Source organism: Phyllostomus hastatus, unplaced genomic scaffold, assembly GCF_019186645.2.
Source record: "Phyllostomus hastatus isolate PE091 unplaced genomic scaffold, TTU_PhHast_1.1 phas_scaffold_345, whole genome shotgun sequence".
Lineage (NCBI taxonomy): Eukaryota > Metazoa > Chordata > Mammalia > Chiroptera > Phyllostomidae > Phyllostomus > Phyllostomus hastatus.
The window spans coordinates 11,823,081-11,891,413 of record NW_025334024.1 but is presented as its reverse complement, the minus strand read 5'-3'; the positions used below and the strand labels follow the sequence as shown (position 1 = coordinate 11,891,413).

General features: G+C 58.2%; 3 protein-coding genes across 5 annotated transcripts; 1 reads left to right on the top strand and 2 right to left on the bottom strand.

Moving 5' to 3' along the window:
• Positions 1-3,756: 3,756 nt before the first annotated feature.
• Positions 3,757-8,126, bottom strand: CTRB2 (chymotrypsinogen B2). The gene is made up of 7 exons (XM_045819076.1): positions 8,055-8,126; positions 6,191-6,294; positions 6,010-6,089; positions 5,846-5,924; positions 5,471-5,651; positions 4,430-4,563; positions 3,757-3,977 (listed from the first exon to the last, which is right to left on the bottom strand). Exons 1-7 carry the CDS (start codon positions 8,104-8,106, stop codon positions 3,816-3,818), a joined length of 792 nt encoding a protein of 263 aa, XP_045675032.1. The 5' UTR covers positions 8,107-8,126; the 3' UTR covers positions 3,757-3,815.
• Positions 8,127-13,770: 5,644 nt separating this feature from the next.
• Positions 13,771-16,702, top strand: LOC123806074 (chymotrypsinogen 2). Its single transcript, XM_045819075.1, has 7 exons — positions 13,771-13,919; positions 14,640-14,743; positions 14,845-14,924; positions 15,010-15,088; positions 15,456-15,636; positions 15,724-15,857; positions 16,470-16,702. Exons 1-7 carry the CDS (start codon positions 13,868-13,870, stop codon positions 16,629-16,631), a joined length of 792 nt encoding a protein of 263 aa, XP_045675031.1. The 5' UTR covers positions 13,771-13,867; the 3' UTR covers positions 16,632-16,702.
• Positions 16,703-17,511: 809 nt separating this feature from the next.
• On the bottom strand, positions 17,512-54,916 carry BCAR1 (BCAR1 scaffold protein, Cas family member). Of its 3 annotated transcripts, none has more exons than XM_045818672.1 (7): positions 54,748-54,916; positions 30,157-30,768; positions 24,488-24,649; positions 24,189-24,305; positions 21,970-23,067; positions 21,162-21,269; positions 17,512-18,542 (listed from the first exon to the last, which is right to left on the bottom strand). In XM_045818672.1, exons 1-7 carry the CDS (start codon positions 54,757-54,759, stop codon positions 18,030-18,032), a joined length of 2,622 nt encoding a protein of 873 aa, XP_045674628.1. In that variant the 5' UTR covers positions 54,760-54,916; the 3' UTR covers positions 17,512-18,029. The 3 variants fall into 3 exon arrangements, with proteins under 3 accessions (XP_045674628.1, XP_045674627.1, XP_045674629.1); XM_045818671.1 differs by lacking the exon at positions 54,748-54,916 and adding an exon at positions 42,537-42,704; XM_045818673.1 differs by lacking the exon at positions 54,748-54,916 and adding an exon at positions 42,537-42,703 and having other exon boundaries at positions 21,162-21,251.
• Between the last annotated feature and the right edge of the window lie 13,417 nt (positions 54,917-68,333).

Below are 68,333 nucleotides of genomic sequence, written 5' to 3'. Positions count from 1 at the left end.
GTGCCCAGCACACCGCGTCTCAGCCTTGTAGTGCCTTCAACCTGGAGGGGGGAGCCTCGGGTGGACTTCTTAGCCCTGCGGAGACCCCTCTCACCAGCACTGTCATTCCTGCCTTGACAGATGGGTGTGTCTTCCAGGCCTTCCTGTGGAACAGCCACCCCCTGGCCTTCTGCCTTACCTGGCTCACCTGCCCTCCCGTGCCCACTCCACTGTCCGACACAGTGATTCTGGTATTTCTGCCTAACCTAATGTGGCCCAGAGCTGCTTACACGCTCCTTGGAACCATCCTGACAACATGTGGCCACCACCCCCTGGGGCCTGGCCAGGGCTTTAAAACCCACGTCCTGAGTGAGTGCACCTGAATCAGTAAACTCTCCCTTGTCAGGTTCTGCCGGGCCTTGACTGCGTGCTCTCAGCGTCCAGTCCCCATTGTACTCTCCCGGCCCTAGCTGGCTGCCCAAGCCCTGCAGCTCCCTCAGGGAAGGGCAAAGATTCTCTTCCCTCTAAGCCCAGGCCCCGAGTGCCATCACAGCCGGCTGGGAGCAGAGATGTGGGCCGATGCCAGCGTGCCTGTTGTTCTGCAGGGCCATGACCTTGGCATAGCAGACTGGCTAGGTAGAGGTTCAACCTTTGGAACTTGGCTGACCCGTGACTAGATTCTGGACCCAGTGCTCAGCTTTCTCCTCGGTGTGGGTGAACGCAGGAGGGGACAGCCTGTCTGTGCTCCCGGGGAGGTGCTCTGGCTTTCGCAGCTGCCTTTCAGTTCCCTGTAAACCACCCTCAGCCTTTTTCTTTTCCCAAACATTTCGTGCTTAAAAACAGCCATGCCATTTGGCTGTCCCTGTAGTTTCTCCCTCCATACGTCTCAAACTCCTGATACCTGGAACCCACCCAGAGAATGCCCTTCCACCAGAATACCACCCCAGCTCATCAGTGGTAGAAGTTTTAACGATTTCGTTACCTTGCGCCAACGGGGAAGGGTTCTCGGGGTCAGCCGGCAGCCAGGGCCCCAACTCCAGACTCCCGTCGTAGCACCTGCTTCTGGGCCCCAGGCCAGGGCCCCATCGCCACAGCTCCCAGCTCCCAGGGAGCAGCGTCTAGATGCAGATGAGCACGCAGAAAGTTTACAGAGCACTCCCCGGAATCAACACCTGGGAAGAGATGAAGGGATGTGGGGTCGGGTCGAGGGAGAAGCCGGTTTTCAACACTAGCCCAGGCTTGGGTTAGGGGACTGGTTATTGAAAACCCCCCAACTGCCCAATCAGGGAGGCGGGCTGCCCAGAAAGGAGGCGGGACCCTCGTCAAGGTGATTCCCTTCAGGTGAGGAAGTCTTCGGAGGAGACGGACAGCTGAGGGCTGTCCGCTGTTGCTGGAAGCCCTCATCCCAGCTTGTTGCAGCGCCCCCTAGGCTGTGGGTACAGACGCTGGCTGACGAGTGACGGGAGAACGGTGAGACGTTCTCTGGACGTGAATGGTGAGCGTTTCTCCTAACCAGTTCCGACGTGGTGTGCACTAGGGACAAGTGCACGTGCAGACAGAGAGAAGGTGGGGAGCGTGCGTGGTTCCAACAAGGTCTAGCTCGGAACAAGGAGGGGGTGGCCTGCACAGGCCGGTGACGGGGAGCCTGTGCAAAATTACAAATTACACACTGGGTTTCAAAGACTTAGTGTGAGAAAAAGAATGGAAAATGTACCATTAATAATTTTAAGACAATGATGATGTGTTGAAATAATATGTGGATATATTGAGTTAAATAAAATATATCAATAAGATAAATCACCTTTTTCTTTTGATTTTTTTAAAGCAAGGCTACCAGGTGATTTAAAATTCCTTGTTTGGCTCACATTAACTCCTTTGTGCAGCACGCGGTTAGAAGGAAACGTCAGGCACAGCCACACGGTTGTCACTCTGACCACCAGGGGGCAACCTTATCCCAGGACTGCAGTGTTCAGATACCAGGAGGCCGCCTCCCCAAGATCAATCTTGAAGGAACTTGAGAAACATCAAGATGGGGAGAAAACTGAGAGAAATACCCGGGGGAGGGGAGAATGATCTGAATCTCGGATGGTGCTTGGTCACCACGGTGGGCTGCGCTGTGGGAGGATAAAGTAGGGAAGGAGCTGCCTGCGTCTCCCCCTCGCGGTCACGGTGCCTGCCCCAGACCCGTCCATGACAGCTAGCATAGGTGTCTTCCGAATGCATGGGTGGTGCAGAAGCTCTGTGGACAGGAAAACAACCCCCACCCCGCCCCCTTCTGCCCCTCGCCACCCTTTCTGGGTGATACCGAGCAGGAAATGGGAGTCCAGAGCAGGTTCTTGCGGGGACAGCAGTGAATAGCTGTGGTTTTCTGGCACCCGGAGCCGGTCCACTGCCTCCTGTTCTTGAGCTCAAGGGACTGCCACCCGCTAGGGACCCTGACCTGTCTCCATGGGTGTTGTGGCACCAGGGCCCCTGTGGAGATGTGCACTCACAGGCCAAAATAATATGAATTCTGAGAACCTTGGTTACTTCAACAAAAATTCACAAATCGGTGCTTCAATATAAAAGATAATTATAATAGATTGAAACCCTCAAATATGTTTAAATCCACAAGTACTTAACGATTCTAAAAAAAAACAAAAGCAAAATCGAGTCACTTTGGGGGGATGTTTGAGAACAAAATCATTGTCTTCAAAAACCAATAAAGGAGCCCTGGCTGGCGTAGCTCAGTGGATGGAGCGCGGGCTGGGAACCAAAGTGTCCCAGGTTCGATTCCCAGCCAGGTTACATGTCTGGGTTGCAGGCCGTAACCCCCAGCAACCGCACATTGATGTTTCTCTCTCTCTCCCTCCCTTCCCTCTCTAAAAATAAATAAATAAAATCTTAAAAAAAAAAAAGAAAATGCCTATTTGTTAAAAAAAAAAACCAATAAAGGGAAAGAATGTTTTTCTAAAAATCTGTAAAGGAAAAAGAAGAAGACTTATACCCTGCATGAACAGGACCACGGGATAATTGAATTATCAGTGGAGAGCCATCTCTCTGGAAGGATTCCAGACGGTGAGTGAGAAAGCATGTTAAAATTAAATCCCACCATGTAGCAAGCCCCCAAAGAACTGCTAGATCAGCACTGAGCATCACAGTCAGCTGACCTCGTGGAAAAGAGAAACAGCTGGCCCCGACGCCCCGATGAAGAAAGCCAGCTCCACCTGCAGCCTGGCCAAAGGGACTGGACCGGAGACTGATCAAGCCTCTGGATTTAACCACTGAATCCCGGCAAGCACAGGGGACCGGAGGGAACAGTGGTGCCAACCTCTGGCACTGGACCGACATTTCCCAAGCTACGCAGTTTAGTGTGTGGGGACTTGGGGTCTGAAGCAGGAAGAGTGAAGACTGGACGCTTGTTCTAGGGCCCTGAGTGTGGAGGGGACCAACGGCAGAGAAAAGTACCTGGAGCACGTCAGGGTGGAAGGAGAAGCCTTCATGGGTAGGCGATTTTGGTTCCAATGACCACCCCTCAGGGCTATGAATGGTACAGCCTGGCCAGACTCCTGCCTTCCAGAAAGCTCCATTGGCCAAAGCTGGCTCTCCAGCAAGTGGGGCTTGAATTCTACCCCAGGGAGAATGAGATGCAAAGGCAGCTTTCCGAGCAGGCAGGAGGTGGGGCTGTGTGTGGAATACCTGCACCCTGGAAAGGGAATGGTAATACCGTCCCCTGGTGGATAACAGGGAAACTGCAACACCACACCCTCTAGGTCACAAAGAGAAGGGCAGTCAGTGTTTCTGTACAGATGCTTTTATTGGGGACACTCAGGGCTGGGATGGTAAGAGCTTCCGGCTCAGTTGTTGGCCAGGATCTCCTCAACCCAGGGCATGAGCTCCGTGACACGGGAATACACTGCAGGCGTGGAGGTGGAGCAGGTGCCGCTGCCCCAGGACACGATGCCCACCAGGGTCCAGGCTCCATCCTTCTGGCACACCAGGGGGCCGCCAGAGTCGCCCTGCAGGGGGGAAATGGCCTTGTGTCCAAGCCTGAAAACGGTTGCTGGGGCCCTACTGTGCCCTGACCTGGCTGAGTCTGGGGGAAGGGGGGCATGCGGAGAAGTAAGTGTGGACACAGCGGCCATGCACCAGATCCTGAGATCCGGCCAAACGGCAGCCCCAGCCCTGCAGCTCGCCCCAGCTGGCTTACCCTCCCAGCGCTGCCATCAGCTGTAACATGGGCTGGAAACATCCCGCTCACGGGGCTGGTGTGAGCTGGGAAGCCTGGGGCCACGTCTGGCCAGAGCGAGCCCTCATCGGATCATCTGTTAGTGCTGGGCCTGGCTTTCACTGGTGCACCGGGCAAGGCTCAGGGTTAAGCAGATCATGGTGGAAAGGAGTGGCCCCCCTGGACTGACCAGGATGGGGCGAGGGCAGTGAGGGTGGGCAGGAGGCACCGGTGAGGCCATACCATGCAGGAGGAGACGCCGCTGGCGCCAGCGCAGACCATCACGTCGGTGATCTTGCTGCCCCAGGTCTTCTTGCACTCAGCGTTGGACAGGAGGGGCAGGGCTGCCTGCTGCAGCTTCTCAGGGGTCTTGATGGCTGGAGGGACCGGGGGGGGGGTCAGGGCTCTGCATTCCACCAGCCTACCCCCGGGTGAAGAGACCAGGGGCTTCCTGGAGTCCTGCCCTCTCCCTGAGAGGTCTTTAGCCTTCACGACCACGGACCACCGTGGTCGTAGAGCTCCTCCCCTTCCCTTAGGCCCTCCCAGCAACTGTGGGATGCAGCTCCTTTCTGATTCCACTCCAGGCAGTGGTGACTTTGCTTCACACAAAACCTGCCCTGCCCAGCCTGGTGTGGGCTAGGCCCTGCCAGCCACTGTGCGAGGGCTGTGTCCTCCCTTCCAGGGAGGGGAGCTGACATCCTTGTGGCTGGAGACCCTGGAGGGGACCCACCACTCTTGGCAGCAATTTGTGAGCACCCTCTTCCCACTGCCCTTTCCCGGCTGCTTCTGTCCTGTCAAAGGACCAGCCGGGGCACTGTGGCCTGGGCAGAACGCAGGGCTGCGGAGGAAGAGAATCGGGCAGAGCCAGCAGCCAGGGAAACAGAGACCAGGCCGGACTCTCAGAGGCCGGAACCCGACCCGACCTCTGACTTCCAGCCCAGACTTCACGGCTGGGCGCACGGGCCCTCCTGGAGTCTGGAGAGAGGTCCAGGCTGGAGACAGGACCCCACTGAGCCTGGTGCAGGCTAGGGAGGGCAATGCTGCTGGTACTTAGGTGTTTCTTCAGCAGCTTGCTGTTCAGGTATATATTATTAAACCACATTTTTATTCATGTTTGATGGGTTGCTCATTAAGCGGGTTTAAATAAAGAATGCAAAGATTTACAACTAATATTGGAATTTAGACCCCCAAAAAGATCCCTATGGGTTCCACCCGAAGACTCTGCCGCTCGGGCAGCCCCGACCCCGAACTCAGTTCGAGGGAGGAAGGCCACACCCCTCTCACCATTGTACTTGGTCTTGCCCCAGCCGGTGGTGGCACACAGGGTCCCGGGGGCAAAGTCGTCATTGGCGTTGGGCAGGCACACGGCGGACACGGTCTGGGAGAAGCGGGCGGGTGTGGCCAGCTTCAGCAGGGTGATGTCGTTGCGGACAGTGAGCATGTTGAACTTGGGGTTCTTGAAGACCTGAGGGGTGGGGCCAGAACGTAGAAGTGGGGCCCTGGGGCCAATCAGCGATCAGCCACTCCCCTGGCGGCCGCTCAGGGCAAACAGACCCATAGAGCCCAGACGAGCACTGAGGCCCTGGCTCTTCTCCCTCCTACCCCTGCCACAGCCCCTCAGCTGAGCTTCGCGGCCAGCCCAGCAGGGCCTGGGCATACCTTGGCAATCTTCAGGACCTGGATGTCCTCCTCATCTGAGCCCTGGTCAAACTCCCCAGCCACAACCAGGTGGGAGGTCCTAGCAGAAGCATCTGGAGTTAAGGACCCAGAACGTGCCTCCTCCCCTCCCCTGCCCCCTACCAGAGCCCGGCCCAGGCCCTCACTTGACCCCGCAGTGGGCAGCGGTCACCACCCAGTCCTCGCTGATGAGGGAGCCCCCGCAGAAGTGGAAGCCGGTCTTGTCCTGGAGGAAGATGGAGAGGTCAGCACTGACTGGACACCAGCAGCCCCCAGCAGGCCCACCACCCGCATGTGCCCCCACTCACGGGCAGAGTCCCCCCTCACCTGCAGGGACACCTGCCAGGGCCAGGAGCCGGGGACAGCGTCCTCCCCATTGACGATCCTGGACAGGCCGCTCAGCACGGGTTGGATGGCGGGGACCCCGCAGCCTGGGGTTGTGGGGGGTGATGGGAAGAAGGGCGAAGAGGGTCTGAGGCTTGGGGCCAGTCTGCGGAAATCCCGGCTCCTACCTCAGCCCACCCAGGTCACACGGGACCCCCCGCCGCACTGCCCCCTTCTGCAGGCACCTTCTCCCGGCACCTCCCCACCGTAGGCTCAGGGACACCCCCCATACAGTGGGTCACAGTTTGCTGACCCCAGTCATCCTTCCGAGGACACAGAGGGACAGGCCTGCTCCCCTTCCGGCCCTCCTGCCTGAAGGACAGGACCCGGGCTGAGAAAGCAGCCGGCCCGGCGTGACCCCTGGCCCCTCCTGGCGGAGACTTCACAGCAGCCGCCCGGGGCTCACTCTCCGCTGTAACCGGGCAGCGAGCAGCTCCTCCCTCACGGGCGAGGCTCACCCGTTCCATTCGTGGGGCGACGGGTGTGGAATTAAAACCTGACAACCCGAGTGCGTGGGGAGTGGGGAACTCGGACCCTGCTGAGTTGAGGGTCTGGGCGGCGGTCCCTTTGACACAGCTGGGCCCGCGCTGGGCTCTCTGTCCCTGTGATTTCGGGAGCTACTCTCTGCACAAAGATTTTGTCTCTTAACGCTGTAATCAAATGGGCCTGATTCCACAGCGTGAGAGGACACGACGAGGAAACAAAAGACTTGAATTGTCACTGCAGTGGGAGAAAAGACAGGTGTACTCAATACACCCAGGATGCGTTTGCTGGGTCAGGACCAGGCAGCTCCGCCCCCGAGCACAGGTGTCATCGTTTGTAGCCCCTGCAACCAGCCAGGCCATCTCGAGGGCCACACAGGCCTCGCTGCCTGCCCCTCCTGCCTGTGGGGGTAGGGACACGGACCGGCCCCTCACTGAAGGTCGTTGACACGCCAAGACACCAGCATAATCTGTTTTCTTGCGGTAGCAAAGAGATACGACGGAAACTGCGATGCGTTTACACAGCCGCGCACTTCCCGGTGGTTAAAGGGAACGGGCTGCGTGTCAGCGGGGACGAGGCTGTAACACTCATCACGTGGGTGGGCAGAGCACGCGGCGAGACTGACGCAGAGCATCGGGCTATTTGTGTGAGTTTTCACGGAGGCTGCGCGTTGCCTGTGGGCCCGTGAGTGCGTGGTGAGCGCGCACGGCCCGCACCGAGATGACGCGCAGAAGCGATGAGGCCTCGCCCTCCAAGGGGAGGGGGGAGGGGAGAGGGGGAAGCGGGGAGCTTCTGCTGAATCTACTTGACGTTTTAGAAGAAACACCTCAAACAAATCTGCTAAAAGGTAACATTGCTAAATCCTGATGATACATGGGTGTCATATAATTGTCTGTATTTTTTTTTACAATTTCTTCTTTTTAAAAAATAGGAAATAAAATGTTAGCAAATGCCTGGCACATAAATAAAACCCTGGGTCTCCACCTGGGCGGCGTCTGGGACCACACCTTACTCTGCCCACGGTGCCTGCCTGGGCCACTGCGGGGCCCCAGACCTCGGTGGGCCCAGACCTGCCTTTTCCTCCCGCCGGGGGTGGAGTGTGAGGTTCCGGAAGCCCAGAGGGGCCCCTGCTCCCTGAAGCCTCAGCTGGCCCGTCGCTGCTCGAGGCCCCGGGTGCAGGGCAGAGGACCCAGAGCTCCCTCTTGGTCAGGCCCTAGGGTGCACCCTGGACAGAGCCCCTCTGTCACTGGGGTCCCTGGGGACTTAGGGACCTCCTCCCCATCTCACCCCAGGCCCAGCTGCCCATCCCGCTACAAACACTCACCAAAGGCGGTCCCCAGGAGGGCGAAGCAGGAGAGCAGCCAGAGGAAGGCCATGATGCTTGCAGTCAGGGGATGTGTGGTGCCTGCCGAGAGGGCTGCCTTTATATCCCCTGGAGCCCTTGGACATCACCAAGCCCCTCGGTCCTGCCCAGTCAGAGAGGCCTGGGAGCCACCCTCCCTGTTGTCCAGGGACTTTGGGTGATAAGCGGGGGCCAAGCCCCTCTGGCAGCCAGGCCTGGCTCTCAGCCTAGGATGCCCCGGCCCCTGAGAAAGGGGCAGCTGCCCTGATCCAATGTCACCCATAAGCCGTGGCAACACCAGGCATTCCCAGGGTGCCGAGGGCAAGGCCGGTCCCCTGGCTGGGAACCCGGGTCCTGCAGGGCCCAGCTCTGTGCGTCCATGCCAGGACACAGCCACGGGGCCTCTGCCGATCCCAGTGTGACAGGGAGGACCCTCAGCTCCTGGTAACGGGCAGTCCCACCACAGGACCCGAGAATTAATACAAAGGAGCCCAGTAGGTTTTAGCGGGAGGCCCCCAGTCCCATGAACACAGCCACAGATTCCCAGCCTCGAGTGCGTTCAGTGGATCACTCCTCGGAACGGAAAGTGTTACACAGATACTCTGGGTTACCCAGAGGGTCGCCTCGGAACCAGGCCAGCCAGGCAGCTTCAGAGCGGGTGTGTGGGTCTGGGTGGGCCGGCGGGCAGCCCACGGCGGCCACACGGGGGCCTCCAGCAGGTTGCAGGTTGCTGCTGTGCCCTGTGTACCCCTGGGCTAGACTGAGTTCTCCTTTTCTGCGATGATTCACAATGTAAGAAACTAGTTCCGTAAGATGGGGCTCTGAGTCCGTACCATTAAAGCACACGTCGAGGAGACAGAAAAGAAGCGATTTAACTGTCACAGGGCAATGAGGAAAGGATGGGTGTGTGTGCATTTGCCCTAAGTGGAGGCCGAACACCTTCTCAGCATCTGTACGCAGGTCCCTCTGCCCCCAGGGCTGGGCCGGGCCCGGATGCCTGGGTCCTCACAGGAACAGAGCACACGATGCCCGACCCCCACAGGCCGGGACCCCAGTGAGAGAGACAGAGGCTAAACAAATAAGAATATAATGCTTTTTGCAGCATTATTTACAACAGCCAGGCTCTCCAAGCAGCCCTAGTGCCCATCAATAGACGAGTAGGTGGAAAGGTGGTGGTGCATATATACGATGGAATATTATTCAGCCCCCCCCCCCAAAAAAAAGGATGGAATCTTACCATTTGTGACCAAGCATGGATGGACCTAGAGGGTGTTATGCTAAATGAAATAAGCCAGTCAGAGAAAGACAAGCACCACATGATCTCACTCAGATGTAGAACGGAAAGAACAAAATAAAAACAAAACAGAAGCAGACTCATAGACACAGAGGGCAGGCTAATGGTTGCCAGAGGGAAGGGGGCAGGGGACTGGGTGAAACTGGTGCAGGGACTGAGAAGTACAAATTGGGCCCTGGCTGGTGTGGCTCAGTGGATTGAGAGCTGGCCAGTGAACCAAAGGGTCGTGAGTTCAATTCCCAGTCAGGGCACATGCCTGGGTTGTGTGGGTCAGGTCCCTGGGTTGGGGGTGCATGAGAGGCAACCACACACTGATGTTTCTCTCCTCTTTCTCCCTCCCTTCCTCTCTGAAAATAAACAAATAAATAAAAGAATTAAGAAAGTACAAATTGGTGGTTACAGAGTAGTCATGGAGATGTAAGTACAGCACAGGGAATAGTCATTAACATTGTAGCAACTAGTGTGGTGCCAGGTGGGTACTGGAAGTATCGAGGGGAACACTTTGTAAAGTATGTGACTGTCGAACCACTAAACTGTATACCTGAAACCAATACAAAGTAAAATTGGAAGAGAAAACGAGAATGTGGTGTTTTAAGGTGCTGCTGCTTGGGCCGGGCCGGCGTGGGCCTCGCCGATGAGGTTTGCAAAGGTCAACTCGGCGGGCGGCCTGGTCTTTCCTCGGTCAACGGTCACCTAGGGAGACTGTGGCCAGCGTGAGCAGGACAGCGCCACTAGTCCAGACGTGAAGGTGACTGGCTTTGACGTTCTGCCTTTGGTTGTAAACTTCCTCTTTTTTTCAGAGTTGCGTGCTCTCCGCAGGGGGAGCACCAGGTGAGCGGAGCTCCGACCGGTGGGAACAGTGGCCACTGCCTGGACAGGCTCCGGAGGCCCTGAAGCCCCCCTGTGGGTAAGGGCCGAGGGGCCACATTCCGGGGGGCGTGGAGGGTGGGCCAGCCGCTGTTTACTGAGTCTGAAGCTTTTCGATGTTTGAACTGGCTGTGTGCCATCACCCCAGGGTGTCCTGGCTGCGTGTCAGCCCAGGCTTTGCGCACGAGGAATCCATATTGAAATGTCAAGGCAGGGTAATTCATTGAAATATTAACATTTGCCAGGTCCCCCCTTACCCACCCACCCACTCATTCCAAGCAGGTAGCCAAGCCATTCGTATTTTTCTTGACTCGGGGCTTTTTCCAGAGCAGAAAACAGAAGCAGGGCCCTCGTAGCAGCCGATCCCCAGCCAATCCTCAGCCGACGGCAGTGCGGGGGGACCACGGCCTCGGAAGGCCACGTGCACCCAGTCCGCCAGGAGACGGCTGTGCGTTCGGTGATGTGCTTTTCCTCTGAGCGACTCCCTGGGCCCCCACCCCACGCCCCCATTCCCACCAGACTGAGAGGTGAGCACTGCCTGGCAGCAGGGTGACCGTCGTGCCAGGAGTGACAGCCATCGCCTTTGCCCAAAGCCATCTCCTCCTCTTTGTCCACACAGAGGGTCCCCACGGAGGGTCACTCCACCAGCTCTCGGGGTTAGAATCTGACTTGCATCAGCCAGTGGCGGCCCACGGGGGCGAGGAGAGCCCGCCCCAGCCCACTTCGGCAGGCACCCTGAGACCCAGAGGAGGGAGCAAGATCCCGAGCGAGCGGCAGCCACGCACCATTACTGCGCTGCCCGGCAGCGGCCGGCAGCTGCACACGCCAGGTCTCCGCAAAACCTTACTGTTCGGCCACTGTCAGCCATGTATTTTATCACAAAAAGCATCTTAAGTGATACAAAATCATCACAACATGGGTGCTACATGTCCTTCCTTCTCCCCTTCAGGTCCACTCTCTACCCTGCCCCACCTCACTGGCCTCCAGCGCACTGACCCTCAGGGATGAGGCCGCAGGACGCTGCCCAGGCCCCCAGGCTTCCCGATGGGGCCAGCCCCGGGGAGGCCGCGGCAGGAGCAGGGCCCCGCCAGCTGTAGGAGAGAGAAGTGGGGTGTTCACTCTCAGGCTCCCTCCCCGAGCGGTGGCTGTGGGGTCGGCTGCCTCCCTCTAGAGAGGGCACAGCCCCTCCAGGCGGCCCTCTCTGCACCGTACCCCCGGGTTCTCTGCCTGCCTGCCCCTTGTCCCTTCAGCTCTGGGTGTGTCCCCATTGTTGCTAGAGCCCTGTGCACCCCACTATCCTTTGTTGGTTTCCCTAAATCCTGCACACATATTTGTGAAAGTTCCCTGTATTGAAACTCTTCAAGCCCTGACTGGTGTGGCTCCGTGGGTTGGGCGTTGTCCTGAAAATCAAAGGTCCCACTTCAATTCCCAGTCAGGGCCCCAGCTGTGGGGGCGCTCGAGGTGACCTATCAGTGTTTCTCGTGAACAGTGATGTTTTGTCCCTTTCTTTCTCCCTCCCTTCCTGCTCTATAAAAAATTAAAAAATCTCTCTAAAAAAAAAGAAAAACTCCTCTGGTGTGGCTCAGTTGGTTGGAGCGCCGTCCTGTAAACTGAAATGACACAGGTTCAAGTGAACCCCTGTGCTCTGCGGGTGGGAATGTGAAATTGTGTGGCCACTGTGGAAAACGGTGTGGTAGTTCCTCAAAAATTAAAAATACAGGTATTCTGCAATCCAAAAGAATGAAAGGTAGAGTTTCAAAGAGACATTTGTTCACCCCTGTCCGTAGCCCCGGAGCGGCCTCGGGCTGGGGAAGAGGAACGGCTGGGGGAAGGCTGCGTCCGCCCCACCAGCCTCCGGCCCCTCCCCCACGCACAGCTGACCGGTTCCCAGCTCCTGGCCACCTGTGCAGGAGGGGTGCGGGGCGGGCAGGTCCAGGCCAGCTGTTTGCTCCCAAGGCCACAAGTTGCCTAGGGCCACCGCGTCCCCTCCCCCACCTGCCCTGCCTCTACCTGACTTGGCCCGGGCCTCCTGCCCTCAGACTCCCGGGACACCCAGGCATGCTCTGCCAGGCCTTCGCCCTCGGGGTTCCCTCTGCCTGGACACCCACATGCTCCAACACCCCTCTCGAGTGAGGCCCTCCTGCCTGGTTGTAACAGCAATGACAAGGATGACAGTGTAACCCCTTAGCTAGTGATAATGTGTATTTTCTTTTTTTTTACCTTTCCCCCTAATCTCTCCCACCCCTTCCTCGTGTGAGCCTGGTGAAGGCAGGAATCGAAGTTTCGTTTCTTCTGTTTGTGCTGTTGCAGCAGGGGCCTCGTAAGCGCTGGTTGAAGGTACGGTTTCATGCAGAAGGGCCCCCAGTCTGCATCTGGTTTTGCATCCTACTTTCCCTCCTACTACTGACACATGGTGACCGCCCCTCTCTGTCATTAGACAGTCCTCCAGACTGTGCAAGGGGCAGCAGCAGGCAACCTGAGAAGTACGGGAGCAGCCAGGGCGGGCCCCGCGTTAGGTCTGGTCCTCGCACGCTCCCTGTGGGCCCGGCCCTTCCACAACGTGGGGTGCCTACTGCCAGCAGCCCCATTTCACATTCCTAGAAACGGGATCAGAGAGGGTTGGAAACTTGCCCAGGCCCCACCGCTGTGGTGCCGATGCCCGTGCGGGGAGCCACCACACTGCAACCACCAGTGCAGCAGAAACGAGAACCAGCCACCAGACGTCACCTCCCTGTGCACATCGGGCGGCTCATCCTGCACCTGGCAGCCTCACCCTCGGAGTTCTCCCTCCCAGCTTCCCAGCTGCTGGGACAGCTGCCCGCCACACCGCCCAAGCCGGAAGCAGGCCGCCCTGCACCCGTGGTCCCACCTGGCCCCGCCTGCACCAGCTCTTGCTGGGCACAATAGCAGGGCCCCCCCGGGACAGGCCCCTGGGCCCAGCCTTGCCCCGATGTCACGAGTTCAACTCCAGGGACCCCTGGCAACTGGGTCGAGACCCAGGCCTGTGTGAACCGCAGTGTGCCGCTTGCCTCTCGAAGACACACTGCAACAGCCCGAGTGGCCACCACAGATGTCGAAGTGTGCCTTCACTTGAGTCTTCTTGGCCACCCATTCTCAGAACCGGGGGTCACCCTCAGCCCCTGGCCATCTGTGCCCTCACCTGTGACTCTGTCATGGTACCTCCCCCCACTTGGCCGCACTGTCCAGGGGTTTTTGAACAACTAGCAGACCAACTAAATGACTTGTCCAAGGTCCTCCAGGCCATGAGAGATGAGGCTGGGGCCCAAATCGGGCCCAGGCCTGGGGCTATCACAGGGCCGCTCCTGAGGCAGGGCCTGGAGGAGAGAGCTGAGTGCAGGAGGAATGAAAAACAGCCATGACCTGGCGATCTCCCCTTGGCAGTGGGTCAACGGCCACCTTGATAGGCCCCACCTTTGCTCTTGGCCCTGGCCCCAAGGTCAGCCACAGCCACAGCTGCTGCTGTCCCAGGCAGGCCTGCTCCAGCATGTCCTGCCCACTCTGGCACGTGCCCAGGAAAGGGACTGTCACCTCAAGGTTCCCAGATAACAGCCCAGTGTGCAGGGATAAAACAGGGAGCCTACCAGGCAGGTGCCTTCCACCTCCCTGTGACATCATGGCCTTCCTCTGGCTCCTCTCCTGCTTCACCCTCCTGGGCACAGCCCTCGGTGAGTGCCGGGGCAGGGGGAGGCCAGGGAGCTGTTTCCCCAACCCTAAGGCCGGCAGGGGCCCCGGGGTCCCTATTCCCGGTTCAACTGTGCATGGTGGTGGTGTGAGCACGAGCGAGCCTCTCCCACCCTGAGCCTCACCAGCCCCTCTCTCCAGTGGGGATGCTGGGAAGGGTGGATCTGGATCCGACCAGCCAGCGTGAGGCCTCTGGGCAGGAGACGGCTGCTCCCAGGGCTGGCCGGAGGCCTCCCACCCCGCGCAGGGGACAGGGAAGCCAAGTCCAGAGGGACAGAAGCCCTCTGAACAGTTAGTTAGTGGTTCCCAGACTCAGGCGGGGAGCAGGTGGGCAGCCGCACCAGCCCTTCGGGGCCCCGAGCCCCACAGCTTCAAGCTCGTTTGCGGAGTGCTGGGTGTGTGCCAGGAGCACCCCGTCTGATGTCCCCCTGCTTCGCCTGCTACCTCGTCGTACGTCCCCACGCCAACTCCCTGAGTTCGGGGGGTGACGGCGCAGTTCCCATTTTGCTGATGGGAAAACAGACTCAGCAGTTAAGCGAGGCAGCGTCCCGGCCGGGTCAAAGCACAGAGCCCAGTGTCCCAGCCAGGTCAAAGCACAGGGCAGACTGAGCTGTCCCTGCGGAACTCCTGGGGTGGAGGGTCCTGAACAGGGGACCCAGAGCTGTCCATGGCCTCCACCTCTCACCCCACCCCCCCACCCCCAGGCTGCGGGGTCCCTGCCATCCAACCCGTGCTGAGCGGCCTGTCCAGGATCGTCAATGGGGAGGACGCTGTCCCCGGCTCTTGGCCCTGGCAGGTGTCCCTGCAGGTGAGGGGGGACTCTGCCCATGAGTGGGGGCACATGCAGGTGGTGGGCCTGCTGGGGGCTGCTGGTGTCCAGTCAGTGCTGACCTCTCCATCTTCCTCCAGGACAAGACCGGCTTCCACTTCTGCGGGGGCTCCCTCATCAGCGAGGACTGGGTGGTGACCGCTGCCCACTGCAGCGTCAAGTGAGGGCCTGGGCCGGGCTCTGGTAGGGGGCAGGGGAGGGGAGGAGGCACGTTCTGGGTCCTTAACTCCAGATGCTTCTGCTAGGACCTCCCACCTGGTTGTGGCTGGGGAGTTTGACCAGGGCTCGGATGCCGAGGACATCCAGGTGTTGAAGATTGCCAAGGTACGGTAGCCCCGGAACCCAGGTGGCCCCAGGCATGGCGGGCCTTCAGGAGTTGCAGCCCAGGCTAGCTGGGCTGCACCAACAGGCCTGAAAAGCCCCTGGCCTTGGGGAGTGAGAAGGGAGCCCCGGCTCCTCCTGTTGACCCCCACACCCCATCACAACGGGGCGAAGGAGAAAGCAGGGATGGAGGTTCCGTGCAGCGGCGGCCTGGGCCTGGGCTCCTGGGTCTGGGCTCCTGGGCCTACCGCAGGAGCTGCCCCACTGAGCAAGCTGTTGCCCAGAGAGGGAACTGAGGCGCTGAGGGGCAGCCCAGCCCTGTGTGAGTTTCTCCCCTGGCCCCGATGGGGCTGCTGGCCCCGCCCCACAGGTCTTCAAGAACCCCAAGTTCAACATGTTCACCATCAACAACGACATCACCCTGCTGAAACTGGCCACGCCCGCACGCTTCTCCCAGACTGTGTCAGCCGTGTGTCTGCCCAACGCCAATGACGACTTTGCCCCTGGGACCCTGTGCGCCACCACCGGCTGGGGCCTGACCAAACACAGCAGTGAGTGACCCCTCCCCCGGTGGGCAGGCGGTGGAGGCTGGGGCAGGGTGGGGCTGCAGCTGCCGACCACCCACTCCGCCCTTCCAGACGTCAACACCCCTGACAAGCTGCAGCAGGCAGCCCTGCCCCTCCTGTCCAACGCCGAGTGCAAGAAAACCTGGGGCAGCAAGATCACCGACCTCATGGTGTGCGCAGGCGCCAGCGGCGTCTCCTCCTGCATGGTATGGCCTCGGGCTCACCCTGCACCCCTTCCCTCCCAGCCATGGGTGGGTTTAGGCAAAAGCCCAGGCCAGGGCTCTGGCAGAGAGGAAATGAAAGGAGCAGGCAGGCTTTTCTGGGACCTGCCGCTTTCTTCCTGGGCATTCCTACCCAAGTAGTTGGGATCCCGGCGGATCATCAATGACCTCAGGGAAGTGCCAGATCAGGGGCTCTGGTCTTGGCGCAAGACTGCACTGATGCTGGCACCTGGGCAGACGGTGCCGCCTGGCGCTGTGTGGGGTGTGGGGTGCAGCCTGGGCGGCAGAACAGGGAAGCCCGGAAGGACTCCCGAAGCAGCCCTTCCTCGCAGTGGCCTCACAGCTGGCACCAGCCACGGTTTCCTCTGATCAATCAAACTCACTTCACTGAGCCTCCCCCACAGAACCTCACCCTGGGGGGCGGCCCAGGCTTTCCAGGGGCACAAGCCACAGAGGCACTGCCCAGGTTCCTTTCACAGTCTCTCCAGTATACTGGTGCTGGGTCTGCTGGATGTGAGGCCCTGGGCCGGGCTCTGGGAACAATGTTCAGGGGCCTCTGGGCTGCCAGGTCCAAGCCCCCATCTCCTTCCCCTGCAGGGCGACTCCGGCGGCCCCCTGGTCTGCCGGAAGGGTGGAGCCTGGACCCTGGTGGGCATCGTGTCCTGGGGTAGCGGCACCTGCTCTACTTCCAGCCCTGGAGTGTATGCCCGCGTCACAAAGCTCATGCCCTGGGTGCAGCAGATCCTGGCCAGCAACTGAGCTCCTGGCCCTGCCCTGGTCTCCCTGCCAACCCTGCTCCCACGAGCCTCAATAAACCTGTGACAAACGTATTGATGGTGTCCGTATCCTGTGTTGTGGCATGGGGGGGGGGGGTCCCTGGGAGGGGTTCTCCTTAGTCCACATCCCCAGAGAGTGGCTAGGGAGGGCACACGCAGACCAATGGGACCTTGGCCCCCACGCTCCCACCGGGACTTGGCTGGGCTTCGGGGTCTTCTCCACCTGCCTCCTACTCAGCCTGCTCAGGGCCCAGCACTGGGGAGCAGCATCCAGAGGATGAGCCTGCTACCGGCTGCACGCGCCTCTAGTTCCAGGAACCCTCCCAGGAGCGGCCCCAGGCTGCCTCTCCCATGCCCACACTGGAGACACTGGAAAGGACCCCCTACTCTCAGTGGTGGATGAGGGAGCCGCTGCCTTTTCCCGGCTGCTTCTGTCCTGTTCAAGGACCAGCCAGGGCCACCATGGCCTGTGCAGAACGTAGGATGCTAGAGGGGAAAAGGCAGAGCCAGCAGCTGGGGAAGGGGAGACCAGCCCAACCCCCAGGCCACCAAACCAGACCTGGACGTCTGACCCTCAGCCCAGACTACACAGCGGGCGGGTTGCACCAGGCCCCAGGCCTTGGAGCCGTTTACAAACCTCGCCCCCACCAGGCAGGAGGTTCCTAGCCTAGGATCCCTGGCCCAGTCCTGCTTCCCACAGCCTTGATTTTCTTCTGCGGGGACTCTCACCCTCCTAAGAAGCCACCCACAGCCTCACCAAGGGTCCCTCCAATCCACTACTCCTACCCTGGGCACCCACAATGGGGGGTGAACCTACCTTCCCACCCAAGGGTCCTCTTGCCCCTCACACCTCAGGAAGCTGCTTTTCATTTTTAAAAATTTTATTTAAATGTAGACTATTAGCCAAATTATTGGAAAATCAATAATGAAAAATAGTTTTTTAGGGTTTTCTCCTGGTGCTGAGAGGGAACACATCACAGCTGCACTGACCCCTGGGTGGGGGGACATGACACCCCCATGGGGATGGGGTCAGCCCCCCGGGGTCACCCAAGGCCATGTGGGTCAAGGGGCCTGCATGCTCCTGGCTGGGCCACCCAGTGTCGGGACCCTCTCCAGGCCCGCAGTGCACTCAGGGAAGCCCGCCAGCCTGCTCCTTGGCCTCAGCTCCAGAGGCCTAGCTCTGCTCGGGCCCCTCTGAGCCCACGCCCTGCCCTGTCATAAATATGTACAAATCCCTGGGCATCCAGGGCACCAGGCCTGGGTGGAGCTGGGGTTGCCTGTCCCCCTGCCTGCAGCACCAAGACTCTTGGGGAGGGTGCCCAGGGCAGCCCGGACCTCCCCGCCCCCCTCCCTTGGCCTCCATCCCTCAGGTCATCCGTGCTCAGGCGGCCGCCAGCTGGCCCAGGACCCGGCGGAACTGCTGGGTGCTGTGGCCCAGCTCCCTGACCCTGTCCACCATGTCCTGGGCAGCGGCAGGCGACGGGTACTGCAGGGCGGCGGCCTTGGTGGTGGCCACGATGCCGCGCAGGAGGTCGCACAGCAGGTTGCTGTAGTGAGTCACCTGGCTGCGCACGTCGGCGGCCTTGGCCTGCCGCGACAGCGTGTCCCCGATGAACACCAGCTTGTGGGCGCTGAGGATGACGAACTTGCTGTGCGCCACAAAGATCTTGGGCGGCTGGTTGGTGGCCACGGCGGTGAAGAAGGCGTCCACCGCGTTGGTGAGCGTGGTCAGGTTGGCCTCGCACTGCTCCAGGTAGAAGAGCAGCAGCTGCCGGTCCGAGGGGCCTAGGCTGCCCGTGCGCCCCGGGGCCAGGGGCTGGGCCGGCGTCCAGTTGGTCAGGTCGTGGTCTATGGGCCGTGACACCTCTTGCTCCAGCCGCTCGAACTGCTTCAGCTGGGGAGAGGGAGGGCAGAGTGAGACCGCAGACCCAGAGCAGGAAGGAGGAGGACTCGGGGACTGTGCTCGGAGCCGCGCTGCCGGCAGGGCCCGCACCCTCAGCAAGTAACGGGTTTTGTTCTAGAGATTCTCCACGTGGCTTCCACCGATCTCACGTATGATTCTACTGATGTGACATGCTCCAAATGACGAACCGGCAGAAGTGGAGACAAGTGAGCGGCTGCGAGGGTGAGGGACGTCAACCCTCCAGTCGGGTGTGAGGTGGGGAGGGGCTGGGAGGCGGGCGCACAGGACGGCTCCGTGCTCTCTCAGCGACTTCCTGCGAATCCATGCATTTTTAAAATGAAAAGCTAAAAAAATGTTCTTCCTAACGTACACAACGTAAAAAGATTCAAATACACCGAGTGGGAGGGAAAAAAAGGTACCCGTCACTTGGAATCCCACACACCCAAAATAATCTGTTAAAAAATCTGGTAGACTTTTTTTTAGAATGACACATTGAAGTTATGTGCACATAAGACAACATCTTCAAAATGATCTGGGGTACAAGGGCCAGACAGACAGGGTAGGCTGCTGCGTTGAGAGAGGCGGATGCTGAGTGAACGGGACCCAGGGCTAGTTCTTTCCAGTTTTATAAATGTATTACATTTTTCATGATAAAAATTCTAAACAAAAGAAATGCCTTGGTATTTGTAAAATTTCAGAAAACAAAAATTTACACCAAAAAAAAAAAAAAAGTAAATATTGCTCGAGATTTTCAGCCCTGACTTGTGTGGCTCGGTGGATTGGGCACCAGTCTGTGAACCAAAAGGTCCTGGTTCAATTGCCAGTCAGGGCACAGACCTGGGTTGCAGGCCAGGTCCCGGGTTGGGGGATGCGTGAGAGGCAACCAACTGATGTAGCTCTCACACACTGATGTTTCTCTCCCTTTCTTTCTCTCTCCCTTCCTCCCTCTCTAAAAGTAAATAAATAAAACCTTTAAAAAATATTACAAAGACTTTAAAAAACCTGAAAACACTACATATATTTTATCACCTACTCTTAGCACCAACAACAGGTCAACCATTTCCTGCTGTGAGTCTGTATAAAAGCACGTGGTAAGAAGGAAGTTTCCAGGAGCAGTAGCCACACTTGGGAGTCTGGTTTGACTGGCTCGTACTCACCAGAGTTGCTTCTGACCAGGGCACTGAGTGGCTGTGACCGGCTTGTGCACAGACTCAGGGGAAGACATGTTCTGTTCCACCTGAGATGTCAAGCCTTAACTGGCAAAACCAACATGAAACGTAACTCTCAAAGCCCTCCAACTTTGCCTTAGGCAGCTATGGTAAAACTCACCACTCAGTTCTCTTGTCTAAGAGAAGACATTCACTTTTGCTCTGTTCTGAACTCTGGTGGGTCTTTTCCATTTTCTGACAATTCTCAGTGCCACAGCTATGTAACAGTCTCCTATACGAAAATGTCACACTTCATGCAAACCATACTCTGAGACAGTTGTGGGGAGGGGGTTCCAGAGTTTTTGCTGATATGAAAACGGAGCAATAAACGTCCTTGTCAACACATTTTATGTGCCTGTATTTTGCTTGTACTTCATGTCTCCAGACTAGAAACTCCAGATCGTCAGAGTTTTTCCTACCTACTCCTCCTACCGTTTAGTCCAGCTTCCAGTGACCTCGCTAAGTGATCACTTGGATAGATACATGAAGAGAGTGACATTCAGCAAGGCAACATTTACAAAAGTAATGTCTGGGATCTAAATGCCCACTGGCAGGGGACTGGCTGAACAAACGCCGGTTGAGTCAGAGGAAATAAAGGGGATAAAGCGCATGTCACTTCTTAAATCAATGGACACTGTATATAGTTTATGTGTGATTATTAACATTTACCCCGTCGTTGGGCATCATCTATGTGCCAGGGGTGTCCCAAGCCCAGTACCTTTCTTTACCCGTCATTCTCACGTCAGCCCAAGGGGGGGCCCCTTGGGTCCTGCTCTGCGGCCGGGGGGCTGCGGCTTGGCTCACACCGGGTCTCGGGGGCAGGGGGTGGGGGAAACACGATGGGTGATATTTGTATTATTTCATGCTAGTCTGTAATTTTTATTATCTTCATAATCAGAATAAAACTCCCTTTTTTTAACTATCTCTTCCAAGTGATCCAAAACACGCAGGAAATCCTATGCTGGCAGATGGTTTATCTGTGGACAGGGTACAATGTAAGTGTTCAAAAGTAGCTGTTGCGTGGCCTTTGTGAAGAGTGTTTGATGCCATGGAAAAACCCATGATAAAAGCAGACGTAACTGCTCACAAAGCATCATGTTAAACCACCTCTGGTGGTTTAACGCAAGCTCTGGGGAGCTTGCGTTTTCCCTTTCACACTGTTCCGCGTGTGTGCGCTAACACGGCCATAAGCACCATGAGCACTCTGACGACAACATCAACCCAACCTGCACACGCGGAGACGGTCACGCAGGCGAGTGGGGGGGGCTGGGCAGGGCCCGGAGGCACGCCCCCCTCCACCCTGTCCCCCTTCCCACCAGAGACCGGCCGAGGGGCCACTGGCTCCTCTGATGGCGGAGAAGCCCGTGCCGGGCCAGGCTGGTGACCCGGAGCGTGTCCTCACCTGCTGCAGCTCCAGCTGGCCCTTCCCCTGCCGCATGATGTTGCCCTTTTCCAACAGCTCCTTCTGAGTCTTCTCAAACTCCTCCTTCCCCTGGGGAGCAGACAAGGACTGGGCTGGGTGAGCCGGAAGCCCCATAGGCCCCACAGGTGGGGGCAGCTTCCTGAGGAAGCGGCTCTCCCGGGCTCCTCCATCTCCGGCCGGCGTAGGAAGGGCCGGGCACACTCTATGGCCACGGCCACCCTCCCCGCCTGGTTCCAGTGTCAGGAATCGCATCCGTGCCCATCCCCTAGGTGCACAGGGCCCGCCCCCTGTCTCTGACCCCTGGGCCTTGGCATCTGCTAGCCCTCAGCCTGGAATGCTGAGACTGACTGGCACCCGTGTTCCTGCTCAGAGGCCCACCCCACCCCACCTTCCCACCACTGTGTTTCTTTCCCCCTGCTGGAAGTATCTGTCTTTGCGTATACTTCAGAATCCACCTCCCCAAACACTACGGCCACCTCTGTCCTGGTCACCAGAGAAGCCCCACCCCCGCAGGTGCTCGAGAGCCTTCCCAGGCTCCCTGATGACAGTAACACACTGACCCAAAGGCCTGGGGAAAGGCATCGGCTTCTGGGGGCCACCTGGCCTGAAAGGTCAGAGTAAGAGGAGAACACAGGGACTCCTGAGACCCTGCTGGTGCTAAATCCTCCTCGGCCGCAGAGCCCTCTGTGCAGGGCGATGAGGGGCCCACGACAATGGTGGAAAAATCAGAGCTCAAACTGGGGGCTTCCCCAGGGCCCCAGGGAACCTAGGCGGGGCAGGCACCCACCTGCAGGTGGACGTAGTCGTAATCCTCCATCCAGCCCCCCTCACTGTTCTCGTACTGCCCATCTGGGGAGTCCTGGGAGGTGAACTTGGGGGGTGAGGGCAGGGGCCGGGACTGGATGCTGCTGGCCTTGTCGGTGGGGTTGGGATGCAGGGGGCCGCCTCCCTCGGGCCCTGGGACAGGGGCCTTGGTCCGTCTGAAGAGCAGCGAGGCGTTGCCGTGCAAGAAGGAGGCCAGCTGCTTGGCGTCCTCAGGCACAGCCCGTGAGCAGGCCACCAGGCGGTCCAGGTCTTCAGGAGTGGCCCCAGGGCCTCCGCGGCTACCGTCGAAGGTCTGACCGTGGGCCACCAACGTCTGGTACACATCCTCCATCTTCTGCAGCTGCCGGCTAAGCTTGGCATGCAGCGTGCGGTCAGAAGTGTGGGCAGCATTGCCCACGGCACTGCGGGCAAACTCTAGCAGCTCATGCACGGCCCCCTGCACGGCGGCCACAGCAGCTCGCAGGTCCGGCACCGGGGGCTCCTGAGGCTCGGTGCCACCGCGCCAGCCCCCGCACCCACCCGCACTGCCTGCCACGTCCAAAAGGTGGGCTACAGTGGCACTCACAGCCTGCTGCAGCCGGGCCAGGGCCTCCACGGCCACCTCCAGCTCCAGGGGCTCGCGGCCCGGCCCCGGCGCCTCCAGGGAGGATGCCGACTGGCTGCTGCGAGTGCTGCCCGTGCTGGAGGCGGACAGGCGCTTGGCTTCAGCTGGGGCCTCTCGCTCGGCCGGCGGGGGCACCACGTACACACCATCATCGGTCACGCCGCGGTCGGCCACCTCGGGAGGAAGGACCCGCTCCCGAGGCACGTCGTAGAGCGTGCTGGGGCCAGGCCGCCTCAGGCCAGGGGGCACGTCGTAGAGGTCGGGCGCAGGGGGCGGCACATCGTACACGTCCTCGGCTGGCGGGGAGTCTGGAGGCGGTGCGGCGAGGACCAGTGGGTGGCGGGCTGGGTCGAAGGGCTTGGCCTTGGCAAAGGCAGGGGGCACGTCATAGGTTTCTTCACGCAGCAGCGGGCCGTCAGGGACGTCCTTGCTCACCGACGGAGGAACGTCATACACCTGAGGGGCCAGAGGGTGGTCAAGGCTGCCCACCCACTGCCCCCCAGGAGCCCAGGGCCAGGACCCGGTCACGTATGCAGACACGGCCCGAGTGCACGGGTTCATCCACGCAGGGTATACTCAGGAGCCCAACTCTGGAGCCACAGCTGGCTCAAAACCCAGGCTCCACTGCCGACCAGCTGTGTGACCTGGGCGGCGCCCGTCTGCTCAGCTGTGAGAAGGGGGAACTCCCTCGCAGGTTTGCTGTGGGGCCTCCATAGGTCAGTTCACTGTGCAGCTTCCGACATTCAGTGGGAGGTCGGCTACACCACCACTACCACCTTCACCACCACCAGCACCGCCACTGCCGCCGCCGCCACTGCCACCATCACAGCCACCACCACCGTCACAGCTGCCACCACCACTGCCACCACCACCACCACCACCACGGCCATCACTGCCACCACCGCCACCACCACCGCCTGTGTATTCACTACTCTGTGGCAGGCATATGACTGAGCTTTTTATGTTACTCATCAGCGTAAGGACAACCTGGTTTGTGCCTACCGTATTTTTCAGACTACAAGACGCACTGCCACCCCATCCCCCGCCCCCCACAATTTGGGAGGAATAATGGTTGTTAATGCTGCTGCTGAGTTCTGTTTACATTTACATTGGTGAACTATTATGTTATTTATGTTATTAAGTACTTTACCACATTTTTTGATTCAAAATTTTTCCCCCTATTTTCTTCTTCTAAAACCTAGGTGCGTCTTATGGTCCGAAAAATATGGTAATGCCTTCTCATAGTTATTGGTCGCCCCTCCTCCACTCTCCGAAGAGGCCTGGTTCGGATGGCAAATTCTGTGGTCACCTTGCTGATGGTACCCTGGGTGTTCCCCTCGAGCCCCCACAGAGAGGGCCCTGCAAGGGACCCTCCTGCAGCTGAGGACGCTGAGGCTCAGAGAAGCCCCCATCACAGAGCGAGAGAGGGACAGAGCCCGGGTCTGGAGTCAGGTCTCTCGAGGTCCCCAGCCCTGCGGACCAGGCCCCCACCACAGCACGCCCACTCGCAGTCCCGCCGGAACCCTGAGTGCAGTCGGGACAGCCCCGAGGCCCTAGCACCGCCCCCCACTGCTCACCGCGTGGTGGCTGGATGGCGGCAGGCTCTTCTCCACACTGGGGGGCACGTCATACACGTCCAGGGATGGGTCCCAGCCGTTGGGGCCCTTGACAGCCATGGGAGGTGTGTCATACACCTGAGGGCAGAAAAGGTGCAGTGACACAGGTGCCAGGGTCCCCTGAGGAAATGGAAAGCGGCAACTCCACAGCACCCGCCCCCGGACCCCCCTGCCCTGGCCACGGCTGAGAAGGCCCAGTTCCCTGAGCAGGGCCAGCCTGAGTCACCCCCACTCCAGCCCACTCCAGCCCCCACACCTACCTCCTGGCCGTACTGGCTGGGAAGCAGCCCTCGGACAGGGGGCACGTCGTAGATGTCCTGGGGTCCCGGGCCCAGCAGGTGGCGTGGGATGTCGTACTCGTCCTGCTCTGGCTGGGAGGCCTCAAACACGTAGCCTTGCCCCACGCGGGTGGGCACCACCACCTAGGGGCAGACGGCTGACTGTTTCCTCTAGCCCTGGAAGCCAGGCTCCGGGGTCCACCCTCAGGTCCTCGGGGAGGTTCCACTCCTCCCGTGAGGCGGCTGGGACACCAAGGAAGCAAGTGGGGGGGTCCCCAAGGGCAGGCCCAGAGGTCACTCTAAGGCAAGAGCATTCTCATCCTCTTGTGTTCTCTGCCCTTTCTTCAACGAAATGCCACACCTGGAGAACACTGGGACGCCCGGGTTTATTTGGAATGGCAGCTCTGTACAGCTGGATGACCCGGGAGGCTGCAGAAGAGGGTGCCTATGGGCTGACGGAGCGTGGGCCACCCTTGAGTGGGGTGCCCGTGCCTCAGGACACCTCCCACCTACACGCTCTTCAGAAGGGTCTGCCAGCAAGGAGCTGTCCCCACCACAGGATCCAGCAGCCACCTTCGGGCCCAGGACAGACGGAGGTAGTGGGGCCAGGCTGGGCCCTTCTCGGACGGGGCCAGAGGAGGTGGCCTGAGCAGATCCCAACCACCACAGCCCGGGGCCCCCAGAGAGGCAGGCAGTGGCCTGGCAGTGTGGCAAGCAGGCCCCCGTCCTCCCCTGCCCCTGCAGCATTTCTTGACGAGACTCCTGAACAAGGCCAGGGGGGACTCCGAGGCCTCAGAGCCAGTTCTTGAGCAGATGGAGAGACAGGGTGTGGGTGTGAGGGAGCAGCCAACACTAGAACCCAGATCCCCACCCCCACGCCCACAGGGCCCCGAGACCACCACTCACCCGAGCAGGTAACATCTGCCCAGAGAGACCAGCCTCTCTCCGCCTCAGTGCCCTGCCCCTGGCCCAGGATCCAGAGCCGCGAGCTGCCCACAGCCCTTCCTGTCGGCACCCTGTCCAACAGGCAGTGCTGGGCGGGCAGCCGCCTCCCTGCAGGCACCCAGCCCTGTGGGAGGAGCAGACTGGGTGGGGGTCAGCGCTGAGCCAAAGGCTGGCAGGATCTCCTAAGACAGCTCAGGGCACGCCTCCCCCACAAGTCTCCCTGCTCTGCTCTTCTCCCACAGAGATGCCTTTTGTTTCTTGATCAAAGGGGACGTCTGGGACAGGGTTGACTTGGGCCCTCCCCACATATAGCCCTGGGGCAGCAGGGCTGAGGCAGGGCCCGCCCTCAGGCTCAAGGCCCCCAGAATCCGGTGTCCTCGCTTCTGCCCCGCCCCCCGGGCCCTGCCGGCTGCCAGGAGCAGCCGAGTGTCTCCCCAGGAGCCAGGCACCAGCACTTTTCTCATCAGCCCAGAGCTTGGCAGAGCCTCCCGCTCCTGCCTTCCCCGCTGGCCTCCTGGGCAGCCAGCGCAGCAAAGCAACACTGGGCTCTTGGGCAGGCTCCCGTTCACTGCTGGGGCGTGCCTCAGTGGGGTATCCCCCGCCCACTGCCCCCCACCCCTGCGTGTCTTGAAGTGGAGTTGGCGGCCCTCCCCAGACTCATCTCCCTCCTTGAGCCCCAGACTTGAGTCTCCTCCAGAGCTATTTTTGGATACGGGAACCTGCCAACAGTAGGGCAGGCAGGCGGGCGGGAGCTGGCGGGATGTGGCAGGTTGGCAGGGCCTTGAAGCAAGGCCTGAGGCGTCTCCAGGCCCCACTGGCCTCCAAAGGGCAGGTGGGGACTCAGCCTCACGAACAGGGTTGTGCATGCCAAGCCCCTCTCGGCCTCCTGCAAATGAAGGAGGGCAGGTAGTGCAGGCGAAAGGGCTCTGGGGGCCGGACCCCAGGTCCTGGGCCCTGGGCAGCGTGCCACTCCTGTGGCCGAGCTGGTGACAATAAGCAGCCATATTGGCCAGCAAAGGTTTTTCTGGTAGAAAAAAAACAGTATGGAAGCAGCCAGTGGGGCAGAAACCTCATTACAAAAACCCTCTCTCCAGAGAACTGCTGAGCCAGCTAATTAGAGGCTGCCCTGCTCCCCCCGTGGGGCCCCATTAGCAGGACCTCGAGGCCCCTGGGGGTGAGGGACACAGCCAGAGTCTGGGAGGAGACACAGACCCCAACCCAGGACCCCCATGCGCTCTCTCACACACACCTCCACAGTGCGGACGCAGACCCACAGAAGCAGAGCCCCATCGGGGCGTCTGCAGAGCAAGAGTGAGGCATGGAGCTAATGGTGCTACTGGCTACCAAGTCCCAGTGAGACGGGGCAGGCCTCCTGCCAGACTCTGTCTGGGAGAGCAGCAACCCCCAGGCAGCCCGGCCGCCAGACTCCCCCTTCCGCAAAAGGGTCACTGCCTTACATCTGGCCTTGGCACACCCCCACCACACCCCCATCCGGAAGCTTGGTTTCCTCCTCTGAGAAATGGAATGACACTGGAATGCTGTGGGGCATCGTAGGTGACCACCTCCACTCTCACTGAGAGTGAGGGACACACCTGACATGGGTCCCCTTGCTCCTGACCCCACCGTGGCCCAGCGAGAGCCTGCGGAAGAGACAAAGCTCCCAGAAGGAACAGGACTGAGTGCAGCTGCTTCTCCCCAGAGCCTGACCCACGGCCACAGCTGTTCCTGTAGGCACAGCTGTGCCTGCCCCAGAGGCACGCCCCCAAGAGTGACCTCACACCCCCCCACCCACCGACTTCTGCCATCAGCTTCCTAGAGCCACGCCCCAGCCCAAAGGGTGCCGACCTCTCCCAAGCCACTCTGCTCCAGGATTCTGACCTCTCCTGACCACTGGCTTTGCTCGCCCTCCAGAGTCCTGGGCGCCAGGGTCCCAGCCCCCAAGTCAAAGTCCTGGCAGGGTTCCTCCATAGCCCAGCCAACCTCTACGCCAGAGCCAGGAGCCTGCACCCCAGACCCCTGAGGGGGAGGATGAGGCTTATGAAAGCACGACCTTGAAAGGTGGGCACAGATGTGTGCACAGAGGCGTCTGCCCCCTCACTGTCAGAGACGTGCACCCTGAGAAACTGCCAAGAGCCCACCCGTGGGGGCGGTGGGCAGCAGGGTGAAACCCAAGGCAGCAGTCACAACCACACTTAGGGGCCCGAAAGTGCTTCCAATATCTGATGCTGGATTCACAGCTTCAGAATGCAGAGGAATGCGTATGAGCCTGTGAGCGGCAGACAGAGAATATGCCGGACAACACATGCCCAGACTGCCCAGTGACTGCCTCTGAAGTGGGCGTCTGCCGTCCGGGCTCCTTCACTTATCATGCATTTTCTACAATAAACAAGCATCACTTTCACGATCGTGAAATAAAGACAGATGAGATCTCAGCGGCCCAGGCCAGGATCAATGGGGCTTCTTGGGGGAGGGCAGCTGGGCGCCCGCCAGCAGTGTGGAAGCAAGCCCCTCAACTGCAGGGCAACAGAACCAATGGCCAACACGTGGGCTCGAGTCCGCAGCCCGCAAGTCTCAAGGCTGTTTCCTAGCCCAAGGGTTCCCCTGCCTGCCCAGCCTCTCTGATGCACCAGGGTGGGCCCACTGCAAAGATTCAGGGAGGGAGCGGAAGGTAGGGGAAAGGGTGCACCTCCCTGGGGTACGGTGTGCAGAGCACAGACTGTGTGTGTAGGGGGGATGGACTATGGCCTGTCCCAAGGCTCACCAGCTAGACCCTGCTCTCGGCCACCTCCCCACGGGTCGGCTCCCCAGGCAGGGTGTGCTCCTCCCACTAAAGCTGCTTGGGAGCAGCCTTATAGTCTGGGCTGTCCCCCTCCAACACAGCACACTTCTGCCACCGGCCTGTTTCTGGCCTGGCATCTGAAGGGGCAGGTAGGGCAGAAAGTGAGAGCCAGTGACCCAGGACCCATGGGCAGCTCTCCTGGCTGCCAAGCTCCGCCCCACGGGCAGGGGCGTGTCTCCCCTGCTCAGCCCTAGGCTGGCTCTGAGGACAGAGGCTCAGTGAGGTGAGCAAGGGTCTGTGTACGTGGTTGCCGGCTCTCCAGACACGGGAGGCCCTGGGTTACACACGACACAAAAGCAATGCTGGGCCCAGGCCCAGGGAAGCTGATTCCAGCAGAGCCCAGCTGCGGTGCCCACTGCCCGTCCTCTCCTACCAGGGCCCCTGAGTCACACCACTCGCTGCACTCTCCCTTTGAAGAGGGGCAGCTGGGCAGCCAGGGCTGGGAAGGCTGCGAGGGCCTCCCACTGGTGTGGGCTGTGTTCCTCAGGGTCCTCCTGGGAGAGCTGTAGAGGGAGAACAGAGAGACCGTCCTCCAAGTCTATGGGATTTCTGTTTCCGGGACTCAGGAAACTCCACTCCCCAACTCTGGAAGGGACGTGTGCAGGGGAAGACACAGGCCAGAGGTGAGAAAATGTTGCTTCTGACTCAGCCAGCCCAAGGCAGCCCGTGGGCCTAGCCTCCCACCTCAGTCCTGCCTCCTTCCTACAGGAAGACGGACTGGGGAGGGTGCGGGGCACAGAGCCCTCTCCCCTGGCTCAGCATCCACTGGCAACAGCTTACACGGGGCTGGAACCAGGGTCTCTCTCAGGGCGACCCCTACACGGGCAGCCCCACAGGCAGTGTCCTTCCCACAGTGCAGGAGGCAAAACACAATCACCCTATAGGAGCCCACAGGCCCACTAACACGCCTCAGAAGAGGAGAGGGGGTAGGCACCTGTGGAACCAGGAACACCAGAAGGTGTGCCTCACCCCTGCCCAAGGGGCTGACCCGTATCCCCAGAGGACTCAGGGCAGCCCCCAGGCATGTGGCATCTGGCCTCTCCCCTTTGTCCCTTCCTCCTTTCCTGCTGGCTGGGATGCAGGCACGTTGGTTGGAGCTCACGCAGCAACCACTCCAGCCCAAGAGACCCAAGCCCTCCAACGAGGAAGTCAGAGCAACAAGAGGGAAGGAGCCATGGCCCCTGTCGGGCACGGAGGTGCTGCGTGAGCGCTGCGCTACTCACCTCCACATCTCTCCTCTTGTTCACTCCGTTCTCCTGGGAGTTTGGCCACTCTCGCCAAACTGCTGTACTGCCTTCTGCGCAAGATGTCTCCCCTTCAAGTGCCATCCAGCACCCCCAGTCAAACCTCCCACCCCTTCCTGGGCTCCCTGCCCCAGCCTGGGCCCCTCGCTGCTCCCCGCACCCTCTACTCTGTGGGCAGAATGACTTTACTGGGACAAGGACTGGGCAGGTCACCCCTACTCAACACCCTCCGCCTTCAGGAAGGCATCTGGGTCTTAGGTGGCACCAGGGCCTGGGAGTGTGTCCCCAGCCTGCTGCTCTGGCCTCACCAGCCAAGCCCCACCTGCCCTCCACTTTTCCACACCTCCAGGCCTTTGACAGGCTTCCTGCTCTGCTGGGCCACCCTCCCACTAGGGTCTGTCTGCCAACAAACACCGCATGGTCCAAGGCCAGCTCGACATCTCCTCTCTGTGTTGGCCCGAGCTGTTCCCACCCATCGACAGCAGCAAAATGAACACATTCCCCACAGTCTCACCCCCCGCCTCAGCCCCAGACCGAACACACAGCCGCTGCTGGAGCCCAGAAACCTGGGTCTGGGCGAAACCCACCAGGAGGGCTGCCCAGTCATGCCAGGGTGGCCTTACCTTTGCCGGTGGCTTCGTCCCCTCCCAGCTGCGTGCATCCATGGATGGAGGAACCTGGTAGATGTCCTGCCCTATCCCAGCAGAAGGTGGCACCTGGTAAATATCCTGGGTGGAGTTGCCAGGCCCTGGAGGCACCTGGTAAAGGTCTGAGGCTGGACTGGGGAACGGGTGATGGGGCATCTGCTTTGAGAACGTGGACGCCTGCTTGGCGGGGGGAGACTGGAACTGCGCGCTGGGCCCAGGGGCTTGGTAGAGGCCCTGCTGGGTCTTGCTCGGGGTAGGCACCAGGTAGACGTTGTCAGGCTGGGGTGGGTAGCTGACAGGCAGCATGGGCGTGTACTGGGCGGTTGGGTTGTGGAGGCCAGGCTGGGGTGGGGCCGAGGGGGCAGGCGGGCCGGGGCCGGGCCCCCCAGGCTTCTTGTCGTGCATGCCCACCAGGATCTTGAGGCGGTTCCCGGGCACGATGCCTTGCCGCCCATGCAGTGAGCAGAGCCACCAGCCGTCCAGGCCCTGTGTGTCCCGCTCCAGCACTGTCATGATGTCGCCCTTGCGGAAGGAGAGCTCATCCGGGGACTCGGCCACGTTGTCATAGAGGGCTTTGGCCAGCACGTTCTGGGGAGAGAGGGCACAGGCGGGCATGAGGGCAGAAGCATGTGCGTGGGGCCTCTGCGGCCTGCCCAGCCCCCATGCATCTCCAGAGGAAGCCACTGGCCTCCGATCCAGGAGAGGAGCACAGCAGGGGGTGGCACACCCCTGGCAGCTCTGTCACCATGGCCTCCAAGGAGAAAGCCCCAGCTGATACTAAATTTTTTCCAAAGGGGCCTCTGGACAGCACCTCAAGATCCTCTCAACCGCAGCCCCCTCCTACTTTCCAGGGAGGGCACTCAAGATACCCTCACACACCACCCCCAAAGTCACACTGCAGCCTCAGCCGGCATGGGGGAGGGCAGCGAGGATGACTGGAACAGCCGCACGTTCTGGGAAGAGCAGAGGACGCACACCCTCCCTGCTCTAACTCAGCGGTCCTGCTGCCCCGCCAGTGCCGTCAGCCCGGAGGGAAGCCCAGAGATGGTGCGGAGGGGACGCAGGGACGAAGCGGCCATCCTCTGTGCCAAAACCCCAACACACCAGAAGAACCCACAACTGATGTGAATGACAAGTCATAGAATAGATGTCACGGGATAACAACAAAAGCTACAAATTACTCAAGAATTAATCAAGCAAAGACTGCAGGGGACCTCAGAGAAAGGAATGTTTATCTTCTGTCACAGGGCTCAAGGAGAAACCTGAACTAGGGGGAAATGTACAGAGTTCGAGGTGGGATGACTAAGTGCTATAAAAAACCAATTAGCCAAGAGTACTTAAAAATTACAATTACAATCAAAGTGACAGCAGAAATTGTTGTTGTTGAGGAATCTGATCAAAGAAAACCAATCCTTCTAGAATTAAATGTAGAAATAAGAGGTCTACCCTGGCTGGTGTGGCTCAGTGGATTGAGAGTCAGCCTGAGAACTGAAGGGTCGCTGGTTCGATTCCCAGTCAGGGCACATGCCTGGGTTGCGGGCCAGATCCCCAGTTGGGGCGCTCGAGAGACAACCACACATTGATGTTTCTCTCCTTCTCTTTCTCTCTCCCTTCTCCTCTCTAAAAATAAAGAAATAAAATCTTAAAAAGAAAAAGAGGTCCACAAATAAACATTAATTCCGGGGGAGAAAGAAAACCACTGAAGGGCACTCGGTGCTCTCCTTCCCAGCCACGGAGATGTGCCACAACCCCAAGCCATGAGTGGCCCAGGACCACTGAGCTGGGGCAGGGTCAGGAAGGACCCCTCTCTGTGGGAAGCTCATGGATGTCACAGGTGGTGCCTCCAAGCAACCGGGAAGAATGAGACCGCATCACAGATGATACTAAGAAAAATTTCACTCTGTAGGAAGAAAAATCCACTTGGATACTTGCCTCATGTTATAAACAAAGGGCAGTTAGGGGTCTGACTGTGAAATGTGTAACTCTAGAACTAATGAAAGAAACAATTGTGGGAGAATATCTTTGTGACCTTGAGATGGGAAGAGATTGTAAAACAAAACCTCAAAAAACAAAGACCCCCCCAAAGTCGCAAAACGTAAGCTGATGAGGACAAAGACTGGGTGAAAAGTCACCAAGAGACAAGAGAGTGGCTAATCTAGAATGTGGAGGCACTTATCCAAATCAGTAAGAAAAAGACATGAAAACCAACAAAATACGAAGAATGCATTTTCCAAAGGGGCAAGCAGATGGCTACGGCCATCAGGAAGAAAGCTCAGGGCCCCGGCCAGCGAACAAGGACACACAGGCCGCTCTGCTCCATGTGCCAGCCGGGGCCCAGGTGTCTGGGGGCTGCCGGCCACACCCTCCTGAGCTGGTGTAACCAACGGGAGATCTGTATGCTAGAGCCTTTTACTGTAAATGATAAAAACATCTACAAAACAATGCTAAGCATTTCTCAGAGACACTTATCCAGGGAGATTCCAGACGCATTACATCAGCACAGGCGCTTCTGGAAGAGGGACAGCGATGAGACAGACATCAGGACTAAATGGGAAAAATAAAGCAAAACTTGGAAGGGCAGCGCCCTCCAACCCCACTCTTGGTGGCTGTAGCTCTCCCGTGAATCTGCACAGCCACCCAGAAGTGAGCACTGATTCAAGGTTGTTAGTCAGCAGACACGCCGCCCCCCCCCCCGCCCCCCAGCAGGGACATGAGCTCCATGTGGCCCAGGCACAGGAGAGGCCCTGGGGAAGGCTGTGGAGTCAGAGGCAGAAGGAGCAGAGCACTGATGACACTGGGTCGCAGGTACGGAACCTCACGGCGGTAGAGAACCCAGGGGCCAGGAGGCCTTCAGTTTTAAGTGCTCGGCCCCTGATGCCCTGCTCCCCCTACGCAGGTGCCAGGCTCACACTGGGCTCAGAGATATCACAAGCTCCCCCCAGCTGGAGGGCCAAGGTCAGTTTCAAGGAGCTAAGGAGGCGCCTGGGGGAGACAAGGTCAGGGTTGTTTTGGCCTTCTAGGGCAGCAGAGGCCCAGGCCTCACACACGGGGAAGTCAGGTCTGTGGAGAGGACAGCACCAGGCCAGCTGGGCTCCCGCCCCACCAGCTAAGCCTCAGCTCTGCTGCCCTCCTGAGTCTCCAGAGATCTGGGGACACAGAGCCTGGTCTGGACCCCGGCTTGGGAATGGGACCCAAGTCCTGGCCACCCGCTAGCTGTGGGACCTTCCCCACCTGAGCCCAGTCTCTTCCCCAGGACTCCACCTGCAAGGAGTCAAGCAGGAGCTGGAATTCCAGGCAGAAGGAGGAGCCATGTCTCCTCAGGCTGGAGCAGGAAGTGGCAGCCAGGGCCCCTGGGGCAAAGCAGAGTGAGGGTGAGACCTCATTCAAGCCCAGGAGGGAAGACCCAGCCCCCTCCCTCCACACCAGCATCCGGGGCCACAACTGCACCCCAGCTCTGTCTCCCCTACCCGCCACACTGAGGACCAGGGAAGGGGACCGAGCACCATCAAGCCTGGGCTACATGCTTGGCCCCGGGGAGTGCCAGCTGGGAGCCCGCTTCCTCAGTGCGGCCCAGAAAGGGCCAGAGGCAGGAAACTTGGGAGCCAAGAGGGGCAAGACCCAGGGGAGGAGCCAGCCCAGGCAGGCAGCTCAGAGTTCAGGGAGGGCAGAACTGGTGGAGCCACCCCAGCACCAAGTGCACACCAGGGCAGACGCCCTTGGAACTGCTGATTGCTGCAAACGGTCCACAGAGATTACCAGTTACAAACGCACGGCAGTGTAGATCACATCTCAATAAAACGCCACGCCAACTTCAATAATGGGGAGATGGTAAGAAGACCAGTGTTCATGTTTGTGATGACTAGGACGTGTTTTCTCTTCCTGATTTTCAGAAGTTTCAATATGTATTTAATGAGCATTTCTTTGCTTTGGGGTTAAAAAAATACACATCCTGAAAAAGAAAACAGTAGGCTACCTCCTAGCCTCCAAGGCAGGATGGGACAGAGGAGGCCAAGCAAGCCCAGAGGCCAGAGCCCAGGGAGAAGGAGGCAAGGGCGGGGCTGCCCTTGGGCCCACTAGGGCTCAAGGGCCCCATCCCCAGGCTGCCTGCAAGAAAAGCAAGTTTCCCAAATATGGTCTGCAGCCGCCCTGAGGCCTCGGGGAATCATATCCTCGCCAGAGGGCGGGACACCAGGTCTCCCTCCCCCAGTGACCCCAGAAAGCAGAGCCACCCCACTGGGTCCCCCCAGCCCCTGCCCTGGTGGCCACAGGAAGTGCCAGCAGAGTGAGTCACAGAAAAATTCCCCTCTGGTCCAGTCAGAGGGGGCGGGGCACAGACAGAGGGGACTGCCCCTAGGAGGCCCCTTACCTCTCAGGAGGAGGGCAGCCCCAGGAAGGCGGGCAGATCGGCCTCCGCCAGGCCCCAAAGACAGGGCTGGGCACTCAGGGAGGCTGGAGTGCTGCGGTGGAGGCAAGGTCCAGCGGGAGAGGGGGAAGGGAAAGCAGAGAGAGCATACCGGGCCCAAGAAGCTACTGGGACCTCCTGTGCAAGGGTGGCCAGCCCCTACTGCCTCGGAGTGAGCTCGAAGAGCAGTCAACAGCTGCTACTATGTAGTCCAGGGCGGCTGGAGCCAGGCTGGGAAGCACCCCTTGGGCTGGGCACGTGGCACTGGGCGCCTGGCACCAGGAGCTCCTTGCCTGTGTCAGCTGGTGGCCCTGCCCAGAGCCCCAGAGGCAGCCGCTCCACAGCGCAGCCTGTGAGTCCTGGGCACTGCTGGCGCCACAGCACTCCAGCTGGCCGAGCCTGGGCCCCTCTGGGCCTCTAAGCCTGCCCAGCTGCTCCTGAGACAAGCTCCTCCTTCCTTCTCTCTCAGTCACTCAGCAGCAGCTAGGACCAGACCTAGGGGACCTCAGGCAAGTCCCCTAGCTTTTCTGAGGGCCCAGAGCCCTTTGCTAAATTGACAGTCCTGGTTTCACAGGATTATTAGCTTGTTTAACAAAACATTCTCCCGGCTCTGCTCTTGGCCAGGTGCTGGGCCAGGCCCTGCAAGGCGGCCCAAGCCTAGCTCAACCAGGGCCCTGTCCACAAGGGGCTTACATGCCAGTGAGGCAGAGAGACACCAAACAACTTGCTAGGGCGGGGGGCAAAAGTGTGGTGCCAGCATGCAAGGGGCTGCTGCCCAGACCACCCAGCTGACCGAGGGCAGATTAAGAGACTTCTGGCCAAGATGAAAGAGCAGGTAAGAAAACATGCTTCACCTCTGCGCACAACTACAGCAAAAATTACAACTCTACAAAACAAACATCACCCAGATTTGTCAGAAAATCGAGCTGTATGGAAGTCTGACAACTAAGGATTTAAAGAAGGCACATTCATCCACACACATGACTTTTCTACAAGTCCATGCTACTAAGACAGGTGGTCAAAGCAGTTCTACCTAATATACAGAAACAAACACAGGGAGGCTGCCAAATTGAGGAGACAAAGAAATATGGCCCAAATGAAAGAACAAAACTCCAGGAAAAGAACTAAATGAAATGGAAATAAGCAACTTATCAGAGGCAGAGTTCAAAACACTGGCTATCAGGATGCTCACAGAACACTGGGCACTGCAATAGTAGAAAAAGACCCAGGCAGAAACGAAGGCTGCACTAAGTGAAATAAAGAAAAATCCACAGGGAGCCAACAGTGGAGTGGATGAAGCTGAGATTCAAATCAACGATTTGGAACATAAGGAAAGAAAAAAGCATTTAGAACACCAAGAAGAAAAAAAGAATTTAAAAAATGAGGATAGGCTAAGGAGCCTCTGGGACATCTCCAAATGTACCAATATCTGAATCATAGGGGTGCTAGGAGAAGAGGAAGAGCAAGAAATTGAAAACTTATTTGAAATAATAATGAAAGAAAACTTTCCTAATTTGTTGAAGGAAATAGACATAAAGTCCAGGCAGCACAGAGAGTCCCAAACAAGTTGGACCCAAAGAGGACCACACCAAGACACATCATAATTAAAATGCCAAAGGTTAAAGATAAAGAGAGAATCTTAAAAGCAGCAAGAGGAAAGGAGTTACCTACAAAGAAGTTCCCATAAGAACATTAGCTGATTTCTCAAAAGAAACCTTTCAGGTAAGAAGGGGCTGGGAAGAAGTATTCAAAGTGATGAAAAGCAAGGATCTATAGCCAAGATTACTCTATCCAGAAAGCTATTATTTAAAATTGAAGGGAAGATAAAATGATTCCCAGACAAGGTAAAACTAAAGGAGTTCATCATCACCAAGCCATTATTATATGAAATGTTAAAGAGACTTATTTAAGAAAAAGAAGATCAAAACTATGAACATTAAAATGGCAACAAATGCACAACTATCAGCAACTGAATCTAAAAACCAAACTAAGCAAACAGGCAGAACAGGAACAGAATCAGAGATATGGAGATCATTTGGAGCGTTATCAGCTGGGAGTGAGCAGGAAAACGGGGGAAAGGTACAGAGAATAAGAAGCATAAATGGTAGCTACAAAATAGACAGAGGGAGGTTAAGGATAGTACGGGAAATGGAGAAGGCAAAGAACTTATGTGTACGACCCACGGACATGAACTAAGACGGAGGGGGGGGGTGGGCAACTGCTGGAGGGAATGGGAGTACTGGATGGAGGAGGGCAAAGGGGGAAAAATCTGACAACTATGACATCATAATCAATAAAATATATTTTAAAAAGTGCGGTGCCAAAAATATGAGGTGGGACCCAAACCCACCTGGAATTTATTCATAAACAACTGTGTATTTATTATTGCATGTTTAAACCCCAGTCACCTTCAAAGTACTCCTCATTTGATTCACCTATCAAGACAATTTTTCCCGCTCAAAATAGTTTCTGAACTTGTTGATTTTGATGCCTTTTAGTGCTTCTGCTGTCTTTTGTTTCACCTCTTCCACGACGGCAAAACATTTCCCTTTGAGGGCTTTTTTCATTAGGGGAAACCAAAAAAGTTGCTTGGGGTGAGACTGGGTGAATAGGAAGGGTGGGATATGGGCGTCATGTCAGTTTTGGTCAAACACTGTTAAAACACTCAGCACAGTGTGGGCATGCCCTTGTAAATCACCCATCATGAAACGGGCAAACACACTAAGTCTTCAAAAAACAAAAATTCACCGAAGCAGAATGCGGCCTCTCACAACACTGCCAGCTGGTACACTGATACAGATGGATTCCTAGAACACTCACCCAGTGGGGAAAGCCTGTACTACAAGGGGCATGCCCTCCAGAAGATAATTCCAGGTGTTTTTTTTTTTGAGTCCCCCCTTGAGACAGGGCCACTGCATATAGGGTGGTCAGGGCTCTCCTCCCTGAGGAGGTGACCTCATGAATGACGGAAACTAGGCAACCATGCAACCAGCTGTGGAAGAGCATACAGGCAGAGGGGAATGAACCAAGGTGCTGAAGCATGGGAGGCCAGAGGGGTGATGGGCTGCGGCCCTGGAGCAGCAGGCAGGCCGGGGCCAGTCACACTGCAGGAGGAGCAGGGGTGGTGCGTGGGGAGCTCAGTAAACGCTATCCAAATGGCGGTGCCCCATGGCAGGATAAGCCCATCTTGAGCTCTGGACATGTGCCCCAGAACCCAGGGTCTTGCCCCAGCTTATAAGAGGAGTCTTCTCCCTCAGAGCCTGGCTTTCCAGCCTCCCTTGCCACTGGGACAGTCAGGTGCCTCAGCCCCCAGCTCGCAAGAGGACACAGCTGTAATCTCTTGGCAGGGCACAACGCCAGGGCACCATCACAGTCCTGGCAGACACTGCCAGCCACCTGTGTCCAAGACACCACAGAGGCTGCTGCGTGAGTTGCCCTGCATCTCTGACCACCTCACACCTGCCTCTAAGAAACCTCCCGCTGTGCCTCACTCCTTCTCCAAGACATGAACTAGGGTAGTGGCCCTACAGGAGGGATCCTGTGCCCCTTCGCAGACACCTGCTCTCTGTTGCCCCCACCTGGAAGTGCTGACCAATACATCTCGTTATTGGCCCACCTCATGCCCCTGAATCTCAACGCCCAGGATGGAAGGGGCTGTCTCCTTCAGCATGGAATTCCCACAACCCCACGAGCACCAGGCCTGGCCCAGGATGGGTGGGCTCAGGCAGAAACCCTCTTTGCAGAAGGTGGTGTCCTGTCCTCCCTGGGAGCAGTGTAGCTTCACCCGAGGAAGCCAGGAATGCCCTTTGGGGTTTGCTAACCCCAGGGGGAGGAGGCGGAGGAGAACCCTTAGCCAGGCTGCATGGGTCTCCAGACCTGGAGCAGCTGGGCCTTGGACGCTGGTGGTCACGAGTCTGGGAGGACCTCAGCCATCCGATGGGCATTCAGGTCTCCCCACTGGCTCTGTCCGCCTCAGGGACCTAGGGTGTGCTCTGGGTACCCTGGAACCCTGCCTGGGAGAGGACGCTCCCAGGTGGCCCTGAGTGGTGGAGACACGGTCGATGGGTCCCCAGTGACTACAACAATTGCAGCCCGTGCTGACTCCACGCCAGAGGCAGGGCTCTTCTGCACATTTCACTCGTCTCTTTTAACCCTATGAGACATTGCAATGACCTCCATCTGACAGATGAGGCAACTGGGGCACAGAACAGTTACTTGATGTGCCAGGGTCACAGTCAGGGGGCAGCAGAGGCAGACCCAGGCTGTGTGACACTGTGGAGCTGGGCAGTTCCTGGGATAACGCTTAGGTTCATGGAAGCCAGGAGTGGAAACCTCACAGGCCTCCCCCCCATCCCTGTTCCCCACCTCCAACCACACAGAGACACACACACTCTCCAGCCCCATACACAGCAGCCTTACACACAGCAGTCACTGGGGAAACACTAGTTCCCTTCATATCCAGAACCATCTCAAATGGGAGCCAAGTTTATTTCTGGGGTATTCTGTTTGCTTGTCCCAAGGAGCCCCGGTAGCCAACGGATACAGGCCCAATGTGCGTGTGCCAACTGCAGTCTGCGTCCACGACCCTGCTCACTCGTGCTCGGAACACCCCTGGGGGGGCCGCCCACTGGCCAGGGTCCTGACCACCCCCTTATCTTGCTCCCCCGTCCCCACTTCAGCCAAGCTCTCTTCCCAGACCCCCCACACTCACATCCTCAGTGGAACCTGGGGACCAGCAGCCTTATCGTCACTTCTGTGATATCCCAGGGACAAATGAGCGGCCAGAACCTGGGTTCAAGTCCTCAGTGCTTGGACAGCAGCAGGCAAGCCCCTATTCATACAGAGCCATCCCCAGGGGGCATGACAGCACGGCTCCTGTCCTGCCCACCTCAGGAGCCTGAGGCTCAGAGGGCGGAGTCTCATGCCTGACACTCAGCGGCCAGAGGACAAGTCTGCAGAATGAAGGACTAAAAACCCACCTGTAGGTGGCCACGGCCAACACTCCTATAACAAGCCACACGTGGCTGCAGCAATGGCAACAGCAGATGCCCTTGTGTCCAGGGCCAGCTCTGGGCCAGAAGCAGACCCCTTCCCCCACCCCTGCTAGGACACCCCAGGCACTGTCCTGGAAGGCTGGGAGGAGGGGAGGTGAAATGGGGAGGGTCCTCCTGCTGTGGGACAAGGCACTGCAGCCCCACACATCACAGCGGGACTGGGCCAGAGCACCCAGGAGCCTGTGTGGGTGGTGTCAGGGCACAGCCCTACACCCTCCAGGCCATTCAAACTGCTGGCAGCTTGGGAATAGTCCCCATCCCCCTGAGAACCCACACCACTGCTACCCAGCCCAGGGACTCGACCCAGGCTGGCAGACCCAGACCTGTGCGCCTGACACCCTGTTGTTCTTTCCCAGTCTCTGGGGTCCTGATGGGAGGATACACAAGTCTCTCAACACAGGGCTCAGCATGAGGCTGGCTTTATTTCCTTCTGGGGCAGCACCAGGCCCAGAGTAGGGGTAACCACCCACAGCCCCAGATTTGTCATCATGGAGGGCAGAGGCAGAAGGGACAGTCCAGAGGGGACAGTAGGGACTTGCTCCCTACAAGGCTCTCTACTTTGATATCTAAAGCCCCGAAGAGTTCTGCCCACTCCAGTCCTAAACGAGAACTTTCAGCAGCTCTTAAAACACCACCTCTACAGCCAAAATGGAGAGGGAGATGGACGATGGCATATAAAGTGCGGTACTCTGGCTTACAAAAAAAAGGGTACAAAATCCCTGATTTCTGGGCTGGACGGTGAAGATGGGTTGGAAATGGAGCCCTGCCCCTTCGGCCCTCCGTGGTCCCTTCACCCCAGGCAGGTTCTTCACCCCGCTCCTCACCTAGAGAGCAGAGGGAGTTAGGGCAGCAAGACAGAGGTGGAAACACCTCTGAGGGACCAGCTTGGAGGAAGACCACCCTGAAGCCCCTTATTTGGGGGCCCTAAAGGCCCAGAGGAGAAGGAGCTGGCTCAGTGTTTTTGCTGGAACCCCACCCTCCAAGTCTGACTCCAACACTGTTCCTCAGCCCTCCGAGAAGTTTCCTGGGTACACAACCAGCTGATTCCAGCTGTGGGCTCCTAGAAGGGCAGGGATGGAGTTCTCCAAGTCCAGGAGAAAAGGGTGGTGGATCCTAGGAAGGGGCCACAGAGGCCAGAGGGACCCCATCAAGTTGGCAGCTCCAGCAGAACACGGAAGCACCCCAAAGACCTGAGTGCCCCCAATAAGGGCACACACATGGGGCGGAGCAGAAGACTTCTGGATACAATCCTGTGCCTCGGTCTCCCCATCGGTACCATCTGTATGACTGGTAGAGAGGGAAGCTGTCTCAGGGGCCTTTCCTGCTCCAACAAGATGCCCTAGTGGCACTGCCTCTTACTTCAGTTGCTTTCCCAAGTTTAGAGAGCTGGAGCCCACCCACAGCGCTCCCACCTGTGCTCAGCACAAACATCCATGGCCAGAGGCATCAGGTCTCCTCCCTGAGTGGAGCTGAGAGTGACTGTCCTGCCCTGCCTCCACCCAGTTCCCACTGGGCTCCTTCCTTGCCCAGGGCAAGCGGGTAGTTGCTCCCAGTGCCAAAAGGGCATGTCAGCAGCTCTTCCCAGACCTCCCTTCTCTGTAGGCTCCACCTGTGCCCAACCCCACTCTTGCTCCTCGAGAACCCAGCACACACCCGCTCTTCTAGGTGTCAGCCCTGCAACCCTCAACCCCCAACATCAGTTCTCCACTCCGAAAAATAATGGGCAGAGAGAGTGTATCCCCAAGCCCAGGTAGATGAGGAATATCTCCCAGCCTGGCTGAGCTCTGCAGGTGAGCTCAGAGAGTACCTTCCCATCTAGTCCCTTCCTCACCGTAAGGGTGCGGGAAAGGAAACTCCACATTCTCAAGATGGATGAGGGAGCCCCAAACTCCAATCTAGGATCTGAGACCCCAACATCTCCCCCCAGCTCTAATCCTCCCACTCTCCCGACACACCCCCAGCGCTCAGCAAATCTCAGCTTCTCCAACTCCCTGCAACGGCGCTGGGCTCTGCCTAGTGTAGCGGCAACAAGGGGCTGGAAGCCTGGGTTACCGGCGCCGGAAAAGCAGTTCGTGCGTACCCTGGCCCAGCGCCCCGCACTCGACCTGCGGAGGCTGGAACCCTGGGGTTGCAGTGCGCCCCGAACTCCGGCAGCTAGGATCCAGCTTCTACCACCGCTTTTGCAACCAGGGTAGGTACTGGCCATGTTTCCAGTCCTGGAATCCGGCACAGGCGGGCCGGAGTGAATCATTAACCGGCCCCAGACTGTCGCACCCGCCACGCCGACAGCTCCGTCGACGCCACGCACTTGATCGCCCAGCCTTTAACCCCTAACCTGGGGGCGGCGCGCAGCTCGAAAACACACAGATGGACCAACTGACTGACCATCACCCCACTTCCTGGAAAGTCAAGCCTCCTGGAAGTTCACGCTCTAGTGACTTAGGACCCCTCCTTGTAGCCAAGGAAACTGAGGCCAGGGCTCTAAGGCCCAAGGTCACTGACAAGGCGGCGTCTGGCAGGGGGAGAGAGGGCCTCTGGCCAGCAACTTTCCCCGGATCCAGGAACTTTCTGCCGGCCAGTAGCCCCTGAGTCCGGGCCCCTTCCAACCGCCCCCGGGTCGCGCAGGCTCGGGGATTCTCAGCAGTTCTCGCCTCCCGGCACTCGGTCAGGAACGGGAGGCGGGTCCAGGACCTTGGACCCCAGCTTTCTAGCGCCCCTCACGGAGGCTCTGGCGGCAGGCGGTTCCCAGGACCCGTAGGTCCGGCAGGAAATGCCACTCGCTTAACTCTCTCCGGTCTGGGCCTGCCCCGGGCGCCGGCAGAGCTGTAGCCTCGAAGCCGGTCCGGGGACCCCAGCCCGACTCCCGGGCGTAAGCACCCCACCCCGCCCACCGCACTCACCAGGTAGTTCATTCTGTCCTGCCGGCTGGCCAGAGGCCCCGGCTCCCCGCAGGGGCGCACACCTCGCTACCACTCTCGGAGTTCCAAGCGCACCGCAGCCGCCCCAGTCCGTCCGCTGCCTCGGCCACCACCGCTACTGCCACTGCCGTCGCCACCCAAAGCGGATCCCACCTCGCTCCGCCCGCTGCTGGGCCTGGCCAGCCCAGCCGGCTCCCGGCATGCCCAGCCGCGGGCGCCCATTGGATGCTGTGGCTCCCTATGTAAATGAGCCGCCAGCCCGTAGGGCGCGGGCCCGCGAGTGGCTGCGGGAGTACGCGGGCACGCGCCACCTAGTGCCTGGTGGGACCATCCCCCCATTTCCTACCAGCACCAAGTTCTAGGTGCCTTCGGAATGCCAGGCTTCAATCCCAGTACGCGGATATCTCCTTTTCTTCAAATGTACTTCTCCAACCTCTACTATCGGGAAGAACGAGCCCCTCCTCAAAGGCCTAAGCAAATTCCCCCTCTCCTGGGCAGACTGGCGGGATTGCCCTCCTCTGTGAACCATTGCAGGCCTTGATACGCCAACCTCAAGTCGATTTACGCCCTCCGCGCCCACCAACCCCAGGCGGTCCCCTTGTGTCCTTGCCGTCGGACTCCGATCCGATAGAGCACAGGGCACAGCCCTACATCCTCCAGCCCTAATAGTAATTAATAACAGCCACCGCAGGGACTCAGGTCAGGCCTCCCATATAAGAGCCCAGGAAAGGAGGACTCAAGGCAGGGAGGTTGGAGGCTCAGGCGGGTCCGGTAGTAACCCAGGAAGCGCAGATCTGGGATGCATCCTGTTCTACCAGAGGAACCGTGTGGGAGGCTCCAGTCCATTTATGGACTGGGGCTCACCAACCCCCACCTTCTCCACTGAATTGAACCCAGCCTCCTTAAATTGTCCCCCCACGGTCCCAGTTCTGGCCTCATCTCAATCCCTCAGTCAGTCCTGTCCAGGCCTAACACCCTGTGCCCCAACAGTTAACTCATTTGTTTCAGCAACATGGTGGGGGGGTCTGCAGAGAATGAAAAGGAGAGAAGCACCACCGCCACTGGGAACTGAGTGGAAAGCGCTCTGGTTCTCCTGAGTCCCCAGTCCCTAGGCCGAAGGTCAGGTACTGCCACCCCACACAGCAGGACCAGCATATACTGGTCCCTGAGCTGAGCCCAGGCTTATACAGTGGTCTGCAGGGAGATCTTCAAGGGAACCTGCTCCAGAACCGGTCAGTTTGGTGCCTTATCTCCAGGTGCTTGGACAGTCAACATCCTGGGTTACTCGCTGTGTGCGTGGACGCACTGTGAGGGAAGCAGTGGGGCAGACTTGGCTCTAGCCTATAAAATGCCTATAAACCCAGTGGGTCCATGGCTGTCCCTCCACCTGACACACACACCGGACACCCAGGCCAGATGTGCCACCTTGGGCAGGCCCTCTCCTGTCCATATGAAGGGGCTGGGCTGAGGCAGCCCAAGTCCGGCTGGTCATAGGTCCCCTGGAGAGCTTGTTAAAAAACACGTTCCTAGGTTCCCCCTCCAGAAAAACCATGTGGGAACCAGGACATCCGCATTTCCTCAAAGTTTCTCAGGGAAGCATTAGACAGAACTCACAGCATAAGGACTGGGGAAGAGGCAGTGGGATTCGGACACAATGTGACCCAGAGTCCTCAAGGAGTAGAAAAGCTGGCTGCCACCCTGTGCCTTCCCCAAGACTAGCCCATTTGTTACCTCAAAACAGCCTACTTTCCTGCAAAAGAAGAGCCAGCTCTGCAAGTAACACTGCCTAGGGCATCCCCTCCTGCCTGCTCCCAACAGCTGTGCCCCAAAGTCAGGCAGGAAGAGTGGGCCCCTCTACACTCTGACCCCCACCCCCAAACTGGCTGGTACCCAGGTTCCAAGGAAGCAGATCAGAACCAGCTGGACCATGCGTGAGCATCTGTCTGTCTATGCCGGGGGCCGGGGGGCTGCAGGGGGTCTTTGGGGTTTTCCAAAGGCCACACTTCTGTGAGGGGAGGAGGCCTCACAGCCAGGCAGTGTCCTGCAGTCGGGTCTCTGCAGGGATGGGAGGGGGCACAAATGTCCCGGCCCTCAATTCTGTCCTAGCTGGCCTAGGCAGGGGAGGAGGTGTCTGGCTGGGGACAAGGGAAGGGAAGGGAAAGACCCTCCAGTCTCTGGAGCTGGATTAGAGCAGCCCTGGGGGCGGGGCTGCCGGTGTGGGGGCGGGCCGGGGGAGGGAACCCAGCTCCGGCTGAGGCATTTCAAAAATTTGCTCCTTTTCTACTTAAACTCCCTCCCCCCCAGCCTGTGCCTCCCAGAATGGCATTTCCGCTTTGGAATCAAGGCCCTAGGATCTGTGCCCCACTGTGCTGGAAGGAGGAGAAGAGGAATGCTCCTTCTCAGGCCTACGGGGGGGAGGGGCATGGAGGATGGGACCCAGTGGTCAGGCCATGGCTGGGGTGTATGGGGAAGCAGACCCTCCTGAGCGGATTGCTAAGGAACTCAACTGTGACACAGCCCACAGGTCAGCCTCCCTGCGGCCCTGGGCCAAGGCTCTATGATCACATGGTCATTTCATGCTTGCAGCAGTTCTGCAAAACAGGCTCCACAATTAGCCCCATTTTCCAGATGAAGAGGTTAAGACCCAGTTTACAGCCCTTTGCTCCATCCCACAGATTCCCAGCCAGAAGGGGCAGGGCTGGTATCCAGGGACAGAATGGTGGGACTACCAGACTGCAGGTCGCCCTGTCTGCTCTGCGGCACCTTCTGGACAGGGCAGGAAGGGGATCAAGGAGCAAAGAAAGCCAAGGGCTCTGTAGCACTCAGAGACCCCAAAGGACAGGCAACTGAGAAGTGGGGCCAGCACTGCCCCCCACACAGGGCCAACCCCACATGGGTGCAGGGGAGTGTGCGGAGAGGACGGAGAGCAGCTGTGTGATGAGGAGGAGCTGAGGAGGTGCTGCTGGGTGGAGATGCAGGAGTGCTGCGCAGACGCCCACCCCGGGAGCAGCCTGGCACCTCCAGTCAGGCTGGAGATGAGCCCACAGGCTAGAGGGTGATGTCACCAGTCTCTCCCATTGGGGCCTGGAATGGAGCTATCTGTACAGGGAACACAGTGGGCCCAGCACATGGGGACACTGGATCTCATCTGTCCATTAGAGTGTCCACTGGGGTGATCCCAGACCCTAGGTGGGAAGAAGAGCTTGGGACCCAGCTCCCACTCTCTGGGCTTTCTAGGTCTTGTTCTTCAAGTGAGACCCATTGCACAATGAATAATTCTTGCTTCAGGCCCAACAACGTCTGTTGGCAGCATTTATAACTGCAAACAAAGGGGGCGGGGCTTCCCCTAAACGCCCAACTATAGGGGACTGGTGAGGCAACCATGGACTCTCAATGGAATATTGTGCAGCTGTTAGGATGGCTACTTTTGAAGGCCAAAATCATGCAAGACAACGCTTACGACAATGGGAGTGAAAGGAGTGGGCTCCGAGGGCTTGCACAGTGACTGCGGGAGGCCCTTTCCCCTCCTGCAGCCTCGGCTTTCCCAGTAGCACAGGAGGGTGGCTAGATGGGTCAGCGGATGGCCGGCTCTGGGAGTAACGGCAGGAAAGGATTTCCTGAGACCGGAGGTGAGTGCTGCCAGCCCCAGGGACAGGAAGAAATGATGTATCTGGAGGCCCACGGAGTGAAGCCTTCCCCCCGGGCTCCGCCATCCAACTTTGGCAAGCTCAAAAGGAGCCTCGGAGGTGGAGCCAGCTCTGCATGGGGGACCCCTGTCGATGGCCCGCATTGATGGCCTGGACAAGAGCTGAGCCCAGCTGCTTCAAGAACTGCTAACACAGCCCTGACCTGTGTGGCTCAGCTGTCTGGGCGTCGTTCGCAAAGTGAAAGGCTACAGGTTTGATTCCCACTCAGGGCATGTGCCTGGGTTGTAAGTTGGGTTGTGGGTTTGATCCCTGGTTGGGGTGTGTACCAGAGGCAACGGATTGATGTTTTTTCTCTCACTTCGACGTTTCTCTCCCTCCCTTCTCCTCTCTCTAAAAATAAATAGATAAAGCTAAAAAAACAAACAAACAAAAACGTTAACACAAGCTGGACATGGCCCTTACTGCCACCCTGGGGACCAGGACAGAACTATCACTACTCAGAGGTTCACAGGGGGCAGGGCCTTGCCCAAGTCACACTGCCAGAAAGTGGCAGAGCTACAACCATAACCCAGCCACCCAGACACGACCCCACGGCAAAGCACCCAGGGGACCCCAGACAGAGCAGCACGTGCTCTCTAGGGTGGGTGTCAGAGCTGTTGGCCATAAAGAGCTTTCCTACTGTCCCCTGCTCCTCGAGGGTTGAGTGACCGACAGAGCAGTTGTCATTACAGTGGGGACTCTGCCTCTGGGAAGTGGGCAGACCCCACATTCGGAGCCAAATCCCTCCCCAGCCACCACCTCCTGGGGCAGGAGGGCTCCAGTCCTGCCCTTCCCTTCAGCATCCACCAGGCCCGTCCGCAGAGGCAGGCGTGGATGCAAAGGCAGGGCCAGGACCAAAGGTGTGGGGGCAGAGCGACCAGGTGCAGGGATGTCGCTGGGGGAGGGGACTGGGTGTGGGCAGAGGGCAGACTGGCCGCCCAGGCCCAGGCCTGAATGTCAGCAACCTCAGCGCCCCCCACCTTCCTGTATTTCCCTCCCTACCCACTCTGGCTCTTTAAAGGAATTGGAAGGAGGAGCATTCTCTCCTAATTGCTTTTCCAATTTGAAAATTAAAGAGCAGCAAGGTACCTGCAGGGAGGGACCTGTTTCAGAAAGGGGCTCTGCTCACAGCAGACCCCAGGCTGGATGGGGTGTGTGGGCAGGCTGGGCCCTGGGGCACTTCCCAGGGGCTCTTTGCCCCACTCAGGATGCTGACCCCAGTATTCTCAGTGCCCCCCTTCTCTTCCGTAGCCCCCTCTTCCACTCTCTAGGTGGGGGACCTCCCTGGGAGCTGTCACGTAGTCAGGAGCCCCAAGTGTGCAATGAGAAAGTTGGGGCCTGGGTGCACTCGCCCTGCCTCTGGCAGTGGGGCACCGCTCCTGGTGCCCTCACCCAGCACCACCCTTCAACTCTTCCCAGAGGGGGAATGGGGCTGGTGGAAGCGGTGGGGGTGGGGAAGAGAGGGGCTGGGTCCCCGCTGGAGAACAGAGAGGTGGGAGGAGGAGAGTCATGGAGACAAGCCCCTGTCCTCAGAGAGAAGGCTTTGCTGGTGGCTGTCCAGCTCCAGCTGGGCTGGCAGGGACAAGGGCGTGGTCAAGAAGCTGGCCCCAGCCCGCCATCTGCTCTTGCCTCTCCCCATAGCAACCAGCCCCAGTGCATCAGGGCAGTGGGGGGGGGGTGACTTCACTTCACATGCCATCTGCTGTCCCCCCCACAGCCTGCTTTCAGAGGAGCACAGGTGCCCACACCCACGGAGACCCACAGAGACTCACAGGGGCCCAGAGACACGGACAGAGGGGCAGAACACGGCTGCCCAGCGCTCAGCTGGGACAGGTGGTCAGGGAGCCAGCGGTGTTGCCGGAGGGGACTCTGGGGGCAGTGGGCTCTGAGGGCAATGGGCATGGGGTGAGAATACAGGAAGCGGTGGATACAGAGCTAAGGCAGCCATTGGGAAGGCGCTGCTTCTTCTCCCCCCCTCAGGCCCCACTGTGGCACATCCCACCTGCGCCTGCTCCAACCTACAGAGAAAGGCTCCATGTGCCCCAGGAGAGAATGCTAAAGATTCCAGCAGGCGTGGGACCCTCAGCCCATCACTGCAGCTTTCCGAGCCTCGGTGTGTGTATCTGTTAAGTGTGACCACCAGCAGCAGCAGCCCTGCCCATCACCAGGTCACCAGGCTGAAGGCACGTGCAGGCCGCACAGTGCACAGCCGCACCCCAGTGTCCACAGCACGTCCCTGCCCCGCCCCGTCATCACACACCAGCCCCGCCCCACCGTGCCAGGAACCAGGGGGAGGGGTGCTCTGCACTCAGCCCTCCCTGCTCTCCTGGCCCCTGCTCAGGTGCCCTGAGCGGCCCCAGCCCCTGAACCACAGGAGGAACAAAACCTCCGGCGAGCCCTGGCCCCTGCAGATCCGCCAGCCAATGCGGGGCGTTGGGCAGGGTCTCCCCGGCAGGCGGCAGGTGTGTGGGGCGTGGGGAGTGGCTAGTTGTGGGCTCTGTCATGTGATTACGTGTGCTGGTCATCCCCTTGGCACCTCTTCACTACTAGGATACAGCTGCCTGGAAACCAGGTTTCTGGGAACTGACACTCCAGGTGTGTGTTGGTGGGGCGGGCGGCGAACACAAACTCGCGAACGTCTGCCTGGCCAGGGATCTGAAGGGGAGCAAGAGGGGTGGCAGCGAGGGGACTTTATACAAGGTGCCTGGCGGGGGGCTCTCTGCGGAGGTGGCATTTGAGCAGATGTGTGAATCTTTTGCTAAGACTCATTATGCAGAAAAAGTAACAGCAAAAATTTGTAAAAATAGCATAGGCTGCCAACTCCCTCAGTGTGAAGAGCAGAGCTTGAGGTGTTAGGGACTCAGGGAGCAGCTTCCAAGCAACCCTCCTCCCCCAAGCTGAGCTTCCTGAGAGGCGGGGTCTCCACTGGGCCGGGGCACCCCAGGGGTTGAAGCAGGTGCAGCCAGGGGTGTCTGCCCGGTGCAGTGTCCAGGCAGGCGGCCAGAGACAAAGGGGAGGGAGCCCAGGAATCTGGGGAGGGTGGAGGATCTGGTTGACTCCCAGGACAGCCTCCATCCTCTTCTACCCTCTGCTCTTCTAGAAGCCTCTCTCCTTTAAGATCTCTGGAGTGGAAAGGGGCCTCAGAGAAACATGGGTGACTCAAAAACCTACAATGCTTCCCCCCATGGGCAACCTGGGAAGGAGGAGTTCAAACCCCAGATACCTGGGGAGAGCTGTGAACAGAAAGGTGTGTGGTCGCACCACTTTCGGGACAAGCACGTAGCAGGGCAGCCAGGATTTGGTGGCACAGACGACTCCCTGGCATGCCTCACCGCACACATGTAGAATACCAAAAACAGGTATCACAATCCTAAACCCACCACGTTACCCTTTTTGCCCTGGTTGCCAGGGAGCTTAAAATTAAAATTGTATGCCCACTTTCTCCATATGCTACATAGTTCTGGATCTTTGGATGATCTCAGACCGTTTGTGTCTTTCACCATAATCTGCTTTAAATCCTTTTTGGAACTTGGAGGGGTTTAAATAACGTAAAATGACTGAAAGCCCTCTGAGCCTCTAATTTCCCTTAGAGAAGGGATTATCCCTAGAGGCAAAACTTGTGACCATTTCTCCTGCCAGAGGGCACCCATCGCCACCTCTCCTGAGGTCGCTAGCGTGTCCCTAGCTCTTTTTCCTTTTCTTGAAGGGAAGAGACACCAGCCAGCGCACAGTGACCAGGAGTAAGGTGAAGAAACAATGGTTTGACCAGGATGCAGCCACAGCGAGCAGCTGAGATGAAGCCAGGAAGAGGCTGGGGAAGACCATGGGCACAGAGAGGGGAGGGGACAGGCGCAGGCGAGCAGACTGTGGGGAGCACAAACACCCACTGGGCGATGCGAAGTGGGGCCAGTAGGCACCACCTCACAACCTCGAGGCCTGCCTGCCTTACCTGCAGGACTGAGCCCCTCCCTTAAGGTACTGAGACTCACCTCAGGGGTGCTCTTCTTCCCGCCAAGAGCCCTGCCCACCCCTTGCTGACCAGGCTGCTTCAGACCACACCTGAGGACAGGGCTGCACCGCCCCAGTGGTTTCCACCACCTGCAACCCCATGCCCACCCCTGGAGGACGCAGGGAAGGGAGTCCACCTGGCCTAGGACAGGGTGGACCAGCTGGTCGCCCCACTGAAGGCCACTCTGTCGGCAGGGTGAAGTCAAGACCTGTCCATCCAAGGCTTATCCAAGGCTCAAGAGGAAGAGGTCCTGCAGGCAGGCCAGGGCAGGGCAGGGCAGGCACGGGCATGCCACCACGAGGCCTTGGGAACCACACGCAGCAGAGAGAAGGGGGCGCTGCAGGCCGACCGCGCAGGCCGCGGAGAAGCGTGTGGGAGCCAGGAGTGGGTCCTGGCTGCTGTGCCAGCCGACGGTGGCAGGATAAAGATGACAGCCTCAACAACAGTATCTGCTGTGACCGATCCTTCTCTTACTAAGAGCTTTCTGCTTGCCAAGTTTTCACAAAACCCCGAGAGCTCAGTGCTGTTCACATCCCCACAACACGGATGAGGAAACAGGTTCAGAAACTCACTGAAGGTGCAGACGATCCAGCACCGTGCAGTCTAGAGCCCTCGCCCTCAAGCCACAAACGTCCTCCCCACCAGAAGCAGCCTGTCTGAGGGTCCCGCTCAGCCTCCCCAACAAGGCTTCCGGAGCAGCGGCTGAAACAGCCGGCTCTCAATGCAGAGACAGAGCCACCTGTCTGCAGGGGCCCCTCGGTGCTCCCAGGGACACATCCTTGGCAGGCAGGCTGGGCAAGCTAGGGCCGTGAGGTGGAGAGAGAGGAGCCAGGCCAGCCTGGGTCCTACCCTGAGGAAGCCTGCGCCTGCGGTCTCCCGAGGGAGCTTGAGAGCAACCAAATGACCTCAACAATGAACACACAATCACAGATGCGGGTCCCAGAGGACTTCTCAGGGACGCTGCCCTCAGCCTGAGCACTGGAGAGTGAACAAGAGCAACCTGCTGACCTGCTGAGTACGGCAGCAGCGGGAGATCACCTCCTGCAGAGGGAAGGCCAGGCAGAGCCAAGCCAGGTGGCGGGAGGGGCATGCCGGGTGCTTTGGAGACCGAACCATGGACTTTGGACCTGGACACTGCCTCTCCCCACTGTTCCCGTCTGAGCCCGCCCTACCAGGCTCCAGCTGTCCACGGCCTGGCTGCCCTGGCCAGTGCCTCCTCACTCCCTGGCCAACTCTCCCCTCACAGCACTGGCTGGCACAGAGCCATGCACAAGGGGCCCCGGGATCACTGGCAGAGGTTCAACCAGGTGCCACGCCTGGTCTGCTGGTCTCCTCGACCACTGCTGGGGCTGCACAGAGCTAGACCCACCCTGTTCCACAGCCCTGGGCAAGGTGCCTCATCTCCCAGGGGTGCTGAAGGGGTTACACGAACTCATGCGTGGTAAGCCATAAGCAGGGGGTCGGTCTCTCAGCAGACTTGCCCTCTGTGGACAACTCAACAAGCCACAACCCCCACAATTAGAGAGGCCACGCAGGATGACGCGCACTTTCTGGCTTCGGATCCTGCCAAACTTTGTTCCCACCCTGGCTCTGTCTCTCAGTGGCCATGCGATCCTGGCAAGACACAGGTCCTCCCTGAGCCCGTGAAGCCCTGAGCCCAGCACCTGGCACTCACGTCAGCACCCTCACTCCTCGAAAGGACCCATCATCCCTCAGCAAAGGAGCAGAGAAGGGGCTAGAACGGCTGAGCCCATTTCACAGGCAGGAAACAAGAGGCAGAACAGACAGCAGGGAACTTCTCTACAAGCTAGAAGCTGGGTTGTTACCTGACAGTGCCAGGGGGCAGCCAGCACCTTGTCACTCGTAAACACAGATCATGCCAGTGCCTGCCAGGGGTCTGAGGTGGGTGGCACGGCCCTTTTCCTTTCACACGCTTCCTGCCTCCCCAGAGGCGAGAGACAGGCCCGAGGCACCAGGTGGCCATGCCCAAAAGGAAGGCAGAGGTCAGAGCTCAGCCAGGAGGAGCGTCTCCAGGGGCTGCGTGAGCCCTGCCCTCAGCTCGGGGCATAGGAAGGAGCACTGCACAGGGAGTCAGCAGGACCCCGTGTGCCTTCCTCTTTCTGGGACCCAGACCCTGCGTGGGTTAGAGGACAGAGAGAGATCAGCCGATCCCTAGAGGGGTCCTCATGCTTTACCCTGGCCCGCCCCAATCTCTTCTCTCCCCGCCATCACCTCTCATTCCATTCTGAAGCATCTTGTAATTTCTGTGAACCAAAGTGCCTGCGTCAGCCCCATCCAGGAAAAGACTGCCTAAATGAACGGGTGTGCTTAAAGCCCAAACGTGTCTGTGAGCACCGCATGGGAAGTCACTCTTCTGGGTTCCCAGAGCAGGGCCGGAGCAGGCAGCCTGGCCTGGAAGCCTTCAAGGCGCCTCACCACTTACCAGCACATGAAAGCAATTTTCTGAACATTTCATCGCTGCTCCAGAACTGAACTTGTCCTCCCAGCCCCACCAGCTAACACTCTGCCCAAGGTCCGAGGGGAGAGCCCGGGTGATCTGACAGCCCAGCCACGCAGAAGACAGAGGGAGAGACCCCTGCCAACCCATGCGGAACCCCCAAGGGCGAGGGCTGCAGGCAGGAGGGTGGGAAGTGATTTGGAGCTGGCCACGGTGTGGACAGACCAAGCAGACCTTGGCTGCGGGTCTCCACAGCAGGTGTCTCCACAATGCCTGTCTGCCCAGGTCACACCCGGGCCCTGGACCTCCTGCCATCCCTCTCTTGTCACAGATGGGGCCAGTGAGGCACACAGCCGAGGAAGGCGGCCCAAAGTTATGTAGGGCAAGGGGTCTGGGTGCCATCCAGGCTCCATGTCCAGACCTCTGCTGCGACTGACTTCGGACGACCAAACCAGGTCAAGTGCAGACCTCCCAGACAGAGACCCGTCCAGGCTCTGATGTGGCCTGAGTCACACTCCCTGTTCACTGCTGCCCTAGAGACCCAGGCCCCCAAGCAGTCCCCTCACCCCTCCGGCCCGTGCCCACATGGTCAGGGCAGGGCTCCAGAAAAGATCCAGAGGTTTGCAGGAAAGCAGAGCAGGAAACAAGGACCTGGCAGGCATTTTCTGTCTTCTCTCTTTTTTTCTTTCTAAAGAGGAGGCAATTATGCTCTGAACCAGAATAAACTGGGGGGGGGGGGGGTTCCCATCAGCACTGCCAGGAAGCCCTAATTTTTTCATCTGTAACTGTGCATTACCACTTCTGGAGGCGGACAGGAGTTGGGCATCTTTAATTCCATAATAACAATGCTTTGCACTTACACAGCATCTCTCCTCCAGTAATCCCTAAGGTGGTTAATTAAGAGGCCACTTGCCCTGCCAGAAAGCTCCAACTGTCTGCGTCACCGTTAAGGATGGGGTCCCCCAGGTGAGGAGCAGTCCCGGAAACAAGGCCCGGTAGACAGGCGTTCTGGCCCACTGCCCCATCCTGTCAGAGGGAAAGGCTCATCAGGGAAACAATGGCTGGAGGCCACAGCTCCCCAGCCTGCAGACAGTACCCCTTCTGTGAAGGGCTCTGGGTGTCGGCCCCCACCTCAGTCTGTCCCCCTGTAAAGCAGGCTGGGGCCTGCACCTGAGGTCCGGTGACTGCGGGTAGGTGGCAAACTTGCCACCTTCTGGAGGTGGGGCCCAGATGCCTCCAGATGCCACTGGCCTAAGTGTGGAGCCCCCGCCTGGAGGCTGCCGGAGCTTGCCTGCTGGACCGGGAAGAGGGGGTGTCAGGACAGAAAAGCTCCCAAGGCTGGGAGGAAGAAAGGGAACTGGCCCTGCACCCTTAGGGGTTTAGCAGCAGAGGAAAACTTCCCGGGAAAGTGAATGCATCAGCCATTCTGGGGACCTGGCACAGACCCCACAGGACCAAGCCACCCGGGGTGGTCCTGGGGGACGGGTGTCTCCGGAGAGAGACCTGCAGCCAGGCCTGGCCATCCTGGTGAGGTCCCTGGAACACAACAGGGCAGCTATCCCTGGGAGACGTCACAGACCTTCCCCCCTCACCCGGCCCAGGGGCCCTGCAGTGGGGCTCTCAGAGAATGGCAGAGACCTCTCCCCAGTGGGTCTGGCCATCTTGGTGGAGAAGGGGTCCTGGGGGACAGCACGGACTCCTGCCTGGCCCAGCTGTCCCGGGGGTTTCCCGGGGGCCAACAAAGCAAACCCAGTCGTCCTGGGGTTCTCCCCCTGGGGACAGCACGGACCCCATCGACCTCTCCAGGGATTCCATCGATGGGTCTCTCCAGGGACGGAAAGAAAAGCAGGGGCAGAGAGGCCGGCTTGGGGAAGACACCCCCAAGCTGGCCCCACACCCTGACTCAAGAAGGCCCAGGTGGGGGGCGGTGGGCAACCCTCAGCTCGGGAGCCCACGCGACATTAGGCCTGCAGCTGGCGGCGGGGTCGCAGGCCCGGCCAGGCGGCCGACCCAGGGTCTTGGCCGGCAGTCGGTACTCACCGGCACGGACATCTTGGCCGCTGCTCTCGCTGCTCCCGGGACCAGACGGGCAGCGGCGCCGGCCGGCTGCGGGATCCGGTCCGCTGCGCCGCTCAGAACACCCGGCGCGGGTCCCGGCGCTCTCAGGAGTCCCCGCGGGCTCCTGCGCGCTCCCGGGATCGGACAGTCCAGCGGCTCCCACCCTCGCTGCGCATGCGCTTTCCGTGCTATCCCTCCTCCCCTCTCCTCCCCTCTCCTCCGCCAGGCCGCTTAAAGGCGAGGACCCCGGACCCTGGCATATTTATGTCGGCCCAACGAGGCTCCGGGGCTGGGTTTCCACCCCTTACTCACCCTTCAAGGGTCACTTCGAATTGCACTATCTCCTATTCGCCCACCCAGTTCTGGAGATGAGAACCCTCACCCTCCACGTTGCAAAGTCCGGGGTGCTGGGCGCCCGCTCTGTGTCTGAAGGTAATTGCATGTCAGCAGAGCAGGGCTCCTAGAAACGCTTCCCACCGCCTCAGCTGAAAGCCAAGAGACCCCGGGTAACCCCCAGATGCCAACTAGGGCTCTTCTGCCTGCTCTGCGTTCCCCACACTATCCGTCCTCTAGGGATGAGGAGCTCTGGACACCCCAGGAACAGCCTGGCTTGTTGTCGGGTCACCCTGACAGTTGGAGCTGGACTGGCTTTTAGGGAGGATTCTGCTTCCCCATAACCCCCACAGAAGGACGACCCCCAGACAGGGTACCTGCACCAGGGTCCAGCCCTCAGACACTAGAAAACAGACATTCGCCAGCCAAGCTTCCCTTTGCCCAGGTTTAATACCCCCAATTCCTTCCCATTACACCTCTGACGTGTCCAAACACATGTGCGTCCTAATCCCCCACCCCCTGCCAGGTAGACCTTGCTGTTCCGATGACACATTTAACAGACCAAGGCTCTGTGATATTCAGCTACCCAAAGGCAGGACAAAGGGTCTGACCACTCTGTTCTGCCACCCACCACATACAGCCTGTCCCTGCTCCGTGGGGACCCTTCCTGGGCAAAGCCTAAGGGGGGTGGGAGACTGTTGCTACTGTGCAGGGCAGGTGAGCCCCAAGGTCAAAGTTCCAGGGGCCAGGGCAGTATCTGGGAAGGTCAGCACAGCAACCACCCAGGGGAGGAAAGACGGGACTAGTTCTATGAGGCTGGCACTAGCCTAGGCTCATGGGACACCTGGGGGCAGACAGAGAAGAACCCCAGGTCCCTAGGAAATATGTGGGGGCAGGTGTCCAGGGGGACAGGCTCTTTTGTCTGCCAGGTGTGCAGGGCCAGGAGGCCCGAGGTGATTGAACAGAGGGAGGAAGCAACGGCAGGGGGTGTTTTCCAGACACCCAGATCTGGCCCTCAGCTCCCAAACCTTAATATCCTCCATTAGCAGGTCATTCAGTGGAGTTGAGGCACCTTTCCAGCTTTCTTCTCCAAGAGGCGGGGCTGCCTTGATCTTTCTCCCGAGGGTCCTGAGGAGAGTCCTAACAGCGGCCACCAGCAACGAGACGGGAAGCAGATGTGCAAGCGAGGGGGAGACTGAGGCCTGCTGCCAGGCCCAGGGGCCCTTCCTGCTCCAACTGATCAGGGTTGCCCCTGCTTCGCCCCTTGAATAGGAGTTCCCAATTGCAGTACCTCAGTTTCCCCTGCCCAGGGCTTGGCAAGGGGTAGTTGGAGGGGGCAGACAAGGCCACAGGGAGCAGAAAGGGCTCTAGGCTGACAGCTGCCACTTCTTCAAAGGGCGCTCTGTGTGTGTCTGGCAGGCAGCCCTGCCCGTGCCCACCCGCCTGTGTCCAGCTGGCATGGGAGTTCCTGAGCTGGGAACAGCAGCTCAGCCTGGCGCCTGGGCTGCCAGCCACAAGCACTCGCTGTCTCGGAGGCCTCTGAGGCCACCCTGATCCCTCCCTTACTGAGCCTTCCTCGCCTCCTTCTTTCTCTCTTACTTTGGCTAAAATCTTATCTCCCACTCTTTCTGTCTCCTCTCCCACCAACCCCATTTCTAGGTGCCTGGGAAAGGAGAGATCCCTTTCACACCGCTAGGTATGGGGTGCAGGGGGATGAAAACGCAGGGGAGGGGTGCAGTGGGCACCAGGACCTGGAAACCACCTAGTCCTCAACTCTAGCTGACCTCCAGTGTCTGCTTACAGCTGCTTATTGGGAGAGGCGGGGGCATCACTATCTCTCCCTTCGTCCAGAAAGAGGGATCCCTGACCAGCCCCTCACTTACTCTAAGGCAAGAGACCCAAGGCCTTGGGTGTGGAGTTGGGGACAGGCAGAGGAGCCCTATTAGGGTACTAAGTGCCTTTCCCCGACACTACCAGGTGTCTGTGGAGGCAGGGATGCTCCTCTCTTATCACCCCCCACCCCCACTCCATCTCCCAACCTCATCCCCAGCGGGCAGATCCTGCTGACTCACTCAGTCCTGCAGACGACAGGCCCTGGGTCCTCCTGACTAGCAGTTTGCCCAAGAAGCAACAGCTGGGCTGCCTAAGCAGGCGCCAGCACCCGAGGAGGACCCTTGAGGGCTTATCAGGGCCCCAGGGAGACAGGGGTTGTGGCTGCTCCTGGCACTGGGAGGGAAGGGCATTTGGACACAGGCACAGAGTAAATCTGGGCAGAGGCAAGCTTCATGCCTAGCTCCCCGGCCTTGGTCCTCTGGGCCTTTCTGAGTCTAGAGGGGCTGAGGCCTGGGGGGTGGTTCCTTCTGCTCTAGCCCCCGCAGTGTAACCAGGGATCTTTCTGGCAGAGGAGGCCCGGACCTAGGAGGGTACACTGAGTCTTCAAAGGTGCCTGAAGGCACTGTGTAATAGCCCTGCATCAACACGGCGCCCTGTCACCGCTGATGAGTCAGCACTGACACATCCTTGGTAACTAATGCCATGCTCTGTGCCGGTTGCCTTAGCTGTCCCTTACTGTCCCGTCCCAGTTCTAAGATCCCATCCAGGAGCCCACATCACATTTAAGCATCATGTCTCCTTGGGATCCTCTGGGCTGTGAGGCTTTCTCAGACGTTCCTTGTTTTCGATGACTTTGAGGAACGCTGGTCAGGGACTTGACAGACTGCCCTTCCGTTGGGGTCTGTCTGATGTTTTTCTCGTGGTTAGACTGGGGTTGTGCCTTTCGCATTGCGTCATATCAAGGGTACGTGGTATCAACAAGATTTATTGCTGTTGATGTTGATCTCGATCACCTGGCTGAGATGGTGTTCGTCCGTGTCTCTACTCTAAAGCGACTCTTCCCCTCCCACTTGCCATGCTGTCCCCTTTCGGAGGGATGAGGGGCTATGCTCCACCTTCTTGAGGAGGCAGTATCCACATACACTGTTTGTAATTATTCTGTAAAGGACATTGTGTCTCTTCTTGATACAATCATTTATTTATATCGGTGTGAACTCATATTTATTGTACACTTTGGATTACAATCCCATACGACTTCATTTTCTTGCTCAAATTATTCCTGCTTTTGCTGTTGAGAGTTCTTTCAGTTGGTAAACAAGATTTTTCAAGAGAAGCTAGAAATCCAGATTGTTGGGGTTTTTTTTTTGAAAGGTTTTACTTATTTATAGAGAGAGGGGAAGGGAGAGAGAAAGAGGGAGATAAACGTTGATGTGAGAGAGAAACATCACTTGGTCGCCTCTCACATGTGCCCCAATCAGGGACCAAACCAGCAACCCAGGCAGGTACCTGATTGGGAATCAAACCAGCAACTTCTTGCCTTGCAGAACAATGCCCAATGAACTGAGCCACACCAGTCAGGGTGAAATCCAGATCGTTTTTGTAAAACCTCTGGATACTGAAATGTCGCCCGAGAAAGCCTATGGAAACGCTTCCGCAGAATAACCCCAGACAGCTCTGGGCCCGGAGTCGTCACTGGGTTGGAATCCTGTTCTGCTGCATGCAGCCGAGCGACCTTGAGAACGAACTGACCTGCCTGGGGCCCAGTTTCCTCCTCTGTGGAATAGAAGGATAGGACTCTTTGGTGGTTGAGGGAAGTCTGTTGAATGACTCAAGTACAGTTTGGGGCACTAGACCTGGTACAGACCCCTTGCTTATTAAACATTAGTGCCACACGCATGAGCCTGGTGTGGCTAAACAACTCCCATTGGAGGGCAAGAACTAAGTTTGTTTTGGGGAGGCCTAGAGGGATACTTCAGGGCTGGGGGTGACCGACGAGACCCTGTGAACTCTGGAGTGGATGAGAATGGGAACGACCTACCCCAACCCTGGTTTTCAAAATGAGAGTCGATCGCTACTTATTCTGTAGTAACACCACATTGACAGGCGGGACAGAATGTGGAACCAGATGTCCTGTTTTGCTCACTCTAAAGTGTGGATGACTACCTCTCCCCAGGAAGACAAGTCAGAATAGCACAGAGAGAGAGGCTGTACTTAGCGGAGCAGGTGGGAACACACTGGGCCACCAGGCTAGACCTTGGGGTTTGGTCATGGCACAACCTCACACTTAACCTTGTGACCGTCGTCAAGTCCAGTACTCAACATCCTTGAGGGTAATTTCTCAGTCTAGTCAAGGGTGGGCTCTAGGGGCTGGGGCAGGGTACTTCTGTGTCTGTCCTTCATGCACAGAAGCCTGGGGGCACCTGGTCAGGGAAGAAGGTGATATTCAGGTCATGAGGCTGCTGGCCGCAGACCGGGACCATTGTCCCTCCTCAGACCCTGGGGCTCCAGGACCTAGTGGCAGAGGGGAGATGTCATTAGTTTCTTATTGCTGCCGTAACAAATTACTCTAAACTTGTGGCTTAAAACAATACAAAGTTATCCTCCTACAGTTCTGGAGGTCGGAAGTCCAAAAGGGATGGCAGGACCGCATTCCTTCCAGAGGCTGCGGGCGAGAACCCTTCGCCTTGCCCTTTTCGGCTCCCAGAGGCTGCCCGCATTCCTCGCCTCCTGGCCCCGCATCCCACCGGCCTCTGCTTCCATTGCCACATTCCTCTGGCTCTGGCCTCCTGACTCTTGTAAGACCCTTGTGACGGCACTGGGACCGCCGGGAGAATCCAGGCAAATTTCCCCGTCTCAAGATCCTTGATTTAATCACTTCTTGCTTTGTGTGGTAGCCTAGTCATAGATTCAGAGGATTCAGACATGTGTGGGGGGACCCCTGGCCCCCAGGTTGCTTGCTCCCCGGAACTGGGCACCACAGCCTGAACTGCCCCACAGCCGAGGTTGGCCAGTGTGGGAACCTTCTCCCTGAGCTCAGGCAGCACCTCTCACGGGTCCCTGGAACAGCTGTAAATGGGTGCCGTCTGGGAGGACGAGGCAAAAGCCCCTCAGAGGCCTGAACCCTTTGACCGAAAAATTCCAGGAATTTATCCTAAAATATGCATTCACAAGTATCCAAAGATATATGTGTAAGAACAGAACTTACAGCTTTCCTACTGACCGGGAAAATGTGGGAACAGTTCAAGAAATGGCAGAACATTCACATGACAGAATCCAGTCCTGGGCGGCACCACAGATGACACAGAATGACAGGGAAATATGTTTACAATGCGCTGTTAGGTAAGGAAAAATAGTCTTCCAAATAATAAGCACAGTTGGATCCTAGTTTCATAAAAATTCATATATTTAGCCCTGACTGGTGTGGCTCAGTTGGTTGGGTGTTGTCCCACAGAGCAAAAGGCCCGTCTGTGGTTCCACTCCCAGTCAGGGCCCATGCCCGGGCTGCAGGCTCTGTCCCGGTTGGGGCGCAGACGAGAGGCAACTGATCTATGTTTCTCTCTCACGTTTATATTTCTCTCTTTCTCCCTCCTTTCCCCTCTACATAAAAAGAAATAGGTAAAATATTTAAAAATTCACATATTTATTATGTTTATGTTATTATATTTTCATTGGGAGAAGTGTGGAAAGAAAAATACCATAATAACAGCTATGGTTATCTTGGTGAGGAGGGAGGATTTCTTTCTTTCTTTCTTTCTTTTTTTTTTTTTTGCAATTGTGTAATATTTAGGGCAGGCCTGCTGGGTGCTTAGTACTAACCATGCTAGTTAGGAAGTAGGGCTTTTTCCATCTCTGTGGATTAGAATTTCACAGGAGACCAGTTTGTTTGTTTTTGGAGAAGGGGAGGGAGTTTTAATATAAATAAGATTACTTTCTCTAGTGTCTAATGTTTCTTGAATGACACTCATTACTTGTACAACTTTTTTTACAGTAAACACGTTTTTAAATTACGGTAAAACACACATAACATGAAATTTGCCATTCAGCTATTTTTAGGTGTACAATTCAGCATCATAAAGCCCGTTCCCTATGCTGTGCGACCACCGTCACCACCCATTTCCAGAACTTTCTCACCATCCCAAACAAAAACTCTGCCTCCCTTAAACAGGAACTTCTCTCCACACCCCCCTCCCCCGCCTCCCAGCCCTGGTTACCACCATTTCACTTTCCGTCTCTGACTTTGCCCTGAGTACCTCACAGAACTGTGATCATGTACTATGTATCCGTTTGCATCTGGCTTACTGCACTTTGCAAGATGTTTTCAAAGTATAATTTTTTAAAAGAACACTTTCTGACAAGTTCTAGAAAAGGCAAGCCACCCTGGACAGGTTCCCACGAACCCCCTGGGGCCCGGTGCCGGGGTCTCTCCCAGAGGCGGACGCCACGTGAGACTGGGCAGGGGTGTAACCGAACAGCGAGCAGAGAGAGGCCCTTGGTCACACACAGGTCCAGCAGCCCTGTCGCCCCTGGGCAGGCAGGGCACAGAGAGGGAGGTGCTCGCCAGGGGCTCCCAGCGCAGCCCAGCTGAGCTGGGCAGAGCTGCAGGCTCCCACCTCGGCTCCCAGGGCCCTGGCAGCTGGCCTCCAGGTCTCCGAGGCTGTTTGTAAACACCCGGAGGCCAGAGCCCCTTCCAGGAACAAGCCTGTGTTCTCCGTGCTGTGACAAGTGGAATTTCACTCTTCACTGGAAACAGTCCCCAAGGCTTTGTGTTTCTGAATCCAGAGATGAAACGCCCAGCTGAAGAGTATACGCTCTCTAAATTATTAAAGAGCCCGAAAGAGCGGCTGCCTCACTGGGGTCCCGAGTCCCCGGAGCAGCAGTTCTCCGGGAGGCAGGACCCACAGCCACCCGCTTACCCCTCCCATCAGCTGCTCTGCTGCCTGGAGGCCAGGGACCCTCGGCCCAGGGTCACTGGGAGAGTCTCCCGGCCCCCCGGGTGAGACTGACCCTTATGGAAACAGGGAAGTACTCACTGGGAGGGTGGAGGGCTGCACTGGGGCAAGAACCAGGCTTCTTGCCCCCTGTGTCCTCCAGTGGCAGGCCGGGGGCACGGGGCAGAGGAGCAAGGAAGGGGAAGGACGGGGCTGGGCCCAAGGCTGGCCTGGGTCTCTTGCTGCCTTTCTGCCACGTGACTTCAGCTCCGTATTTATACTCTCTAAGCACGTTTTCCCCATCTGTCAAATGGGCTTAATAAAGCAGCCAAATACCCACAGCCCCAGGAAGCCCATCCCCACCCCCTTCCACCAGGGAGCTCCGAGCGCATGTGGTGCAGGGCCCCCCATTCAATGTCCCGGGAGGAATGGGGTGTAAGGCCCGTAAGGGCTGCTGCTGTCTTGGTCACCGACTCTCCGAATCCCCCCACCAGCCTGCCTTTCCTGGTTCTGAGCTTCCTACTTCCCATGACCCCCTAAGACAAGAGACACCTGCTCCCCCTGAAGGGCACACCTGGTTCCCCCGAAGGACGCCCCAGCCCCTTCCCTGTGTTAGCCTCCTTCCCCTGTGCTGACCCCAGGGCAACCACTATGCTGGAGGCTGGCCCAAGGTCTAGCCTCGAGTCTACTCTCAGGCAAGTTCTTTACACAGGGCCCTCGGGCTCAGTGTCTGACAGAAAGAATGAATGGCAGAAGGTTCTAGAAAGACAAAGCTGCCTGTCATCGCCTGTCCAGATGACAGACCTCTCAAACGCCAGGATAAGACCCAGGGACATGGCAACAGACCCAGATGGGGAAGCCGAGCTTGGGCTCTGCCCCTACTGGGCTGCCTGGGGTGGCAGAGGCTTCCCGGAGGAGGCGGCTCTGGAAGAGGGGCTTGAAGAACAAGCGAGAGCTCAGGGGGCTGTGTGGGCAGCAAAGCCAGTGTGGAGGTTGGTTCCTCCCTCCCCCACTGGGGCCAGCAGCCTGAGTCCCATGTGCTCCTGGGAGAGACAAGCCAAGTCTCCAGAAAGCACAGCCCAGTGGGGAGGCCTGCGTTCACACCCGGCTCTGCCAAGCTCCGACCTGGGCCAGCCACCCCTCTCCAGACCCCGGCTCCCTCTCCCATGCCCTGGGACAGCTGTGTGGGGCGGGTACGGTGCAGAGGGTGCTCAGAGAGGGTGCTGGGGGGAGCTGGGCTCGGCCCTCTTGGGATCCACTTCTGTTCCCTCTACACATCACTGTGTACTAATATATGCGAGGCACACATTTCCTGGAAGCAGAGCCTGAGATGCGGCTTCTTTGAACGTGGGGGCCAGGTCTAAAGGGGGAAGTGGAGGCCTAAACTCTAATCCAGCTCCAGCCGGGAGCTCTCGGGTGTGGATTGCAGCACAGAATCGCTCTCGCCTCGGGGCAAGGGCTGGGCTGTTAGACTCCCAGGCCACTGCCTGGCCTGGGGTGAGGGGTAACCTCTGACAGGTTCCCCCCTGCCAAGGGCAATTTTCCAGAGACAGAGTGGCTGTGAGTAGTTAACAGTCAGCTCTCCCAGCAGCTGGGGGATGGGTGCACCTGCGGAAAGGGGTCTGGGCTGGCTAAGGCCAGTTCTGTTACCTTCAGCACCCTGCCCAGAGGGGGATGAGTCAACAAGTCTGCAGTTTTACAGGCTCTTTTGCCCTTAAGGAGCCAATAGCTATGGGCCGCCCTGCCCTCACAGACCCTTGGGTGTATTTGGGGGGTTGCTTGCAGAAAGGCCCTAAGCACAGGTGGGGTGGACTCCAGACAACCTTTCCTGTGCCCCCGCCCCCCACAAACACAAGCACACACCCCGAGAGTCCCTGCAGCACCCTGGTAGGGTGGCCGGTGACGTGGGCTGTGCCAGAATTTACGGAGAGAACAGAGTGTAGAGAATACAGTTTTGATTCACTCTCCAAGAAAGGAGAGGGGCATGGTGTGGGGAGATACACCAACTTTGAGGGGTGGGGACTTTGAGCTTTTATTGGATTATAGTTGGATTAAAAAACGTGGGGGTGCTGCTGTGTGGTCCCTGGGCTGCTGGGGTGTTGTAACCAGAGGCTGCAGTTCATTCCAATGTTATCTTCTGCCTGTGGCTGTAGGGAGAGGTTAGTTCAGTTCTTGTTTCCAGTAATTTCCAGGCCTGAGGACATACACTCAGAAGAGTACAATGGCAGTCCTGTTTAGCCAGGTCCTAGGCCTGCTAGGTAAAAGGTGCCATGACGGCAAACGGGGCTGGCCATGTCCTTTCACACCCCACTCCGTGTCCATGGGGGGACGTCTCAGCCCACACCCTTCCCTGCGCAGGGAGGGGCCCCGGGGGAGAACTAGGGACTCCACCGAGACACCGAAGAACTGAGGCCGAGACCTAGGCCCTCTGACTCTCAGGTCTTCCTTTCCCCGGGGACAGCCCATGACAGACCCCCTGTAAGGAGGAGCAGTGTCTCCCTTGTGGGGGTGAGGGTGGGGGAAGCTCCCCTGAAGCGCCGGGGCAGGCTCCTGTCCTGCTCTCTGCACAACCCAAACCACAGTGAGGCTGGGGAACTAGGACACAGCAGCCCCTGGGCCGGCCTAGAGGGAGACCAGGCTGGTGGCTGAGCTTGGAGAGCGGCCGACAGCTGCCCGAGAAGCTCCGCCCATGGAGGGCTCTGTGCGTCTGGGGCTGCCGTTCTTGCTGCCAGTGTCTCAGGCTTTTTGAGAAGGACATGACTTTTGGTTTTAAATGGTTCCCTTCCCAGACAATGTCTTCACCTGTCTGCAAGGAGGGAATCTTCACCAGTTCTAAGGCCTGCGGTAGCCTAAGCCCTGCTCATCCTGGAGGGCCCCTGCAGGGGTGTGGGGGGTTCTCTCTGTCTGCAAGCCCAGGAACCCAGGCCAGCCTGGCTCTCGGACTGCCCCGTCACCATCAGCTCCCTCTCGTCCAGGGTGCACTGGTTGGAGCCGCTGTTGCCACCAGTCCAGTCTGTGCCGCTTCAGGATGGTCCAGAGGCGCCCCCATCCTACAGACAGCAACGGTGAGGCCGCACGAAGCAGCCACACTCACAAAAGAAAGAGTGGTGCCAGATGTGACGCTCAGGGCCTGAGCCACGGATCTGGAGTCCTGTGTGCCGGCCTGATTGTCCTCAGTCAAGGCCATACGGTGGACCTGGAGACACTGGAAAAGGCCACTGAAATGCAAAAGGGGGTGGGCGAGTCATCAAAGGAAGAAGAGCCTCAGTTTGGGAGGATAAAAGCAGAGAGGGGACCAGATCTGCAGCTACCCCACTACGCCGTTGTGAATAACAGCTTGAGGCAAATGTGGACCTGCTCACCAAACCTCGGGAGCACTTGAGACGTGTGAGGGAAGTGAAGTGAAGCCCACTCCCCACCCCTTAACTGACCAAAACTCACTTGCCGGAGAGGTGGCGGGATAACTGGATTCAGATGTTCAAAGCAACTCATTAAGTGAATGGGCCACAGCACTGGGTTTGTGATGAATCGGAAATCATCGGGGCATATTTTGGAGAAGCAGAGCCAACAGGGTGGATATAGGCAGAATTCCCACGATCTACCCTCTGCAAGCTGGAGACCCAGGGCCGTTGACGGTTCCGTCCCAGTCCAAGTCTGCGGGTCCTAGAGCCAGGAGTGCCCGTGGACAGGAGGAAATGGACGTCTGAGGTGAACAAGAGAGCAAATCTGCCCTTCCTTCACCTTTCTGTTCCGTGCAGGCCCTCTGTGGTGACAACTCAAATGCTAATTTCTCCCAGAAAACCCTTACAGGGTTTATTTCACCAGCTACCTGGGCACCCCTTAGGCTGGTCAAGTGGATGCATACAAGTAACCGTCATGCCTGCCCTGAAATGCCCCTTCCAGAGACAGGCCCTGGGCTGGTACCGCAGACAGTGCTGGTGCTCAGGGGTGGTCTCGTCCAGCCTTCTCTGTAAGTGGCCATGCTCCTCGTCATTCTGGACGCATCTTGCCCACAGCACGGGGCTCTGCACTGGAGACACAGGCTCCCTGCTGAATCCGGTCTCCTCAGAGGGTTTTCACAGGGAGAGGGCACCTTTCTCGGAGGTGGCTGGGCCTTGAAAATATGCGCCTGCGGTGATGAGCAACTGCCCCCGTAGAAGCAATCTGGAAATAATCAGGGACGCAGATCAAGGTCTCCGGACAAGGTGGTTCGTCTCGGCGTTACTTATAACCAAAGGTGAGTAACCTCAGCGGCCAGTGGGGAAAGACTGGTAAACCGAAGGACGACGCTACAAGCGTACAATGGCACACTGTCCAGTTGTTAAAAATCACACTCTGAAGGAAGGTTTGGATAAACGCAGAAATGCTCATAGAACACACCACCCAGAAAAAACTGCACCCGCCAGCGCAGTGCGAATTCTGCCAGCGCAGAATTCTGGGATGAGGACAACGATCGGAACCTGCTCCGCCCACGGTCGCAGCCCCCAGGGACAGGTGACTCCTGCGCCCGTGAAATCTTTGGCGAGTGTGACTACGGAATTGAATTTTGAAGTCTGTGAGTTTAAGTTTAAATAGAAATAGCCACACATGTAACTGTAAGCGGCTTCTGCGTTGAGATGCGGAGGAACGGTATAAATTCCACTGTGTTAAGAAACGGTGTGTACAAACACATGAAAAAGGACTGAAACGTAGATAGCAGTCTTCTCTGTGAGATGAAGGGAGATGCAAATGTTCACTTTTCTGCTTCCCAAGTTCCCAACAGTGAGCAGTCTCCTTCTGTAATCAGAACCATCGCAGAGACCCCGTGTGCCTCTGGCAACCCGGGCGCAGAGGGAGGGACGGCCCCGCGCAGGCGCGGTTCGCGCTGGCAGGAAGGCCGGGGCGCCAGCCTGGGAACTGGGGTAGTTTGTCCTGTGCGGGGCTTGTTTTGACAGGACTGTTGTGCTTCTGGCGGCTTGGGCCGTCTCCAAGCCGCAGAGCAACCTGGCTGACACACGACAACTCGGTGTAGCTGGTGTGAGCACGCGCGTGTGCACGTGGGCCGTGCCATCTGTTGCCAACCTGGTGGTGAGTGAAGTGTTGCCTCTTCAGCTGTGTGTGTCGGGTCTTGGGGGGGATTTTGTTGTTTGAATTTCTCTCTTGCTTCCCAGGCCTGACTTCAGCTGCTTCTCCCAGTCACCCACCACGCTCACGAGCCTCCTTGCTAAGCTCTCTGCTCGGCCTCCAAAGACTTGAAAGTAGGAGAACGTTCCCGCAGGTGGGTCTCAGCAGGCGGCAGGAGCGACACCTGGGCTCACGGATGATATAGTTCGCTGGTGCGTCAGGAATTTCAGAATTTGAATTATCTGAAGTGGCGAGACTAAAGGAAGGTTGGGATTTTCCTAAATATATAGCTGGAGGCTTTTACCTTTTTTATAAGTGGGGAAGCCACAAGCAGTGGTTCTGCAACTTCAGGGTGTGTGAGAGTCGCCCGGCTGCTTCTTAGGAATGCAGAGTCCTGACACAATGCCCAGGATTGCTGCCCCTCCCTCAGTTTATGGAAGCAGGAAAGGGGGCCGGAGGGGCGGAGGGCCCAGTGGGCACAAGCTGGTCAACAGAGCTGGGATGGGAATTGGGGTGTCCTGACTCGGCTGTGGGTCCTTCACTCTGTCAGCTACTTCTCAGTCGCCTGTGGCACATGCTTGGTGTTCAGGGAAGAGTCAGACAGAAGTGGGCTCCAACCAAGGTCCTGACCCCAACTAGAGGTTCAGCAGTCGGACCCAGTTCTGTCGCCGATTGCACGGAGCTAACGCAGACCCCACGGGTGAGGGGCTCAGTCAGCAGGATGGGGCCACTTCAGGCGCACTGCAAAGGGGCTGCCCGGGCCCAGCCCATGACCACCCCCGGCAGGCCTGATACTCCCCAGAGCAATTCTCAGACTCAGAAAAGTGCTCTACTTGCTGTGACAGTTCATCGTAAAGGCTACCAATCAACAGCCAGATGGGATGGCCTGGAGCATCCCACACACAGGAGCCTCTGGGCCTGGGGGCTGGGGTGCGCGCCGCCCACCCAGCACGAGGATGTGTTCATCCACTTGGAAGCTCCCCAGATCTTATGGAGGATTCATTTCGCAGGCATGATTGATGACATCACTGGTCGTGGGTGATCGAACCCCGTCTCTGGCCTCCCCCTACGCTGAGGCCAGCAGTGCAGATGGAAGTTCTAACCCTCTAGTTGCAGGCACGGTTTTGCTGCTGACTAGCCCTGCCCTGGAGCTAGCTAGGGCTCCCCCAGGAATCATCTCCTGAGAGTACAAAGACAGTAAATTCCAAGGGGTTTAGGCACTCTGTGCCAGGAACTGCACAAAAACCAAATATCTATTTTTTGTCACGCCACACAGGGTATTTGCCGTCATCTGGAAAACACTACGTGCATGGCAAAGACAAACTAGGCCTCCGTGATGGTGCTTATTCTCATCATTTCTAGCCCCAGCTG

What these genes read in the sequence shown, in the direction of transcription:
- BCAR1 (XM_045818672.1), bottom strand. An exon ending in GGACGAAGCCACCGGCAAAG is followed by an intron (nt 24,650 to 30,156) that starts GTAAGGCCACCC and finishes GTCTGCCCCTAG; the next exon opens with GTGGTGGTGCCCACCCGCGT. An exon ending in CCAGCCAGTACGGCCAGGAG is followed by an intron (nt 24,306 to 24,487) that starts GTAGGTGTGGGG and finishes TTCTGCCCTCAG; the next exon opens with GTGTATGACACACCTCCCAT.
- CTRB2 (XM_045819076.1), bottom strand. Translation starts at nt 8,106, where the DNA reads ATGGCCTTCCTCTGGCTGCTCTCCTGCTTCGCCCTCCTGGGGACCGCC. An exon ending in CCTCCTGGGGACCGCCTTTG is followed by an intron (nt 6,295 to 8,054) that starts GTGAGTGTTTGT and finishes CCACAACCCCAG; the next exon opens with GCTGCGGGGTCCCCGCCATC. An exon ending in AGGTCCTGAAGATTGCCAAG is followed by an intron (nt 5,652 to 5,845) that starts GTATGCCCAGGC and finishes CCCACCCCTCAG; the next exon opens with GTCTTCAAGAACCCCAAGTT.
- LOC123806074 (XM_045819075.1), top strand. Translation starts at nt 13,868, where the DNA reads ATGGCCTTCCTCTGGCTCCTCTCCTGCTTCACCCTCCTGGGCACAGCC. An exon ending in CCTCCTGGGCACAGCCCTCG is followed by an intron (nt 13,920 to 14,639) that starts GTGAGTGCCGGG and finishes CCCCACCCCCAG; the next exon opens with GCTGCGGGGTCCCTGCCATC. An exon ending in GCTGCCCACTGCAGCGTCAA is followed by an intron (nt 14,925 to 15,009) that starts GTGAGGGCCTGG and finishes TGCTTCTGCTAG; the next exon opens with GACCTCCCACCTGGTTGTGG.